General features: G+C 44.9%; 4 protein-coding genes and 1 long non-coding RNA gene across 6 annotated transcripts; 3 read left to right on the top strand and 2 right to left on the bottom strand.

Moving 5' to 3' along the window:
* The first annotated feature begins 850 nt into the window (after positions 1-850).
* On the top strand, positions 851-5,504 carry LOC127347117 (uncharacterized). The gene is made up of 4 exons (XM_051373343.2): positions 851-1,142; positions 1,288-1,392; positions 2,399-2,525; positions 5,017-5,504. The coding sequence occupies exons 1-4, from the start codon at positions 924-926 to the stop codon at positions 5,232-5,234; spliced, it is 669 nt and encodes a 222-aa protein (XP_051229303.1). The 5' UTR covers positions 851-923; the 3' UTR covers positions 5,235-5,504.
* Positions 5,505-7,168: 1,664 nt separating this feature from the next.
* Positions 7,169-8,896, top strand: LOC127347109 (benzyl alcohol O-benzoyltransferase). The gene is made up of 2 exons (XM_051373335.1): positions 7,169-7,784; positions 7,872-8,896. Exons 1-2 carry the CDS (start codon positions 7,176-7,178, stop codon positions 8,754-8,756), a joined length of 1,494 nt encoding a protein of 497 aa, XP_051229295.1. The 5' UTR covers positions 7,169-7,175; the 3' UTR covers positions 8,757-8,896.
* A 15,953-nt stretch (positions 8,897-24,849) lies between these two features.
* Positions 24,850-26,673, top strand: LOC127347100 (benzyl alcohol O-benzoyltransferase-like). Its single transcript, XM_051373328.2, has 2 exons — positions 24,850-25,516; positions 25,617-26,673. The coding sequence occupies exons 1-2, from the start codon at positions 24,896-24,898 to the stop codon at positions 26,490-26,492; spliced, it is 1,497 nt and encodes a 498-aa protein (XP_051229288.1). The 5' UTR covers positions 24,850-24,895; the 3' UTR covers positions 26,493-26,673.
* A 34-nt stretch (positions 26,674-26,707) lies between these two features.
* LOC127347083 (uncharacterized) lies at positions 26,708-31,704 on the bottom strand. Its single transcript, XM_051373312.2, has 3 exons — positions 28,911-31,704; positions 28,345-28,524; positions 26,708-27,219 (listed from the first exon to the last, which is right to left on the bottom strand). The coding sequence occupies exons 1-3, from the start codon at positions 31,530-31,532 to the stop codon at positions 26,935-26,937; spliced, it is 3,087 nt and encodes a 1,028-aa protein (XP_051229272.1). The 5' UTR covers positions 31,533-31,704; the 3' UTR covers positions 26,708-26,934.
* Positions 31,705-32,524: 820 nt separating this feature from the next.
* LOC127347076 (uncharacterized) lies at positions 32,525-37,919 on the bottom strand. Of its 2 annotated transcripts, XR_007879608.2 has the most exons (5): positions 36,794-37,919; positions 36,322-36,415; positions 34,821-35,472; positions 34,365-34,442; positions 32,525-34,105 (listed from the first exon to the last, which is right to left on the bottom strand). It is a non-coding gene; the product is annotated as an uncharacterized lncRNA (long non-coding RNA). The 2 variants fall into 2 exon arrangements; XR_007879607.2 differs by having other exon boundaries at positions 32,525-34,442.
* Between the last annotated feature and the right edge of the window lie 33,943 nt (positions 37,920-71,862).

Raw genomic sequence — 71,862 nt, 5'->3', positions numbered from 1 at the left:
GGCCAAGAGGAGATGGAGACGAACCGGGCCACCCAAGCAGAGATGGCGAGGACGCTTATTGAAGCAGGGGCGCGTCAGAGAAGCAGATCTCCCCATCTTCCACCATGGAAGAACAACAGAGCATGCCAACGGCGCTGGCCTGACACGGCTTCGATGCACCACGCTTGGAGGAGACCCCTGCCTACCCCCAGATGCGCAGGTACTGGCACCATCCTTCCTCTTCTCCTCGCCTCCATGGTCGGCCAGAGGAGGAAGAGATGGAAGCCCAGCAGCGCAGATCCAGGGGTAGCAGTGCTGGATCTTATACACGGAGATCCCTGAGGTGGCGGATATCGCCGTCTCCGACCACCGGAGCTCGGGAAGACGAAGCCACGAACGCAGGCTGTTCAAGATCTGATCCAGAAGATCTTGAACCCTACTCCAAACTACCGGCATATAGCCGAGAACTAAAAAAACTAAACCTAAAGACTACTCCGGCACCCCTCCCTCGCCATCTCCGACCGGCAAAGGCGCCGGAGAAGACTTGGGAGAGGCCCGGTCTCTCGCTCAGAGCTGTCAAGGAAGAGGGGAGGAGAGAGAAAGGAAGGGGGGGGGGGAAATGAGCCCCAAATCCCGAGAATCTGGATGGTAAAAATTTGAGTCATGTAATTTTGGAAGAGTATCTCCATCTCTTTGATTTTTCGCTAGCACAAGCACAGCTGCACAAGCGATCTGATGGAATGGGTTAAATCCTGCGAGCACGGGCCCACCGGATAGTGGCGCAGTAGATCTCTGACCTAGAGTAGTACGGAGACTCGTCCCGGTTCGTGGGGCCCGCGTGTCGGCGGAACGGCTCAGGGGAACTTCCCTCACTTCCCCTAGCTCACATTCCCCGTCTCTTCTTTCTTTTTCCTAGCGAGAATAGCAACCAGTGAACGGCGGCTATGGCGGCGGCGGCGGCGGTGGAGAGCATCGTGGTGGTGCACAACGTGGCGAAGAGGCACAACGTGGGGACGCTGGCGAGGAGCGCGACGGCGTTCGGCGTGGCGGAGGTGGTGGTGGTCGGCCGCCGCGACGTCAGCGCCTTCGGCAGCCACGGATCCACCTCCCACCTCCGCTTCCGCCACTTCACCACCCTCGCCACAGCTTGCGCCTACCTCAAGGTAATTTCCGCCCTGCCTGGATCAACAAACCCCCGAATCTGCACGCCCCATCCTTAAACCCTAAACCCTAACCCCGAATCCTTCCCCGAATCTCCATCTCTCCCCTTCCTGGCGCGTGACTTGTATTTTCTGCTGTTTCCTGCAGGATGAGAGGGGGTGTGACATTTGCGGCGTGGAGATCACCGACGACGCTCTGCCGGTGACGGCCCACCCGTTCCGCAGGAGCACCGCGTTCCTCTTTGGCAATGAGGTTGGTCGGATTCTCATGACTCAGCACCAGTAACGAGTGCTGAATTACTAATTTGTGAAATTAACTTGGCTGGTATGCAATTTCTAAGAGGGGGACCGGGATGGGTATTACTCAACTCAAATCCTCAACACATGGAATCTCATTTTTTTTGTTTAGAAATAAAGGGGCCAGCCCCCTGGTTCCATTAAAATGCAACCAACATCATGTTATCACTGTGCATTCGAACACTCTGTACTTTATTAGTTATAAGCAAGAACCACTTCTGTATCTGCTGATGGGAACTTCGTGTTGTAGTTAGCTTCACTGAAGTGCAATTTGGAAGAGAAAACACCTTCCTCACATTAGGCGTCCATATTGAATTGGACATTTGCAACAAAAAGAATTAGTTAGACAAACATGACTATGTTAATCACAGCTGCTATTTGGTTTCTGATTATACAACCTGACTTATACTAAGGGCTGTCAAGATGCTATCTTCATTTTCCCCTCTCAAATATTGGATTTTCATATCTGTTGCAACTTTCATCCCCAATGGGTATTTGATCGACATGGACCAAATGTATTATGTATGACCAATGCAATCGTACTGTTTCCTAATTATTCCAGCTGTAGATGTTGGTGTAGCAGTGGAGCCATCAATGGCAGGAAAATAGGGATTTACGCCTATGCCTCACGGCAGATGGATTTAGAAACCAGTGTGGGCACCTACGAGACTTAAGATATTTTGAATTGGTTCATAGTTGGAAGTAAAACACTATCTCAAGGCTTTATGTCATGTTAAACATGCTTAGTATCACTATCCTTCATGGTTTTCAATTATCATGTTCTACTGCTCAATTTCCATTTTTTAGTTGCTAGAAAATTGTTGTTAAATCGTTTCTGAAGTTTAATGGCAAGTTAAAACTGAAGTGAATGCTTTTCATTTTAGTTACGAAAATACAGCTAGTGGTTGTTTACAAGCCTTCTATTTTAATTAAATCCTTCTAATGTTTGTTGCATCCAGTAGGGTACAGGACTCTCACAGAAGGAGTGTGAGGTCTGTGACTTCTTCGTCTATATCCCTCAGTACGGTGGTGGAACTGCATCACTGAATGTTACAGTTGCAGCATCGATTGTTCTCCACCACTTTGGTGGTACGTTCCCTTCCTTCGCTTGATGTGACATGAATTTTTGTAGCAATGCAGTTATCCAAATAAGAGCTAGGAATTCACAAACCCTTTGCTCTCTGTGACATTCACTGTTTTATGGAGTAAATCATGGAATCTCTCTGAGAGCCAGTTTGCAGTTCTATGGGATGTGTCCTGACTCCTGATGTGCTATGGAATCTAGTTAGTTAGATAATCCTTATTAATCCCATTAAAAAAAATTATGTTACTTCTGTAAGACGCTTTCAAACAACTGCTGCATTTAGCATGTAAAGAAATTGATAAATGATATTGAAAAGCAACGACGATGCCAAACATAACCTAAATAATCAGGTCTTCTTTGTATAATTCTTGTTGGCTTGAGATTACTCTAGGTGGTAAGTTGAGATATACCGCCAAAAATTGTGTTGACCTCCAAAAAAGGTACATACTAAATGTAACTTGATTTTTCTATTAGTTTTTCATGTTAACTTGGTGCCAAAACCAGCGTGGTTTGCTTGTTTGCAACACAAATATCTCCTATCTTCTGTTTCCTGATGCATTGGAACTTTCCGTTAATAATTCATCATTGGATTCACAGAAATAGTCCCAGAACTTCTCATGCAGACTTTGGTATGTTATATTCATATATGTTGCTCCATTTGACCAAAATATTCTCAAACTAATACCTGTTTCCTACATCAATAATTTGGATTGCTGCATTATTTCTCCAAATTATCAAATGTCTATTTTAAGCTTTATCATCCATGGATCTTGATGTGGATAGCAGAGTTCCATCATCCATGTTATTAGCTGTACCGCTCAACATGTGAAATAACTTTATAATAATGATACTAAAATAGTTCTACTTTGAATTTGGTACTAAAAAGGTTGATCATTGTGCTCGTAATGGCAAGGAACCACTGAATTTGTACTTGTATTTTCACATACAGATAAGCACACAGGAAAACTCGATATAATGTTGTTCATTTCTGGAAGTTTTCCATTTATTAGCTAAAAGCAGCACTTTAATTTCGGTCAGTATTTGTAGTCCTTAGTTTAGTTTGTCCTGTTTGGATGCTGTATAAGCAGTCTTCGTTCTAGAATTTGTGGCGGAACCATTGTTTTATGTTATTCTGTTACTGGGTTTCAGCTGGTTCATGCAATTATTTGGCAGGTGAGACTTCTGTCCTTGTCTCCAAGTTGTTCATAATTTCAGAGAAAAACAAGAGTTTAGTGTAAAAAGTTACTCTTATGGAAGACGAGAGATATTTTTGTAATAGTATAATCAAAGTTAAACCTGTCATGGAGTCTAACTACTACGAATCCTCATAAACTCAGCTTTCATGAGATGTATCAGTGACCTCACCAGAAAACTAGACACCAGTGGTTGTTGGTAGGTTTCTCAGGATAGTTTTTTGCTTTATTTGCCTCAGCACTGTATAAATAATAAAAGCACTAGTTGTTGTTAGAGATGCGTCTGAACTTTTAGCACAAGCGCACATTCAATTCAAAGGAAGTTTTGAAATTGATCTTGGAAAGTTATAAAACATCCCCTATTAGTGTATCCTATAGGATGTACTCCCTCCATTTCAAATTCTAAGGCCTATAGATTTTGTACTGAGTCAAAGTTCTTCAGTTTGACCAAATTTATAAAAAAATATTAACATCTATGACACAATGTAAATTCAACATACAAATATATTGTTGATGGATCTACTAATATTGTTGATTTGGTATTTTTGATGTTAACTTTTTTATAAACTTGGTCAAAGTTTGAGTTAAGAGAAAGTCAAATGGCCTTAGATTTTGAAATGGAAGGAGTGTGTTTAAGAAAACGGGAAGGGTGTTGGAGCTTTGATTCTGGGAATGAATACCATGTGGAAGAATTAGATCCCGTATTCACCGATTCAGGGCTTAGGCGCATTCGGGAGTTGTGCGGCTAGGGCAGGAAGCATTGGCTGTGGGGAGGGATGATGCACGAGGGAAAAGAAGGATACATACTTCAATTTTCCTTGCTTGATTTTTTTTTTCATCATGTTGCTACCAACTTATATGGAGTGTTTGCCTTGCACTTCACTGGATTCTTAATCTACTAGAACAAACTGGAGAGTAGTGATTTGTCCATCAATAGGAGCACACCCCATCGATTGGAACGCTACTCAAGCTAAGACTCATTCCTAATCTGGAGAGCTCTTATAGAAAGCTGTGACTTGCTGACCTACGCAGCTTCTGGACTTGTCTGTGGTTGTGGGAGCGGTGACCATGGATGCTTATACGCCTGCCTCCACATAACATAGGGAGTATAGAATATAGATCATATTCTGGTTTGTTTAGTGGCTATACTACTAACACAAACAGCTGCCATTATTTACTCTAAATTTTAGTTGAGAATTTCTCCGCTGAGGACTTTGATTTAATACTAGTCAGTCGTTTGCAGGACAGCAGGTAGTATAGACCTATAGTCGCCTGATTATTATTTTTGTGTCAATTTCTGCAGTCTGGGCTGGCTTTCCTGAGCGAGGCCGAGAAGGCAACAAATTCGTCGTAGCTGACAAACCACATGGACAGTCGAGGGGGCTCTACTGCTCAGACTCAATTGAAGACGTGATTGAAGAGCGCAAGACACGAAGAGAAAATGCCTGTGATATATTCGAGGAGAATGGAAGTAGCCACACCCAAGAATCAAATGGTCTAGACACGATGTTTACTGACTAGAGTACCCCATTTGGCCTCCGTCTCTAGAAAAGCCCCAGGATGATGACGGGCTGATAAGGTAAAGTCACAAACAACTCAATTTCTCACCTGTGACCTGGATACTTTTTGCTTCAGTGGCAAGGAGCAGATAGCAATCAATGCCTTCATTGTTGATTTGTGAAGTCAGGGACGATGATTACATGAATTGTTCCTTAAACTAGTGTTAAAATATAGCTCAATGTTTTGCTATCAAATTGTGTGTAACATGGCATCAGTTTTCTGTTCTGAACATGTGTTGACTGTATCCAAATTCCTATAATGGCGCATCGCCCACAAGAATCTAATCTGAATTGATCATGCACAACCATGCTTATTATTATCTTTTACCCTATTCATGTATGCACAACTGCAGGTGAAACCTTAGTCCTGGTCTATCTCCATCCATTAATTCACAAACCCAAAGTAAACTCCAAGGTCCGGAGAGACGAAGATTCTACAAGTTAATAAGGTCTTGCTTGAGTAAATCACCACAACAATCGCTTCCCAACGATCGATATAATCCTAGATCTTTTAGGGGAAAAGCAACTATACTACGTCCGGTATATAATCCTAGATCTTATAGGGAAAAAGCAACTATACTATATTGGGTATTCCAAATCGGATGTATCACCGACACATTTGCTAACTCTCCTTTGAGCCTCCACAGAAGCTCTATAAGACGATCTTGTAGTTGTTGATGAGTGTTTGAGTTATGGATTTCTGCATGCATGGCTATGAAATCAGCAAAATCTAGGGGCATTTGGTTATCAACATCCGCAAGAGGACCCTCACAGTCACAAGGACCAGCAAGGACCAGCATGGTTGGCACGAGTCTTATAGTCACTCTCGATGACCATGTTGGCATGACCAAATGCTCAATCGACATCCTTCTTGCAACTCTCCCGGTGATCACAAACTGGGAAAATTCTTCTGACCTAGAGGCACAAGGATTAGTTTGACAAATGTCACCCATTTTAGTTAGATAGTATGTACCCTTTGGTATATGAGTGGTTATTGATTTCATAGTTGCATGGCGGATCATGACCATCCACAAGTTTCTTGAACACCGGAGATCACTGCAGCACGTTGATGTTATTGTGTGATCCCGCCATGCCAAAGAAGGATATGTGGATGCATATATTTTTGTAGATTTTTTAACATTTAAAATATTCCTTTTCATTATGCAGGAGCATGTGATCCATGGGATCAGTTCTGAATTTGCGCTACTTTTGCTAAGAAGGTTTGTGTGACATGATATCAGACGGGCTCCTTTGATTCATACATTAGTAAAAGTACTGAAATGGAAAAAATGTATCATGCCTACTTCAATCCTATGGAAAGATGATGAAGTGTGTTTGATTGTAGCAAAAAGAATTTTCCGTCATATATAACCTATTTTTTTTTTCTATTAGATTTGTACTACAAGATCTGTAGATTAGTTTCTGTAAGATAAGTTCTTATAAATCAAACAGATCGTATAGCAAATCTTCCAGGAGGCTTTACGCTGCGAAGAAGAGTGTTGCTTCTGTCCGAGCTACTCCTTTTTTTTTGTACTCTCGGGATGTTTATTATTCCTTGGTCGTTTACTAGAATCCCTTTGCCGTCCTTTGAACACGACGAAAAGGTCAAGAACTCCCCTTGGAGTTCCAGTATGTGCTCTCAGCTAGGCTACAAAGTCGCAGATATGGACGCAGGGCTTGTAAATAGGTGCCGATGTTTAGAGAGTAGATGGCGATCGGCGAACACTTGAACCGTTCTATCTTGATGTCGTCCAAGCTGCTCCATATATTTTGTGTTAGGTTATTAGTCAGACAAATGCAGCATCACGTTAAAAACGAAAAGCTCTCAGCCACGCATCTCGCTCCTTCCCCATTTAAGCTGTAACCGAGCACCAACATTATCCAAAGGCCCAAAATGTCAAGCATGGCATGTGCGGACTTGTCGGGTGCTGAGATTTCCGGCCGCGAACCATTCGCACTCCACGCTAGTATTCATGATGGGAGCGACCCCCGGTTGGTCGCTTCCGACTTGTTTCAGGATCCTCCTGCGCCGGAGTCCAAGGAGTTCATGGGCATGTCAACATCGCCGTTGGCGTTCGCGGTGCGGCGGCGTGACCCGGAGCTCGTCGGCCCGGCCGTGCCGACGCCAGAAGACACCAAGCGTCTCTCCGACATCGACGACCAGGGCACGCTGCGCGGGCACGTTTCGTTCGCCCTCGTCTACCGCGCCCGCGTGCCGGAGGACGGCGACCTCGCGCAGGGCGACCCGGTGAGCGTCATCCGACGCGCGCTCGGCGAGGCGCTGGTGCACTACTACCCGCTGGCCGGGCGGCTGAGGGAGGTCGAGGGGCGGAAGCTAGTGGTGGACTGCACCGGCGAGGGGCTGCTGTTCGTGGAGGCTGACGCCGACGTGAGGCTTGCGGAGCTGGAGCGCGGCGCTGGGCTCAGGCCGCCGTTTCCGTGCATGGACCAGCTGCTCTTCGATGTGGAGGGCTCTAGCGGCGTACTCGACTGCCCATTGGTGCTAATCCAGGTATACTGGTGTTTACTCCTACGGAGTAGTATATGATTTTTGCATGCACGTGGTAAACATATGCACTGTTCTATCATGGTCACCCAGGTGACTCGGCTGCTCTGCGGTGGGCTCGTCCTCACGCTCCGGCTCAACCACACCATCTGCGACGCCATCGGCATCGCCCAGTTCATGAACGCCGTCGCCGATCTCGCCCGCGGCCTCCCGGCGCCGACCGTGGCGCCCGCTTGGTCCCGCGAACTCCTCGAAGCGCGCAGTCCGCCTATTCCATCCTTCCCGCACCGCGAGTTCGACGTACTTCCGCCAAATGGTGATGGCCCGCCACCGCCGCCGCCGGCCGACGACATGGTCATGCGATCCTTCACCTTCAGCGCCGCCCACGTCGCCGCGATCAAGAAACACCTCCCTCCACTCCTCCGCGACACGGTCACCAGCTACGAGGCGCTCACAGCCTTCCTCTGGCGCGCCCGCGTCACGGCGCTCGACATAGCGCCGGGCGAGGCCGTGCAGCTGGTCATCATCGCCAACTTCAGGGGCTTCCCCGAGCTGAGCCTGCCGGATGGGTACTATGGCAACGCGTGTGTGCCCGCGAATGCGCGGGCCACCGCCGCGGCGCTGCGCGATGGCTCGATCGGCGACGCGGTGGCGCTGGTGCGGCTGGCCAAGGCCGCCGTGACGGCCGAGTACGTGCGTTCCACGCTCGACGTGCTGGTGCTGCGCGGACGGCCGTGCCTGGCTCTGCAGAACAACATGTTTGTCGTGTCGGACAACCGGCACGCCGGGTTCAACCACGTGGACTTCGGGTGGGGCGAGCCGGTGTACGGCGGCCCTGCCGACACCATCTTCGGCCTGGGATTCTTAGTCGCCGGAAAGGACCCGTACGGGAAGGATGCGGTGGTGGTGCCGATAGTGCTACCGCGGCCGGCCATGGAGCGGTTTGCGGCGGAGGTGGGCAAGCTTTGCAAGGCATAGATTGTGGCGTGCCAGTCTATGGTTTTCCTTTTTATGTGTGTCCGCTCCTCAGCCATCGGGTCATCTTCGCGAGAAATCTCAAGCTCGTCCAATCAAGGCAACATTTTGTGTAACACTTTGCAGAAAGGCAATTTCGTGAATCCTTGTAAGTAGAAAAGATAACGTATGCAACAAATCCTAATTCGGTTGCGGCAAAACATAGAAAAGTGTGTCACAATTTATAACAAAAGAAACCAACTCCTCCGATAGATGTACCCTAAGCATCCAACATCACATAAACATGTTTTGTAGCTTTGAAAAAATATTTTGTATTACAGAAGAAGACATTATTCTAAGAATATAACCGTGGGTATACAGCAAAAATAATATATCCATTTGTAGTATTTGAAAACACCCTATGCAACATTTGAAATTACAAAAAATTAATGACCTCATCTTTAGACTGTGGAAGCACCGTCATGGCCGATTCGACCTCGCCAGCCACCGTCCATAGTGTCCATGGCAAGCTCTACCATGGTGTCCATGGGGAGCTCATTAGGCTTCAATCAGAGTGGCACGAGGAGGTGGTGGCAGCAACGTCGCCACAATGCAGGAGAAAAGGGGCAGCAGCGTGGAGTAGCGCACGTAGGCGGTATCAAACCGCGATGCGCTTGTACGTTATGGTGCACTGACCTTCATCGTGTTCTTCCTCATGTATGTCGTGTTCCGCATACGGTAACCGCCCTTTCCATTGAAAACAAATTATCACAAAATATGCCCCTTTTTTGCAATATGAATGAAGTACATATCTATAATTTAAACTTAGCTTTACGAGCAGGAGGATCAAAGGACTCAATATTTTTTTTCAAAACTAAACTTCTCTGCACGTAATCGCGAAAAACGTCATCTCCCAATTTAGTGTGAAGGCATATCTTGAACGGTTTCATAGCTAGAAAAGGCCCTCTCTATTGTTGCAGTTGACACGAAAAGAGTTATCGCTAGCCTTAGCAACCTCTCAACCATTGGGTAACCAGATGATTTGCCGGTCTTAATTATTCATTTGGTCAATTTAGCAAGTGATTTGCAGTGTTTGATATGTGGACCATTTTAGATCATCGAGAGCCTCTATGGTTATTTAAAACCCTCGAGGGTTTTCCGAGAGGTGTCGACCATTTTAGATCATCGAGAGCCTCTTTGGCTTTTTAAAAGCCTCGAGGGTTTTCCGAGGGGTGTCGACCATTTTGGTCATCTACAACATGTACACCAATTTGCCATCTACAACATGTACACTATTTGAAATGACAACTACCAACAGCAACTACCAACATAGTCTCAAACTTAATCTTAAATAGTGTACATGTTTCAAACTACCAACATGTTGGCAACATTTTGAAACAGCAACTACCATCAACATAGTCTGAAACATCATTTTAGAACATAGTCTTAACAGGTGCACACATATAGAGTTTCACCCATACAGTACAACATAGTCTCAAATTTGAAATGACAACATAGTTTGGACCAATGCACTGACAACAGAGTCTTAAACATGCTTAAATAGGCCAAATTCATCAGATTATGCATCAGAAGTAGGGGCAGGTGGATCCTGGCGATATGTAAACTTTCCAGCAGTTAGATAGCCCTTCATCCTACCTGTCAGAAGTCTCTTCCTTCCACTAACCCTCCTTGGGGCATCATGTAGGATAACGTTGCATAGAAAATAAAAAATTTCCTACCGCGAACACGCAATCCAAGCCAAGATGCAATCTAGAAGACGGTAGCAACGAGGGGGTATCGAGTCTCACCCTTGAAGAGATTCCAAAGCCTACAAGAGGAGGCTCTTGTTGCTGCGGTAGACGATCACTTGCCGCTTGCAAAAGCGCGTAGAAGATCTTGATCACGATCGGTTCCGGCGCCATGAACGGGCAGCACCTCCGTACTCGGTCACACGTTCGGTTGTTGATGAAGACGACGTCCACCTCCCCGTTCCAGCGGGCAGCGGAAGTAGTAGCTCCTCTTGAATCCGACAGCACGACGGCGTGGTGTCGGTGGTGGTGTAGAAGTCCGGCGGAGCTTCGCTAAGCTATGCGGGCAATATGGAGTGGAGGAGCTTGGCTAGGGTTTGGGAGGGGTGGCCGGCCACTCTATGGGGGGCGGCCAGCTTATGGTCTTGGGGTGGCCGGCCCCCTCCCTTGGCCCCTCATTATATAGGTGGATCCCAAGTGTTGGTGTCCAAGTCTTCGAATAAGACCCGAAACCAAAACCTTCCATAGGAGGGGGAAACCTAGCCCAACTAGGACTCCCACCCAAAGGTGGGATTCCCACCTCCCATGTGGGGGGTGGCCGGCCCCCTATGGTGGAGTCCACTTGGGACTCCACCCCATCTAGGGCTGGCCGGCCATGGAGGTGGAGTCCCTTGTGGACTCCACCTTCCTTGGTGGTTTCTTCCGGACTTTTCTAGAACCTTCTAGAACCTTCCATAGAACCTTCCGCGACATTTTATTTCACATAAAATGACATCCTATATATGAATCTTATTCTCCGGACCATTCCGGAACTCCTCGTGATGTCCGGGATCTCATCCGGACTCCGAACAAATATTCGAACTCCATTCCATAATTCAAGTGCTACCATTTCAACATCCAACTTTAAGTGTGTCACCCTACGGTTCGAGAACTATGCGGACATGGTTGAGTACTCACTCCGACCAATAACCAATAGCGGGATCCTGAGATCCATAATGGTTCCCACATATTCAACGATGACTTTAGTGATCGAATGAACCATTCACATATATTACCAATTCCCTTTGTCTCGCGATATTTTACTTGTCCGAGGTTTGATCTTCGGTATCACTCTATACCTTGTTCAACCTCGTCTCCTGACAAGTACTCTTTACTCGCATCGTGGTATGTGGTCTCTTATGAACTTATTCATATGCTTGCAAGACATTAGACGACATTCCACCGAGAGGGCCCGTAGTATATCTATCCGTCATCGGGATGGACAAATCCCACCGTTGATCCATATGCCTCAACTCATACTTTCCGGATACTTAATCCCACCTTTATAGCCACCCATTTACGCAGTGGTGTTTGGTGTAATCAAAGTACCTTTCCGGTATAAGTGATTTACATGATCTCATGGTCATAAGGACTAGGTAACTATGTATCAAAAGCTTATAGCAAATAACTTAATGACGAGATCTTATGCTACGCTTAATTGGGTGTGTCCATTATATCATTCACACAATGACATAACCTTGTTATTAATAACATCCAATGTTCATGATTATGAAACTAATCATCCATTAATCAACAAGCTAGTTTAAGAGGCATACTAGGGACTTCTTGTTTGTCTACATATCACACATGTACTAATGTTTCGGTTAATACAATTCTAGCATGATATATAAACATTTATCATAAACATAAAGATATAAATAATAACCACTTTATTATTGCCTCTAGGGCATATCTCCTTCGATCTCCCACTTGCACTAGAGTCAATAATCTAGATTACATTGTAATATACCTAACACCCATGGCATTCTGGTGTTGGTCATGCTTTGCCCTAGGGAGAGCTTTAGTCAACGGATCTGCTACATTCAGATCGGTGTGTACTTTGCAAATCTTTACTTCTCCATCTTCGATGTACTCGCGAATCGAGTGGTAACGCAGCTTGATATGCTTCAGCCTCTTGTGTGACCTTGGCTCTTGTGCATTGGCGATGGCACCCATGTTATCACAGTAAATGATTAATGGGTCCAATGCACTAGGAACCACACCGAGCTCTACAATGAACCTCTTCATCCATACCGCTTCTGATGAAGCCTCTGGCCGCTATGTACTCTGATTCTGTTGAAGACTTCGCCACCGTGCACCGCTTCGAGCTTGCCCGACTACTGCGGCACCATTCAAGATAAACACGGACCCAGATTGTGACTTAGAGTCATTAGGATCAGGGTTCCAACGTGCATCGGTGTAACCGCGTACAACGAGCTCTTGGTCACCTCCATAACAAAGAAACATATCCTTAGTTCTTTTCACGTACTTCAGGATATTCTTGACCGCTGTCCAGTTGTTCCATTCCTGGATCACTTTGATATCTGCTAGTCAAACTAACAGATGTGCTATATCCGGTCTAGTACATAGCATGGCATACATGATAGATCCTCGCGAGGCATAGGGGATGTTACACATCCTTTCTCTTTCTTCTGCCGTAGCCGGTCCTTGAGTTTTACTCAATACCTTGCCTGGTAACATAGGTAAGAACCCTTTCTTACTTTCGTCCATTCTAAACTTCTTTAGAATCTTGTCCAGATATGTACTCTGTGATAGCCCTATTAGGCGTCTTGATCTATCTCTATAAATCTTGATGCCTAATATATACGATGCTTCACCAAGGTCTTTCATTGAAAAACTATTATTCAAATAACCCTTAACACTGCTTAATAGTTCTATATCATTCCCGATCAATAATATGTCATCTACATATAATATCGTGAATGCTACAGAGCTCCCACTCACTTTCTTGTAAATACAGGCCTCTCCATGACACTTTGTATAAACCCGAAGTCTTTGATCACCTTATCAAAGCGTCGGTTCCAACTTCTTGATGCTTGCTTCAGTCCATAGATTGAACGCTGAAGTTTGCATACTTTGTCAGCATTTTTAGGATCGACAAAACCTTTGGGTTGTACCATATACAACTCTTCCTCAATGTCTCCATTAAGGAACGCCATTTTGACATCCATCTGCCAAATCTCATAATCGAAAAATGCAGCTATTGCTAACAAAATCCTCACAGATTTTAGCTTCGCTACAGGTGAGAAAGTCTCATCGTAGTCAACTCCTTGAATTTGTCGGAAACCCTTTGCGACAAGTCGAGCTTTATAGACGATAATATTACCATCAGCATCTGTTTTTCACTTGAAGATCCATTTATTCTCGACAGCCTTTCGGCTATCAGGTAAGTCTACCAAAGTCCATACTTTGTTATCATACATGGATTCCATTTCGGATTTCATGGCTTCTTGCCATTTGTTGGAATCTGGGCTCATCATCGCTTCTTCATACGTCGCAGGGTCCTCATCATTGTTATCCACAATCATGACATTTAGACAAGGATCATACCAATCAGGAGTGGCACGTTCCCTTGTCGATCTGCGAGGTTCGATGGTTTCCTCGTTCGAAGTTTCATGATCATTATCATTAACTTCCTCTCTGTTGCCGGTGTAGGCGGTACAGTACAACTTCCGATCGCGCTACTACGATCAACGAGTATAGATTCATCAATCTCATCGAGTTCTACTTTTCTTCCAGTCACTTCTTTAGTGAGAAATTCTTTCTCAAGAAAGGTTCCGTTCTTAGCAACAAAGATTTTGCCTTCGGATCTGTGATAGAAAGTGTACCCTATAGTTTCCTTAGGGTATCCTATGAAGACGCATTTCTCCGCTTTGGGTTCTAGCTTGTCCGGTTGTAACTTCTTTACATAGGCTTCGCAACCCCAAACTTTCAGAACGACAGCGTAGGTTTCTTATTAAACCATAAGTCATACGGTGTGGTTTCTCCGGAGTTTGATGGTGCTCTATTGAAAGTGCATGCGGCTGTCTCTAATGCATAACTCCAAAATGATAACGGCAAATCAGTAAGAGACATCATACTACGAACCATATCTAAGAGAGTTCGATTACGACGTTCGGACACACCGTTTCGTTGAGGTGTTCCCGTCGGTGTCAATTGTGAAAGTATTCCGCATTTCTTTAAATGCATGCCAAACTCATAACTCAGATATTCACCTCCACGATCAGATCGTAGAAATTTGATCTTCTTGTTACGTTGATTTTCTACTTCACTTTGAAATTCCTTAAACTTCTCGAAAGTTTCGGTTTTATGTGTCATGAAATAGATATTCCCATATCTACTCGGATCAGCTGTGAAGGTTGGAACATACCGATAACCGCCGCGCGATGCTCCGCTCCTTGGTCCACATACATCGGTATGTATGATTTCCAATAAGTCAGTAGCTCGCTCCATCATACCAGAAAATGGAGTCTTTGTCATTTTTCCCATTAGATATGCTTCGCATCTATCAAGTGACTCAAAGTCAAGTGATTCAAGTAATCCATCAGTATGGAGTTTCTTCATGCGTTTCACTCCAATATGACCAAGACAGCGATTGCCACATATAAGTAGAATTATCCTTAAGTTTAATTCGCTTAGCATCAATGTTATGTATATGCGTATCACTACTATCGAGATCTAATAGAAATAAGCCATTCTTTTGTGGTGCTCGACCATAAAAGATATTATTCATAAAAATAGAACAACCATTATTCTCGAACTTGAATGAATAACCGTCTTGCATTAAACAAGATCCGGATATAATGTTCATGCTCAACGCAGTACATAATAGCAATTATTTAGGCTTAAAACTAATCCCGAAGGTAGATGTAGAGGAAGTGTGCCGACTGCGATCACATTGACCTTGGATCCGTTTCCAACGCGCATCGTCACTTCATCTTTCAAATAGCTATCGTTTATTCTTTAGTTCCTGTTTCGAGTTACAAATATGAGCAACCGAACCGGTATCAAATACCAGTACTAGAACGAGAACCAAGAAATGAACATCTATAACATGTATATCAAATATACCTTCTTTCTTCTTCTTGACAAGGCCGCTCTTCGGATCAGCCGAGATACTTGGAGCAATTACGCTTCCGGTGTCCCTTCTCCTTGCGATAATAGCACTCAGATCGGGCTTAGGGCCGTTCTTAGGTTTCATAGGAGGCGTGGCAGCTTTCTTGCCACCCTTCTTGAATTTTCCCTTAGACTTGCCCTGTTTCTTGAAACTGGTGGTCTTGTTGACCATCAACACTTGGTGCTCTTTCTTGATCTCAATCTCAGCAGCTTTTAGCATGCCAAAGAGTTCAGGTAACTCCTTGTTCATGTTATGCATATTGTAGTTCATCACAAAGTTCTTGTAACTTGGTGGCGGTGATTGAAGGACACGATTAATCCCCGATCTGTTAGGAATCACTATTCCCAAGTCAGAGTTTCTTTGCATGCCCGATCATGGCGAGCATGTGCTCACTAACGGAGCTGCCTTCTTCCATCATACAATTTGAAGAAATGTTTCGATGCTTCATAGCATTCCACGGCCGCATGAGTCTCGAATATAGCTTTCAGCTCATTCATCAACTCATGAGGATCATGGTGCTCAAAACGTTTTTGAAGATCGGATTCCGATCGCACAGGATGGCACACCGAACTTGAGAGTACCGAGTTTTCCGAGTCGCGTAAACAGCTTTTACTTCATCGGATTCATCTTCTCGCAGAGGGTCACCTAGCGGTGCATCAAGCACAAATTGCAGATTTCCGCCAGAGAGGAAGATCCTCACATGACGGAACCAGTCGGTGAAGTTGCTACCGTTGCTCTTAAGTTTCTCTTTCTCTAGGAACTGATTAAAATTGATTGGGGACGCCATCTCTACAACATATATTTGCAATAGTTTAGACTAAGTTTATGACAAATTGAGTTCAAATTTTAATTCAACATAATTAAAAACCTAAGTGAACTCCCACTCAAAACAATATCCCTCGCATTGTCTTAGTGATCACACGAACCAAATCCACCGCACCTAAACCCGATCATCACGAGAAAAGGTGTGATTTCAATGGCGAACACTCAAAGTGTTCATCATATCAACCATATGATTCATGCTCTACCTTTCGGTATCACGTGTTCCGAGACCATGTATGTACATGCTAGGCTCGTCAAGGCCACCTTAGTATCCGCATGTGCAAAACTGTCTTGCACCCGTCATATGTACTTATTGAATCTATCACACCCGATCATCACGAGGTGCTTCGAAACGACAAGACTTGGCAACGGTGCTACTAAGGATGAACACTTTATTATCTTGAGATTTTAGTGAGGGATCATCTTATAATGCTACCGTCGCGATCTAAGCAAAATAAGATGCATAAAAAGGATTAACATCACATGCAGTTCATATGTGATATTATATGGCCCTTTTGTTCTTGCGCCTTTGATCTTCATCTCCAAAGCACGGATATGATCTCCATCATCTTCGGGCATGATCTCCATCATCGTCGGCGTAGCGTCAAGGTCAATGGCGCCGTCTTCATGATTGTCCTCCATGTAGCAACTATTACAACTACTTTGAAATACTACTCAACATGAAATTTAAAGACAACCATAAGGCTCCTGCCGGTTGCCACAATACAATAATGATCATCTCATACATATTCATCATCACATTATGGCCATATCACATCACCAAACCCTGCAAAAACAAGTTAGACGTCTCTAATTTGGTTTGCATATTTTACGTGGTTTAGGGTTTTCGAGAGAGATCTAATCTACCTACGAACATGAACCACAACGTTGATACTAATGTTTTCAATAGAAGAGTAAATTGAATCTTTACTATAGTAGGAGAGACAGACACCCGCAAAGCCTCTTATGCAATACAAGTTGCATGTCGAACGAGGAACAAGTCTCATGAACGCGGTCATGTAAAGTTAGTCCGAGCCGCTTCATCCCACTATGCCATAAAGATGCAAAGTACTCAAACTAAAGATAACAAGAGCATCAACGCCCACAAACCATTGTGTTCTACTCGTGCAACCATCTATGCATAGACACGGCTCTGATACCACTGTAGGATAACGTTGCATAGAAAACAAAAAATTTCCTACCGCGAACACGCAATCCAAGCCAAGATGCAATCTAGAAGACGGTAGCAACGAGGGGTATCGAGTCTCACCCTTGAAGAGATTCCAAAGCCTACAAGAGGAGGCTCTTGTTGCTGCGGTAGACGATCACTTGCCGCTTGCAAAAGCGCGTAGAAGATCTTGATCACGATCGGTTCCGGCGCCACGAACGGGCAGCACCTCCGTACTCGGTCACACGTTCGGTTGTTGATGAAGACGACGTCCACCTCCCCGTTCCAGCGGGCAGCGGAAGTAGTAGCTCCTCTTGAATCCGACAGCACGACGGCGTGGTGTCGGTGGTGGTGTAGAAGTCCGGCGGAGCTTCGCTAAGCTATGCGGGCAATATGGAGTGGAGGAGCTTGGCTAGGGTTTGGGAGGGGTGGCCGGCCACTCTATGGGGGGCGGCCAGCTTATGGTCTTGGGGTGGCCGGCCCCCTCCCTTGGCCCCTCATTATATAGGTGGATCCCAAGTGTTGGTGTCCAAGTCTTCGAATAAGACCCGAAACCAAAACCTTCCATAGGAGGGGAAACCTAGCCCAACTAGGACTCCCACCCAAAGGTGGGATTCCCACCTCCCATGTGGGGGTGGCCGGCCCCCTATGGTGGAGTCCACTTGGGACTCCACCCCATCTAGGGCTGGCCGGCCATGGAGGTGGAGTCCCTTGTGGACTCCACCTTCCTTGGTGGTTTCTTCCGGACTTTTCTAGAACCTTCTAGAACCTTCCATAGAACCTTCCGCGACATTTTATTTCACATAAAATGACATCCTATATATGAATCTTATTCTCCGGACCATTCCGGAACTCCTCGTGATGTCCGGGATCTCATCCGGGACTCCGAACAAATATTCGAACTCCATTCCATAATTCAAGTGCTACCATTTCAACATCCAACTTTAAGTGTGTCACCCTACGGTTCGAGAACTATGCGGACATGGTTGAGTACTCACTCCGACCAATAACCAATAGCGGGATCTGGAGATCCATAATGGTTCCCACATATTCAACGATGACTTTAGTGATCGAATGAACCATTCACATATATTACCAATTCCCTTTGTCTCGCGATATTTTACTTGTCCGAGGTTTGATCTTCGGTATCACTCTATACCTTGTTCAACCTCGTCTCCTGACAAGTACTCTTTACTCGTACCGTGGTATGTGGTCTCTTATGAACTTATTCATATGCTTGCAAGACATTAGACGACATTCCACCGAGAGGGCCCAGAGTATATCTATCCGTCATCGGGATGGACAAATCCCACTGTTGATCCATATGCCTCAACTCATACTTTCCGGATACTTAATCCCACCTTTATAGCCACCCATTTACGCAGTGGTGTTTGGTGTAATCAAAGTACCTTTCCGGTATAAGTGATTTACATGATCTCATGGTCATAAGGACTAGGTAACTATGTATCAAAAGCTTATAGCAAATAACTTAATGACGAGATCTTATGCTACGCTTAATTGGGTGTGTCCATTATATCATTCACACAATGACATAACCTTGTTATTAATAACATCCAATGTTCATGATTATGAAACTAATCATCCATTAATCAACAAGCTAGTTTAAGAGGCATACTAGGGACTTCTTGTTTGTCTACATATCACACATGTACTAATGTTTCGGTTAATACAATTCTAGCATGATATATAAACATTTATCATAAACATAAAGATATAAATAATAACCACTTTATTATTGCCTCTAGGGCATATCTCCTTCACATCAGGAGCAGAAGCAGTGCTTATTCTTGGGGCAGAGAATCTTGCAGCTGCTGCTCTTGCAGGTGCTAAAGCTCTTGGAGCTTCTGGTGCTGCTCTTGCTCTTGGAGTTGCTGGTGCTGCTCTTGCTCTTGGAGGTGCTGGTGCTTCTCTTGCTGTTGGAGGTGCAAGTGCTAGTGGAGGAGCTGCTGATGTGCTTGCAGATGCTGAAGTGTTGCCCTCATCACTTTGCCTTGTACTCTATAAACATGAAAATAAAGTGAATATTGTTCAAAAGCAAGTAGTGTACATGGCTTAAACATACAATTTTTTTACCTGGTGGTTATTCTTCCTAACTTGCAGCTGTGGCTTCAGAGGTGCCTGGCAACTAGTGTACCTATGGCCAACAACCTTGCAGTTGCTGCAAGTAATACTGGCCATCCTAGAAGTGTCTCTTGGTGCAAGAACTTCAAATTGTCCCTTTCTTCTTTTAACTTGTTTCCTTCCTGGCTTCCCTCTGAAAACATGTGGATCTATGTCATCAGTCTATGCCTTTTTCCAATCATCTGGACCAGGCACAGGGTACACAACATATTTGTAGGCTTCTTTGTACAGTGGCTTCTTGAAGAACTCATGTACATAGTCCTTTGGATGATGTCTCACTTTCATAATTACATCAATTGCATGACTGCAAAGTACTCCAGTGATATCCCATTTCCTACAGGTGCAAGTGTGGTTCTTTAGGTTGACTGCACAATTTCTTTTGATGTTGCTAACTTGCCACAGGTCAACATCACAATTCCTTGCAGTGCATTCCCTTGACCACCTCTTTGCATCTTCCAACTTCTCAGCATAGTGTGGAGTGATCTCCCATCTAGTTCTCTGTCTTCTCTCTTGTCCCATTGTTCTTTACCATGACTTTATTCCTTAGGCCTTCTAGCATTGTTCTGGTATGCTTGTTCCTCACATCCAGGATCATTTTGTTGAACACTTTTGAAATATTGTTCACAACAAGATCTGTTTTGCAGTTTGTATCAAAAGCATGCTTGGCCCATGTCTCTACAGGAATCTGCATGAGCCAATTATAAGCCTCCTCACAATCTGCCTTCATAGCATCCATTGCGCTGTCAAATTCTGGTTTTGTGTAACAATAACTAGCTGCATCCATGTGCTTCTTCATCTCTGGCCCTCTGAATCCAGCAGATTGGAAGTTGGCACAAATATGCCTCAAACAGAACCTATGAGGAGAATGTGGGAAAACTTGTGATACATCTTTGAGAAGTCCCTGCAAACATGAACAAAACAATTGTTACTGTTTGTTTCATTTTAAAGCAAAGAGAAATGAACTGTAATAGACAAATTATATGTTACTGCACTAACCTTTTGCCTATCAGAAATAATTGTGTACATTCCAAATTTTCCAGACTCCCCAATACAATACCTAAGCTGAGTCAGAAACCATAATCAACTGGCTGTGTCTTCCTTGTCCACCACACCAAATGCAATAGGGAAAATGTTATTGTTCCCATCTCTACCTGTTGCAGCAAGTATTTGTTGGCCAGTGCTCAATTTAATGAAGCATCCATCTACCCCTGTGTGGGTAAGCTAACAAAGAAAAGTTTCTGCTAGGAAGAAAGTAATGCATTTACAAGAATAATTACCTATGAAGGGCCTACAGCCATTTAGAAAGTCTTCCTTTGATGCATTGCGACAGTAAAATAACCCATGAAACCATGGGTTTGTACTAGGATGCTCAACTAAATGCTTTGTTGTCACAATACACATGCTGGCAGGATTAGTGTCAAGGACAGCTTGAAGATAGTCCCTCAACCTTGTGTATTGTGCCTTCTGGTCACCCATAACAATAGCAAATGCCTTCTTCCTTGCTCTGTAAGCTTTGCTTTTGGGGACTGGTACACCCAACTTCTGCTTTGCATTGTCAATGAGTGTGTCAACAGTAGTGTTTGGATCAATTCTAACAGCCTGCTCAGACTGTTTGGCAAGCCAATCAATAGTTACCTTTGTGTGCTGTCCAGAGGCAATACAAGTGTGAACCCCTAGAATTTTCCTTATGCAAAAAGTCTTCTCATGTGCAATCTTTGAGGCACTGGTGTAGAAGGGACAACCCTTATCTGCTATAGGACAACAAACTATGATTCTATCACTGTCATTCCTCTAGTACTGAAAATTCCTAAGCTGAGCTATGTGGTATGTCCTTAGAGCCCTCCTGAACTGGTATACATCAGTGAAACAAAGCTTCATAGCTATCTTTTCATGTGGGTTTGCCCTGGTTTCATCATAACAAACTCTTTTCTTTATTTTCTTCAGCCTCCTCTTCCTTCCACTGGCAGGTACAAATTTGGACACAAACCCATCATCATCACTGTCTGCAAGTCTTCATCAGATGTAGGCATGAAATAATTGCCTTCTTCAAATTTAACCTCCTCGTGATGTGAGCTACTAGTAGGACCACACTTTGCTGCCTTGTTCTTTAGTGGGATGATTTTCTCTGTAATTTCCTCAACCTCTGAATCTTCCTCTGGTTCAAAAATCTCTTCAACATCAGTGTCACCTTCAAAATGAAGAAATGGGTCAGCCTTCTGTTCTTTCATTTTTTGCAGATTCTCCATTGTTTCTTCATTCTCTGCATTATGTGATGCATGCCTCTTCTTCCTAAGCTCCCTCATTAGCTCCAATTCTGCTTCAATACCTGCCTCCCTCTCAGCTGCTAGCTGCTAGTTAAGGTCTGTACTCACCATCATAGTACATGTACTCACCCTCATATTCACCAACCTCATTATCATTTACCTCCTTATCACTATCATATCCATCTTCCAAGTCTTCATCTTGATCTGATTCAACAACCTCTTTTGCCTTTTTTTTATGGTGCTGTTGTGTTGTGTGCTAATGTACAAAACATCACTGTAGTCAATTGTCACTGGTACACCTCCTCCACTTCATCTGCCATGAAATTGACCCTGACTTGTTATCTGACAGCTAAACATGTACATCAACTACATCTGTAGCTTCAACATCTTCTCTGTTTAAACCAATTGGCCATTTTGCTTTGTGCTTCACCACTATTAGATTGAGTACCTTCTCAGTGTCATAAAGCTCAAGCATTTCATGTACCTTTGCCATGCTATCAACTACCTCCATTCCTTCCTTCCCTTTGCCTCTTTCTTTAACATAGTACATGTAGTCTATGATGCCATAGCCACGTTGTTCTACCAGAGCTAGCAAATTCAATACAGTGATGTCTGAGCTGCTAATAGTCCTCTCCAAATCATCTTCACCACTAAAATGAAATCTAATCTCCCAGATATCATCATCCAAACTGCAAATAATTGTCCACATTATCAAGACAGAGATGAGAACTGAGCTTACTCGACGCCTATCATGCCTACTGCAAATCATCTATAGAACACAATACTCTACAACATCGGTGGCAGGGGAGGGGAGAGAGGAGTGAGCTTACTCGATGCCGCCGCCGAAACTTGACGCCCACCGGTGGCTGGTCTTGCAGGGTGAAGCAACCACGGCTATTGCAAAAGCGGTGGCTGCCCTCTGCTCCGGCGACGGCTGCTCCACCGCCGCCGCCTCCCGTCCGCAGACTCGCCACCCGTCGCGTCCTCGCGTGCGGGGCCACAGCCGCCTGCGCCTGCGCCGCCACCACAGCCTGCGGCTGCGCCGCCGGCGCCGCCGCCATCCTCCGAGTCAGCAGTGAGCGCTGCCATCCGTGTACGAAAGGAGAGAGAGAGGAACGAGTGACTCACCGTCCCAACCGTCTGAACCCTAATCCTATCTGAGCGCGCGGAGGGGCCCACGTCCGACCGGCCGTTAACGACCGTTTTCTTCTTCCGTCCAGGATTGGACACGTCAACAAAGTGGGTGGGGTCAGCTTGTCAGATTCAGTGCCAATTCGCTGCAAATTCGCCATTTGCGTATTCGGCAAAAAACCAACTGAAATGTGGTGGTTTTATGTCCCACAGACGTAAAGTGATGGTCTTTCGTAAATTTGGCCACCAATATGGTGGTTTTATGCTATTCACTCGTGGATGGTTGGACGTATCAAGTTGGACATGCGGTAGCACACACTCCGACCAATCTCTCTCTTGAATAAAAAAATCAGCAGAGATGGATTTTTTCCACTCAAGTGCATATCCTTGACATTTTCTAAATTACCATGTCTCGGATAAGTTATAATTAGACAAACTAATCTATTGACTAGTGTTCACTGTTGAGAGTCTAGAAATGAATACATGATCAAAAAGAAGTTCGGAAAAAACTTTCTTCCTTCCGTGGTCGCTCATGCTGGCAGTGGCATAGCGACAGGTCAGCTTGTCAATCTTGATCGATTCCCCGTTGGATTGGAGCCCTCGATCTGGGTGGCGGCGCGCTGGCAACAACGATAGATTGTATAGAAAAAATTTCTATAGGATCCAAATCCTACACAATATAAATCTTACGAATAAAAGGAGGCCTTATACTCCAAACTATCGCAAGGGGCGTCAGTGGCTTTCCACAAGGACGTCTGGGAGGCTAAAGTGCCCCTGAAGATCAAGATTTTCTCCTGACAGCTCATTCTGGATAGATTACCTTCTAGCCAACAAATTGCGACAAGAAATGGTCCGGCCACGGGAAACTGCTCGCTTTGCGGTGTTGTGGAAGATGTCGGACTCATCTTCTTCTCTTGCTCCCTGGCTAAGTTTGCTTGGAGTGCTCTCAGACAGATCCTGGACTGCTCCTGGAGCCCTGGGAATTTTTTACAATTCCACGCCATCCTTTCTAGCCTAGCGGGAAGGGCCCGTAGGCTTCTGTAGTTCCTCTTTTTAGCTCAATCTTGGACACTTTGGAACATCCGCAATAAGCTTACTATCGAGAAAAAAGTTATTAACCACCCGTTAATGTTATTTCCAAAACTGCTATTTTCCTACAGCTTTGGACCATCAAGGCAAAGGCGAGCGATCGGGAGGGCCTCCGGTGGTTGGAGAACAAGCAGAGGGAGCTATACGCCACCGTCAGACCAGGGCACTCAAGCTAAAGAAGATCAAGTAGATCTGGCACGTCGAGATCTCCAGCACCTACCCCGGCCTCTTGTGCTGTGCTTGTTCTCTATGTTTTGTTATGCTTGTAACCTGCTTAAACTCTTGGCTAAGCTGTATGCCGCAGCATGTTACTTCCGTTGTATGAATCTAAGGGCTTTATTAATTTAAAGTCGGGCATTGTGATGCCTTTTATCTAAAAAAAATGGAGGCCTTATGTTGTGAAGAGAAGAGTGCTGCTTTTGCGGGAACTTTTTTTTTAACTCGATCCCCGGATGTTTACATTCCTTTGTCGTTTACGAGAATCCCTTTGCCGTCCTCTGAACACGGTGAAACGGTCAACAAATTGCACGGATAAATCCCCTTGGAGTTCCAATATCTCCTTGCAGCTAGGCTACAGGGTCGCAGATATGGACGCAGGGCTTGGAAACAGGTGCAGAGATCTTAGAGAGTCGATAGCGATCGGCGAACACTTAACCATTCTATCTTGATGTCGTCCAAGCTGCTCCATATTAGTCAGACAAATGCAGCATCCCGTTATAAACGAAAAGCTCTTGGCCAGGCATCTCCTTCCTTCCCCATTTAAGCTGTAGCCAAGCACTCCACATTTCACAGTTAAGCTGTAACCAAGCACTTAGGCTTCACATTTGCGAACATTCTCCAAAATGTCAAGCATGGCATGCTCGGACTTCTCGGGTGCTGAGCTTTCCGGCCACGAGCCATTCGTACTCCAGGCTCGTATTCCTGATGGACACCACCAGTTTCTCGCTTCCGACTTGTTTCAGGATCATCGTGCGCCGCAGCCGAAGGGCGACGCCCACGCGACCATTGCGACACCGCCGCTGGCGTTCGCGGTGCGGCGGCGCGACCCGGAGCTCGTTGGTCCGGCCGCGCCGACGCCAGGTGAAACCAAGCGTCTCTCTGACATCGACGACCAGGGTACGCTGCGCGGTCACGTTTCGTTCGCTCTCGTCTACCGCGGCCGCGTGCCGGAGGACGGCGACTTCGCGCAGGGCGACCCGGTGAGCGTCATCCGACGCGCGCTCGGCGAGGCACTGGTGCATTACTACCCGCTGGCCGGGCGGCTGAGGGAGGTGGAGGGGCGGAAGCTGGTGGTGGACTGCACCGGTGAGGGGGTGCTGTTCGTGGAGGCCGACGCCGACGTGAGGCTTGCGGAGCTGGAGCTCGGCGCCGGGCTCAGGCCGCCGTTCCCGTGCATGGACCAGCTGCTCTTCGATGTGGAGGGCTCCAGCGGCGTGCTCGGCTGCCCGTTGCTGCTAATCCAGGTGTACATACTACGTAGCGCGGTAGCGGGGTGCTGTAAGTAACACGTAATATTTTGCATGCATATGCTGAACATATGCACTGTTCTGTCATGGTCACCAGGTGACTCGACTGCTCTGCGGTGGCCTCGTCCTCACACTCCGGCTCAACCACACCATCTGCGACGCCATCGGCATCGCCCAGTTCCTGAATGCCGTCGCGGAGTTCGCCCGCGGCCTCCCGCTGCCGACCGTGGTGCCCGCTTGGTCCCGCGATCTCCTCGAGGCGCGCAGCCCGCCTTCGCCGTCTTTCCCGCACCGCGAATACAATCATGTTCCGCTGCCACCGCCACCGCCGTCAGCGGCGGACGACGACATGGTCATGCGTTCCTTCACTTTTACTTCCGCTGACATTGCCGCGATCAAGAAACGCCTCCCTCCTCTCCTCCGCGATACGGCCACCAGCTTCGAGGTGCTCACGGCGTCCCTCTGGCGTGCCCGCACCGAGGCGCTCGAGATCCCGCAGGGCCAGGACGCGTGGCTGGTCTTCATCGCCAACTTCAGGGCCTTCCCGGAGCTGAGCCTGCCGGCAGGGTACTATGGCAACGCGTGCGTGCCCCCGACTGCGCTGACAGATGCCGCCACGCTGCGCCACGGCTCGATCGGCGACGCGGTGGCGCTAGTGCGGCAGGCCAAGGCCACGGTGACGGCCGAGTACGTGCGTTCCACTCTCGACGTGCTGGTGCTGCGGGGACGGCCGTGCCTGGCTGTGCACAACGTGTTCGCCGTGTCAGACAACCGGCACGCCGGGTTTAGCCGCGTGGACTTCGGGTGGGGCAAGCCGGTGTACGGCGGCCCTGCCGATACTATCTTCGGCGTGGGCTTCTTTGTCGCCGCCAAGGACAGGGACGGGAAGGATGCGGTCGTGGTGCCGATCGTGCTACCGCGGCCGGCCATGGAGCGGTTCGCCGCGGAGGTGGGCAAGCTTTGCAAGGCATAGATTGTGGCATGGCAGTCCGCTTATCACATTAGGATTTAGCTTATACTTCTATCTCTCGACGCAGAGACAGGAGATCAAAAGCTCGCTCAAGACTTGAGCACGCCAGAAAAATAAGCAAGTGCGTCTTCGTTTGAAAAAACAGAGACAAATTATCTGATATTGCATCTCATACTGCTTATATCTCAAGTACACCCACTGGTTTAGAGTTTTGACAGTGACAACTAAAGTTCAGACATCCATATGCAAAGAGTGCAACTGATAACATCTAGAAATGATATAAGAGACTTCGATGTTCACTCATAGTGCAATTTACATACCGATACGACAGCTACCAAAACGACCACCAGGCACCAGCACAAGCGACAAGTCAACATAACGTTCTCAAAGGCCGCTGCGGTGCACATACAGCTTCAGTCATGTTCGACTCGTGGTTACAGCTAGATTAGGCAAAGTATGGCCCCTTCAAACATATTGCTGGCCTGGAGAAGCTCTGAAGCATCTTGCAGAACTCCCTGCCCTTGCTTTCAGCTACAGAGCTATCAAAAGTTACTGTCATGGTTTCTAGCACTGTTGCCCAATCGAATAACCGCCTCACTAGACCAGCTTCATTTTCAGTTCCTATCAGATTACGAAATTCTACTTCTTGGAGGCAATTCAGCGCAAGTTCACCCGTCTTCCAGTTTGGTGGCTGATCGCAAACACAACCTGACGGACACACAGTTTGTGCCTGAAACGATGTAAATAGCAGCTTAATAAGATTACCTGATATGATTTAATGCGGCAAAATAAGAAAGATGGAATAGACTGAAGCCAACATAATAAGAAATTTTATGACTTGCGTGAAATATATAATGGATTTATGGACAGTGACGGAAACACGCACACCCATGCATTTAAGTACAAACGTATTTCCGTATAAAATGTCTTCAATAAATTTACAAAAAATAACAAATGTGGTTCAAATAATTACACAGATTGCTGAGAAAGTGAGAATATGATTGCTCTATGCAAATAGACTAAAACAAAAAATGTTGTTCAAATAATTACACAGTCAGGTAGTGTGCTATCGATAAAACACAATCAGGTAGTGTGCTATCGATAAAACACAATGAATCAGGTGAGAGTTGAGTTGTGTTCCTCCCTCCAACAGAGCCGTTGGTTCCTTTATATATGCACCTTGGATCAATAATCCTCTGTGAGTTAAGCTTATAGACATCACCATCTTAAGGGAAGATCTCATTTAGGTTTAAATGTTGGATATTTGCAGGTTCTAGTCCTTCCCTAAATGATCGAATACAATATCGTCTGTACGTATTCAAGAAATCCCTAAGGTCTTGTATACGAGTACAAAGTACAAACACAACATCTGTACGTATTATGCAGTATCTTTGAAGGTAGTTTTCCCCTACATATCGTCACTTAGGCCATTGTTATTGATGAAACCTTAAAAAACACATGACTGAAGAATAGTAGTATATCAATATTTTCTCCTAAATTATAACTATTTTATGAAGACTGAGCCTGCCATGCAATGACATTGTCCACATATCCTAATGGGAGCTTGCCTCTATAATCCTTCCCCAGACCCCACCTAGTGTGGGAGCTTCTAGCACTGGGTCTGTCCTTTTTAACAATCTTAGGGAAAGTATTGCCAAGCTATGACAACTTGGAGTAAGATGCATTGTCATTAGCAGATCCATAGGAAACATACCTTTTTCATATTTAACTTGGAGTAAAGCATCCAATATCAAACAAATAATCATAAGTAGGGCAACTAGAAGCTCAAGCTAGGCGTGCGAAATATAAATGCATACACAGGTATTAGACATAAACAAAGAAAGGATAGTATTACCCCTGGCCTTCCATCAACAAGTGTAAGATACAGCTTTCTAACACCAGTACACATCCTGAGAATATGGTACAAACTAGGTCCACATGAATGTCCCATTGCCATTATATCCAGAGCTAAGTTTATAATGTTCGGGAACCTTGTAATGTCCTCCATCAAGTACTCCAAGTTAGTAATGTCCTTCTGCAGAATCGTGGAAAGTCACGAAAAAGAATTACTTCTGATGGTTAGTAACATACAAGAAAACACCTCGTCAGAAAATATAATAAAACACAAGAATTGGTTCTTTTATGCTAGAAAGTCCAAGTTCATGTGTCCAATTAATCAACCGATATATTAGTGAAGTCGTAGTAGGTTGTAACTGTAACGGTAACTATTCGAATGCAGAAAAATGTGCATGTCAGAGGAAAGATAGCTACTAGGAAGATAAAGAATTGGGTGAACTAATCCATATTTTGGGACTTCAGGAAAGAAAAACAAGTGAGAATTTTGTACGCCTACTATACAATCCTTAATTTGGATACCAAGTTTCTGCAATGATGTCATAAATAACATACAGATGAACTCACCGCTCGAAAGATAAGTACGATTCTTAGATTCTGGATGTGGCGCCAGTGACATAAAATCCCCGTCCAATGGCTATTGTATAATTTATATTTAGACTCAGCTCTATCATACACAATAAAAGGGTTTGTGAACAACCACTTGAGATTTTCCATCTTGCCAAAATGAGTGAATCTTGAATCGTAGGCATCCCTCCAAGCGAGGGACACCAGCTGAGGGCCGGAGATGTTTGCAACTGGTTCATTATAATTAAAACCTTTAGCAAAGCATGACATCACATCTAACAGTTTGAGTGCTGGCGCCACGACAGTTAGCTGCTGCAAGCCATGTAGATGATCTAGCTTGATTTCTATGAGAGAATTTGAGTGTATTGCAAAGTTGCCTAGACCCAAGGCATAACGAACAACGAGTTTCCGTAAGGCCGGACAGCGTGGGGAGGAGACAACATCACCAAGCATGCACGGACCATGTAACTCGATGCACTCCAGGAAGAGGTGGGTGAGCCTGGCGAATATGCCCAGAGGTGGCACCGCAAGGCCTTGATACTCTAGTTCGAGGCGGATTGAAATGGCGTTCTCAAAGCAAGGCAGCTCAAGGGGGCCTCCTTCTGGGTCCTCGTCCACCGCCTCAAATCTTGGATCATAATGATTCCTCCAATAGAAGGATTTCAGCTGAGGGGCGGAGATTTCTGCAACCGGTTGAATATGACTCTGGCTCGAAGCAAAGCAGCAGGTCACATTTAACAGTATGAGTGTGGGTGCCATAACAGTGAGCTGCTGCAAACCATACAGATTTGTGAGATCCAGTAGCTTGAGAGACTCAGAATGAATGGAGAAGTTGCCCAGCCCAAGGGCATCGTCTGGGTGCAGATTCTTTAGCTCGATTTCTAGGAGAGAATTTGAGTGTATTGCAAAATTGCCTAAACCCCAGGCATCATGGATGACGAGCTTCCGTAAGGCCGGACAGCGTGGGGAGGAGACAACATCACCAAGCATGCATGGACCATGTAACTCGATGCGATCCAGGAAGAGATGGGTGAGCCTGGCGAATATGCCCAAAGGTGGCACCACAAGGCCAAGATACTCTAGTTCGAGGTGGATAGAAGTGGCATTCTCAAAGCAGGGCAGCTCAAGGGGGGCTCCTTCTGCGTCCTCCACCGCCTCGTAACTTGGATCATAACGATTCCTCCAACAGAAGGATTTCAGCTGAGGGGCAGAAATGTTTGCAACTGGTTGATTATGACTCTGGCCCGAAACAAAGCAGCAGGTCACATTTAACAGTATGAGTGTCGGTGCCATAACAGTGAACTGCTGCAAACCATACAGATTTGTGAGATCCAGTAGCTTGAGAGACTCAGAATGAATGGAGAAGTTGCCCAGCCCAAGGGCATCGTCTGGGTGCAGATTCTTTAGCTCGATTTCTAGGAGAGAATTTGAGTGTATTGCAAAATTGCCTAAACCCCAGGCATCATGGATGACGAGCTTCCGTAAGGCCGGACAGCGTGGGGAGGAGACAACATCACCAAGCATGCATGGACCATGTAACTCGATGCGATCCAGGAAGAGATGGGTGAGCCTGGCGAATATGCCCAAAGGTGGCACCACAAGGCCAAGATACTCTAGTTCGAGGTGGATAGAAGTGGCATTCTCAAAGCAGGGCAGCTCAAGGGGGGCTCCTTCTGCGTCCTCCACCGCCTCGTAACTTGGATCATAACGATTCCTCCAACAGAAGGATTTCAGCTGAGGGGCAGAAATGTTTGCAACTGGTTGATTATGACTCTGGCCCGAAACAAAGCAGCAGGTCACATTTAACAGTATGAGTGTCGGTGCCATAACAGTGAACTGCTGCAAACCATACAGATTTGTGAGATCCAGTAGCTTGAGAGACTCAGAATGAATGGAGAAGTTGCCCAGCTCAAGGGCATCGTCTGGGTGCAGTTCCTTTAGCTTGATTTGTACGAGAGAATCCGAGTGGATTGTAAAGTTGCCCAGACCCCAGGCATTATCAACAGTGAGTTTCCGTAAGGCCGGGCAGCGTTGCGAGGAGACAACATCACCAAGCGTGCACGGACCACGTAGATGGATGCAAGCCAGGAAGAGGGTGCTGAGCCGGGCGAATACTCCAGAAGGTGACACGGCGAGGCCAAGATAATACCCTAGTTCGAGGCGGATGGAGATGGCGTTCTCGAAGCAGGGCAGCTCAAGGTCGCCTCTTTCCGCGGCCTCGTCCTCCTCCGTCTCATTCGGCCACGGCGCGGTGATGAATAGACTGCCGGAGAGGCGATCCGCGGCGATGGGAAGCCAGACCGCGACGGACTCGGAAGAGGCGTCCAGTAAATCGACGCGGAGGCGGCGTAGGACCTGCGCTTGAAGTGATTCCAGTGCGGCGCGGATGCCGTGGGGATCTGTGGTGGGGTGAAACCGGAGCCCCGGGAGCAGCGTCCAGAGGCGGCGCCAGCGACTGGAGAGGACGCTGGTCCGCGCCGCGACGGAGGCGTTGCGGAGCTTGAGGAGGATGCTGATGAGAATGTCTTCAGGAAGCGCGCTGAGGCGGTCCTCGCTGCCGCCGTCACCCGTGTCGGAAATCTTGGGTCGCTTGGCGGGGATCTCCCCGTCGCAGTGCTCCATGATCCAAGGATGGACTTGGTGCGGATCACATCCGAGGGTGTAGACGGAGCAGGGGAGGGAGCTCCGGCGGGTCGCCGCTGCGATGGGAAACGGCGATGGTCGGAATCGCCGCCGATTCACATGTGCCAGTGTGGGAGGGCTGTCGGCTGCTGTTGCCTCTGTTGGATGCGAAGCGAGTGTATAAAAAACTGCTAGGCACCACACTACAACAGCACACGGCCCACTTATAAGTTATAATCATACATTTTGTTGGTATCAAAATCTGTGAAATGTGAGAAAGCACGAAATCTGTGAAACTAGTACATTCTGCAATTTGAGATTTTTTGTTTTTTAATAAAATGGGGCAAAATATTTACCCCAATCTTTTCATTAAGAAGAAATATTTTGACAAGATAGTGCGGACCAAATAAATTCAAGGGATTACTCTTTCATCATTAGTTCACCCATCACACTTAACTTTCTCTAAAATAACAAGGTTTTTGGCATTCCAAATTTCTTATGTGACTAGCAAAGTGAGGGACGCAATGGCCTTGCAGTTCGCAATAGAACCATCTCATCGTACTCCACCAATTCTCCGTTGATAGACCCGCCCATTGGTTGGGATGGATGTCAGGGATGCCCATCCACGTTTTGATAGCCTTCTAAATGTGTTTGGTGAACCTAAAATTTACAAATAGATGGCAAGCTGTTTCCGTTTCTTGCTTGCAAAAAGGGCACAAACCGCACTTAGGCCAACCATGTTTTTGTAGCCGGCCCGCCATGTAAACTCTATTTTGTACGAGAATCCATGCAAAATAAATTGTTTTAGGGGGGTGCCCAAGCTTGGCACGCCGACTTGTATATGGGGGAGGATATAAGATGTATTTGGATTGCTACCAAAGCATACCCTACCAATTGTTTGGTCATGGCCAAAAGATTGGTTTTTTTGTTTGGACTAGTACAAATGCCCGTGCGTTGACACGGGTCCAATTTCATTTCTTAATGCACATATATAATTCACAACTCACTATGAAAATTCAAAACAAATCAGAGATATAATATTGTACGATAATACTGAACCCCATTATAAGACAACATTGTTATGCATCATAGTCATGAAAACAGAACAAGTATATGTTGCGTAGATGAGCAGGTCCCTCCAGCCAAGTGGCTATCATGGAGGCAGACGAACTGGTGGGTGCTCTGCTTGCCCATCCCCAACCCATCATCGGTGGCAATGTTGAGAGCAATAACCCGGTCGTTGGTGTCGGAGGCCTTGGCGAGAACCCACCGCCCAGGTACTGATGAACTAATGTTTTAATAATTTGCACCGGCAAGATGGACTCATCCACATGGATCAGCAAACCTAGAACAATAAATGGCACGCTGGTAGCTCTGGATGACAGATAAACACTTTGTATATTTGCAGCAAAAACAAAAAAAATCTACATCTTTCTTGATGGCCTAAAACATAAACTCGACAAAGATAGCTATAGATTTATCTAATTGCAAGAAATTTCCATCTACCAGAAGGTCCATGTTTGTCCACACTCTACCAGAAGGCTGAGGATACATAATGTTTGCGTTAATATGCATCTTTAGATAACTCTAAACAAAGACGACACCACATAGTAGTTCTAATGAGAATTTGCATGTCTTTCTCATATGCAACGGAAATGGTCATTTATATAAGGTCTGAACAGGGGTTCAAAAAGGAAATATGGATCAGATAAGCCTGTAGCTCAACCCTATTTAGCATGTGTCTTAGCATTAAGTAAATATAATAAGTAGACTTGTTTATTGGAATATCCTAATGTGTGGCTCATGCCTGAAATAAAGAAAATACAAGCTATTATTTGTGAGGAAGTCAAGCTCAAATTTAGGGAACTACCCGTCAACTCCAAGTACCTAGCCCTTTATTTCCATTGAATTACTTCAAACATGATTTTAATCCTAACCTATTCTGAAAGCATGTTTTCATACTTAGAACATGAATTATCTATACCAAGCAAATCAAATGCGGAGAGATCATACCAAGTCGATGGGCTACATAAGAAAAAAGTAACTTTTAAAAATGGTAGAAGTGAAGACTGTAAAAATAAAATTTGAAATAACCAGCCTCGTCGATTTTTATTAAGAAAAGTATCAGAACAAAATTACTACTGACTTAAAAAATATACAAAAAAGGAAATAAGTAGTTGTAGAACACTTTGGTATTTTTTATCACTACATGATAGAATATCGAGCAATTGAAGTAAATATCTAAGTAATATATGTGAGACCATCGAGGGGAGGGACATAATGCAAAATAAGCTGACCTGTGACATAACAGATACATTGCTTGTCATCTACAGATAAAAATGAGCCAATTCGTTTTACTACCAGAAGTCCATATTAGTGACCCGCATGGTGGTTTGGTTCTCTTTCTCTTCTTCTTTTTGGAATAGAAACTTACCATTGGCTGCAAAGATTGGTCGACTCTGCAAACTTGCAGTACAGCCCATCCAACAATGCAACTATGCAAGTTCATCAAAGTAGTTTCACACATAACCGGTCCACCGACAATGCAACTATGCTGAGTAGTAAGATTTGGCCTAAAGGAATGAGAAAAGATCAAAATGACCAAACATGTCACAAATGTACCGGGCATTGTGAGTACACGCCGAAATACTGACAGCCATCGAAGGAGCTCATTTGTGAAGAACAAAAGGCATTGATCGATAAGTTATCTGCACTACCACAGCTAAGCAGGAGTTTCTACGCCAGATATTCGAAAACTACACCTTCAGCTTTGCTAGCAGAGAATGCCAACGAAACAATTGTACCAAAAAAAGGCGTTTCTAGGTTTCATACCTCTAGTAGCACGCAAAATGCCAACTTCAGTAGAAATTCGACACAGAAAATCTGCCCCAATCTGCTTTGGGAAATTTTCTGCAAAAAAGAGATTCAATTGCTATACACTTGAGGCACATAATATAATTCTCTTTTGTTTATCCAGAACATACACTAAATCATATTGTTGGTGTATGAACAGAGGGCACTCAGTTCACCTATAACTCAAATGCCCAAGAATGAAATAATTGTTGAACAGGAAAGACATTCAGACATACTCCACTATGAGCATATGAACAGTAGTGTGAACCCATAGTAATCATTGACTAAATACACCATTTGATGGTTCATGGTCCTGAACAAATAAATAGTTCGATGCAGACCATGGATTATAATTTCCAACTACAAGTAACATGCTACTGAAGGGTATTAACACACACATGAGAACTCAACACTACAGGACAGATTAGTGCATACCTTAAAAAATGTGGAGCATACTAACCCATCTACAGTGGAAGGTGAGGAAGACATCCTGCACACAAAGAGCCAATGATAGTCTCCTATAGTGGAGAGAAGGTTATTTTCAAATGCGTTTTAAAATATCTGATTTGGAGTGTATAGTTAACTCATGATTTGGAGTGGTAAAATCACGAACAACAGTAATTCTCCTTGAATCCAGCAAAAAATCCATAAACACACAATAACCCTCAAAAATTTCAGAGATCTCTGATGTTCTTCGATGTCGATGCAGCTTTTGCTTAGCCTGACATAGAGTGCGGCAAAGTTCTAAGAACCAGAAAATTAGATCAAGAAAATACTTGGTGTATGTTTATTTGTAGTGTGAAACCATAGTAATCATGCTCTGTTGCCAATTCAACAATTATTTTATGAAGGATACAACAAATAAATTGTACAGGACGATGGCCATGTTCTCTGGCTCCTCGATTTGCTTCAAAGGAAGAACGCAAAAGGAAACCCTTCCCATCACCGGTCTTGGGACCAGCCGAGTGCCGCGAGAGCACGCGCCTCTGGTTCCTCTTCTTGTCCCTCAACCCCATCTAGCCCCCATGAGCCCACCAACAGACCCAGCATTCCAGCCAACTCCAGATCTCCCTCCCCCTCGAAACCCCTATAAACATATGTAGATTGTAGAGTAGCACTGCATTTAGTTGAATACCAAATTCAAGACTTCCGGAATCAAATAGAGAAGTATGAAATCTGGAGGCACAAACTCAGAGAATAAGTCATGCTCATGAACACATGTTAAATTAGAATCCTTCCCTACTCAAATCAGAAATGTACATAACTACGATTTGTAGTAGAACTCATTCTCTAAGCTGAAAAACAATATTATATCATTTAAAAAATCTGATTAACATACTAAAACACAAGTAGAAAAAAGTTACTGGTCTCATGAGGGATGTGGTTGGCGTGACCAATTTCCAGGAAAGGAAGTCGTGCAAATACATTCATAGTATCCGAATACATCTTTTGAAGACAAAAAAGAAGGAAGGAAAAACAACCTTGCACCAACGGTGGTCATGCCAAGAAATAAATATGACAAAACTTAAGAGTTAAATAGAAATCTAAATATTGAATAGCTCTATTATATTTAGCATCGGCACCAAACTTGGACCAACGACTACTCCCCATCTCAAAAACCATCAATTAAGGATACTACAAAGTTGAGAAAGAAATAAATTCCGAAGCTCAATTTATGTGCTTCGACTGCAAATCTCACCTCCGCGGAAGTCTTTCATAATATTCTAGGAAAGGTTCACTGCAGCAGTCATGCCAAAAATGATAAAACTTAACAGTTAAGTAGCAATCTGAATATTGAATAGCACTATTATATTTAGCATCGGCACCATCGATGACTACTCCCCATCTCAAAATCCATATCAATTAACGATACTACAAAATTGAGAAAGAAATAAATTCGGAAGCTGAATTTATGTGTTTCGACTGCAAATCTCACCTCCATGGAAGTCTTTCATAATATTCCGCAGTTCATGACCTGCTTCCCAGATCTATCAACAATGTGTGCTCAACTCCAAAGAAAAGTTTGTGTGCTGGTAAAAAAAAAAGAAACAGCCATCACGGTCTTATCCCAAACATTATCTTATTTGACTGTCCATCGCGTTCCTCTTTTACTCTATTTGTTGTTCCATACTCCCCACGATTTTTGAAGAAATCATGCAGCTCTACTCTTTTTCTCAACCAGATATGTTGCACATTGTCTAGTTTCATTCATGCAGTCATGCCAAGACAAAATCTAAAATAATTATGTAGGTAACAATCTGAATACTGAATAATGAGGTACCACTCTGCATATTGAATAGTGCATCTAATAGCAACATAAGGAGATGGAGTCGGTAGCTTTCACCAAAGAAATGCAAAAGTGGTACAAAAATTACTGCAGTTTATATGTGTCTGCACAATGTACATACCAGAAGGAGGTCTTCTCATCTCTCACACTCGATGATCCGGTACTCAAACAAATGCATCGCCATGATTTCTTTAATAAGAATTTTTGTGCTCCATTCAGAACCAGGTTCACCCATATTCAGTAGAAGCAATACCCAATCACTCCCGATTTAGGCTAGCTAGCTGTGACGCCAATCTAGAGAACACACTCTGCACCATGTACAGCCTAAAGTTCTTGCATATATCCCCTTTTTTATCTTCTATACCAGCTCTATAGTGATTATCTTTCGATCTGGCTGTGCCAAATCTAGTGGTCTGGCTATGCATCCTCAGAACTTGGGTGGCCTGCTCTTGGATTTGAGGTCTGACCAATGCGCCTATGCTCATCTGCCTGCGGATCTGACGTCTGCCGTCACCGTTGCTCTTCTGGATAGGCATAGAGTGGTTGCAAGGCAAGCCATGGGAGAATAAGACAACTTTTTTTTGTAGCTTGTATAATTGAACCTGGATGGGGATTTGAGTAAAGGAACCTGGGTGCGTAGGGGGCGGGCGGCAGGACGTGAGGACGGCTGAGCGGCAGACCCCTAGCGATCTCCTGCTGTGCCCCTAAGAAGAGCGTGCCAGATGGCCTGGACATGCTGGTCTCGACCGAGCGCGGCGGAGAGGCAGAATGGCAGAGGACGGAGGAGACGACCTGCAGGCCGCACGTGATGTTGGGGAAGAGAGGGGATTTTTTAGCAACGATGAAGGGATGTCCTTTCGGTCCTCGGGCGTTGCCTTGGATTCTGCGAGGCCGAGGGGGTCCTGGACGGCGGCGAGAAGCGCGCGGAGCTCGGTGGCCTCATAGGCGGGGACGTGGTGACGACCACCACTACGGCGACAAAGCTGCATAGGTCGGGCGGAGGGACGAACACAGAGAGGTGTGACGGCTTTCACGTCCAGATCTCGCGGCGGCGGCGGTTCAAACGAGACTCGAGCCGCGCGTGGACTGTCAAGATCTGGTGCCCGACGACCTAGGTCCGGCAGGTGAGATGAGGGCAACGTCGGGCACGGCCCTCCTCCGGCGAGATGCTCGCAGCTGTAACGGCGGGGGGCGGTGTTACGCACGAGAGGAGGTGATTGCCTGACTTAATGACGAGATCTGGTGGTGGAATAAGATGGGCCTGGCCCATGTGGCCGTCGTGTGGTCGAGCGGAGGGACGTGGACAAACGACGAAGAGGTTGACGTATTGTGGATGGCAGAATAAGGAACCACTTTAGTCTTTTTAAGTAGTAGAGATAGTTGCTAACTTTTTGGCTTGTCAATGTTCCACTACCAACTCTAGTTTAATTTTAAGCAGTGTTGGCCAACTTGTCACTACAAGAAAAGTTCTGATAGGCAACGTCCCAAAATCGTCCGCTAAGGGGTATTTTTCGTCGCCTAGGGGCCTAACCCGACGATATGGGTTCTGTTGTCGAAACTGCGTCAGGCAAAGTCCTACCACGTTTTTTTCGGTCCGTCGCGCTTGGGCGCCCTTCCGCCACGGAAAATCGGACCGTTGTAGAAGTGTTTCCGGGAGCCCGTTGATCACGACGTCATGCAAGCCCCGCCACGTGGCGGTACAGCTGGTTAGCTGTCGATTAACGGCGTTAACCGGCTGAAACCCTGTGGTAGATGGTAGGCCCACACGAGGCCTGCCAAATCTTAAGCGGGCCGGCCCATTAAGTTTGCGGGTCGGGCCAGCTGACTTAGTTTGACCGGTCAACTATATAGCTGGGCTGGACCATTAGTTACGTGGGCCGGGCCTAACCTCTAAGGTTGACTGGTCAAAACATTAATGGGCTGGCCCACTAAGCATGTGGGCCTGGCCGAATGCACTCGTTTGACCGGTCAACAGGCAAAAAGGCCGGCCCACAAGACATGTGGGACCCACTTTCCTGTTATCGGGCTGGCCCATTTTACAAGTGGGGTCCACCTTAAAGCAAGTGGGCCGGCCCAAGAAGTTATTGGGCCGGCCCAATTAGCCTGTGGGTCCCACTTTCTCTTACGGCCGGCCCATTTAGTACGTGGGGTCCACAATAGATCAAATGGTCTGGCCCAACAAAAAAGTGGGTCGGGCCAAAAACATGGGTGGGTCCCACTTTCCTGTTAAAGGGCCGGCCCATTTAGTATGTGGGGTCCACCATATAGCAAGTGGGCAGGCCCAGCAAGATAGTGGGCCAGGCCAAAAACAGGGGTGGGTCCCACTTTCCTGTTAAAGGGCCGGCCCATTTAGTATGTGGGGTCCACCACATAGCCAGTGGGCCGGCCCAGCAAGATAGTAGGCCGGGCCAAAAACACAGGTGGGTCCCACTTTCCTGTTAAAGGGCCGGCCCATTTAATATGTGGGGTCCACCACATAGCCAGTGGGCTGGCCCAACAAGAAAGTGGGCCGGGCCAAAAACATAGGTGGGTCCCACTTGCCTGTTAAAGGGTCGGCCCATTTTGTATGTGGGGTTCGCCATATAGCAAGTGGGCCAGCCCAACAAGATAGTGGGCCGACCCAATAAGCAGGTGGGTCCACTATCGTGTTAACGGGGCGGCCCAATAAGTAAGTGATCTGGCCCAAAATGAAAGTGGGTCCCATACTATTGTAAATAGGCCGGCCCAATCTGTTGTAGGGCCCTGGTTGTTTGACTAGTCAAATTGCATTAAATTTCATGAGCCTACAATCTGATATCAATGATACACACAATTACATACACAAATAAAATAACAGGAAAATTACAAGGCAATTAATGTGCCCAAATAAAAAAATTACATAGAATCATTGAAGACTTCTATTAGCATCATCAATAACACGTTGACATTTGGCAATCGCCTTGATTGAATCTTGTGTACTCTTGGTCAACATATCGCCTACGAGATCTTAAAGCGACAATACCATGTCTTTTATAAAGTACAGCCTTGAGATATTTACTGTTTGATGAAAAGAATGGTCTAGGTTGACGGCTATGAGAGGATGCATCAGAAGAAAGATCAGAACTTTTTGTGGGCCTCTCTTCTGATGAAGATTGCTTCATCACAACTGCATTCTGATAATAATGCAAAAAGAGTTAAACGATGAACTATGCAAACACGTATTAAGCATTGTCGATATGAGATAGTCACAAGTACTAAGCACAGACTTACATTATATTGTTGCATAGGCTCACCCCGGAACCTTTTTTGCGCTCTATCTTCTACTAAGGACTTCTTCATTACAACTGCATTCTAGTAATATTACAAACATAGTTACAACAGTGAACTATTCAAACATTTATTATGCAATGTAGATATAAGATGATAACAAGTTGCATAAATAAGATAATGTATGGAACTTGTACTAAGCAGACTTACATCATAATGTTGCACAGGGTCGCTTTGGCGAGTATCTTCTAATGATGACTGCTTCACTAAAACTGCATTCTGGTAATATTGCAAACCTAGTTACAACAATTAACTATTCAAAAATGTATTACGCAATGTAGAGATCAGATAACAGCATGTAGCAGAAATAAGCACAAGATAAGATAAGATGCATGTACTAAGCACATACTGGCTCGCTGCAGGTCCTTCTCTTGCGTGCACTAGTCGTGGTCGACATGCCTGTCATTTTAGGTTCAGCCATCAAGTGAAATGCTAATCCTCCTGCTCCATTGTCCTTAATCTGTGTTTAGATATCACATTTAAGACCAAGTCAGCTGGTTTCAAATAACAAAAAACTTGAGCTGCCAAATGAATAAGCCAATATTTACCAGATATCAGATTAAAACAAACTAGATGTTTCTTTGCATGAGATACGAATTTCAGACATTCAGATTTAGAGTAGGGTAATGCCAAGGTTTTCCACATAAAGTAAACTGGCATTAAGAATGACCAAATGTCAGGTTCAAATCACATCCGCAGTTGCTCCAAGACAAGCATATCAAATAGGCAGAAACATAGTAAAGCATGGATGGCATTGCTATGGCAGGGTTCCAAGTGTTAATCTCTTGCATAAGGAACAATGCATATAGGTTATAGATAATAACGGAAGTAAACTGCCAGAGTTACCAACCAAGAACTCAGATTCCAACCTTCCCTAGCGCCCCCGCTGTTAATGTTGGATCTTCTAATAAGTGGTTCGCATGATCAATCCCTAGGAAAAATAACATTGACAAGTTAGTGAACGATAATACAAAGACAAGACATGCACGCAGCAATAACTATACAAGTTGTGCGACAGGAGCATTCATGGAAAAAAATAGCTATAAGCTGAAGACGAGGTATAAGAGCAAGCAGATTGGAAATGCACATAGCATGATTATAAAAGCAGTGTGAGAATAGCTGGCACGGGAAAACAGCTAGCGGCTAGCGGTGAGATAATGACGTGGTATAAGAACAACCAGATTGGAAATGCCATAGCATGACTATAAAAGGAATAGCATGCAGTACAAAAACAGTTGGCAGCAAATGTATGGGTATAAGGCTATAAATATGTGGATGCACACAGGTGTCAGTAGAATGAACAGGATGGTAGCGACCGGATAATGCTTTTGTACTGTACAATATTTAAATGAACTTCATGTGAAGTAACACATCAAGAAAGTTAATGGCATATGAGATCTGCAAATAACTACACAAAACATGGCTAAAGAAACACTGCGATCTAACGGGCCAGCGTACTAACCAAGCTGCGGCGGGGTGGACGGGGGCGGCAACTTGCATTCCAGTGGCGGCGAACGCGGGAGACGATGAGTCGACCCTGTTTCAGTAGAAGTACGCGTTAGTGAAGCAGATCTAGTTGGCTGGCAAGGGATTCGGTGAAGTTGATACAGCCGCTGCACCGAGGTAGTCGGTGGAATAGATCGGCTTCTGTGGAGAGGGGGCCGCGGTGAAGTAGACTCGGTTCCGTTGGAGAGGATCCGGTGCATCGACAGGAAAGGCATTGATTGCTACGCTATGGATGAGGTCGGCGGTGAAGCAGATCCGTCGGTGGCGAGGTCGGCGGTGAAGCAGATCCGTCGGTGGCGAGGTCGGCGGTGAAGCAGATCCTTCGGTGGCGAGGGCGGCGGGGGAGCGGATCAGGTGGGTGGACAGCCAACACGATCAAGGCTACGCTATGGAGGAGTATGCCGGCGGCGAAGCAGATCTAGTACTGTAGAGAGTCAGAGCTTTGGCGTGTGAGAGTATTTTTGAGCTAATGGGGCGAATGGTTGGTGGGTGGGTGTGGGCCTGTGGGGAGGGTTCGGGATCTAGGTAAGATATTTCATTGTTACCGAAAGAGCCCTCCATGGTCGGTGGGTTGTAGCTTCCGGACCAGGGTTAAAAGGGTAAAACTGGTCACGGGATTTTCGAATGGATGCGGCGGGATGATTTGGCGCGCGGCCGAAATTTTTAGTTTCAAGCTACGAGCAGAACGACAAAAATAATGTTCTTCCCCAGGGAGCTCTCATTTCTTCCTCTTCTCTTTCTCTCTCGAGTTTCTCCCACTCCCCCGGCTCCTCTCCCCCTTCTCTCCGGCGGCCCTCGCCGGCCGGAGACGAGGCCGACTTCTCTCTGTATATCGCACACCCTCTGAACTAAATTAATTGATTCAACTATCCTTAGACGTGTATGTATCTAGAGTAAAAACATGTGTGGATACACCCATATTTAGATAAGTAAAGTTGAGTCAGCTAATTTGGATCCGAGGGAGTTAGTGTTGTTGTAAGCTTAGATCCAGTGTTTCCCATGAGCAGAATGGCGCAATGGAGTCGGGGATCTCCTCATCGGCTTGAGATCTGGACTATGGTGAATCTGGCGGATCAGATTTGGCGGATCTTGCCGGCCAAACCCCGATCTGGTGCCATCAAGGTGATGGCGCTAACGGTGAGGCTTGCTTTGGTCAGTGCTTCAGATCTGGCCAATGGGGAAGTCAACCTGCTAACGTTCACAAGCTCGGGGCATACGACGGCGTCATCCGTCTTGCCCGTGAACATCTTGGCCTTTCAGCGGCCCTTCTCAGAGCCAATATGCCGTTGCTGAGGCCCTTCTTCTCCTTCGTCCTGGCGACTACCGGCGACACCGTCCCAAGTGGTGCGTCCCCGGCGACGGAGTTGCTGGAAAGGATGCGGAGTAGAGATCTGATGTGCGGTCCAGAAGGACTCGATTGATTTTCTTCTATATGTTTTGGGGTCCTTTTTGTAAAGTTGCAGGTTGATACGCGTACAGCACGCGGCCGTTGGGAACCCCAAGAGGAAGGTGTGATGCGCACAGCGGCAAGTTTTCCCTCAGTAAGAAACCAAGGTTTATCGAACCAGTAGGCGCCAAGAAGCACGTTGAAGGTTGATGGCGGCGAAGTGTAGTGCGGCGCAACACCAGGGATTCCGGCACCAACGTGGAACCTACACAACACAACCAAAGTACTTTGTCCCAACGTAACAATGAGGTTGTGATGGCGTGTAACTCACACGTTCGTTGGGAACCCCAAGAGGAAGGTATGATGCGCACAGCAGCAAGTTTTCCCTCAGAAAGAAACCAAGGTTTATCGAACCAGGAGGAGCCAAGAAGCACGTTGAAGGTTGATGGCGGCGGAATGTAGTGCGGCGCAACACCAGGGATTCCGGTGCCAACGTGGAACCTGCACAACACAACCAAAGTACTTTGCCCCAACGAAACAGTGAGGTTGTCAATCTCACCGGCTTGCTGTAACAAAGGATTAACCGTATTGTGTGGAAGATGATTGTTTGCAGAAAACAGTAGAACAAGTATTGCAGTAGATTGTATTTCAGTAAAGAGAATTGGACCGGGGTCCACAGTTCACTAGAGGTGTCTCTCCCATAAAACAAGCAGCATGTTGGGTGAACAAATTACAGTTGGGCAATTGACAAATAAAGAGGGCATGACCATGCACATACATATCATGATGAGTATAGTGAGATTTAATTGGGCATTACGACAAAGTACATAGACCGCCATCCAACTGCATCTATGCCTAAAAAGTCCACCTTCAGGTTATCATCCGAACCCCCTCCAGTATTAAGTTGCAAAGCAACAGACAATTGCATTAAGTATGGTGCGTAATGTAATCAACAACTACATCCTTAGACATAGCATCAATGTTTTATCCCTAGTGGCAACAGCACAACACAACCTTAGAACTTTTTGTCACTGTCCCAGGTGTCAATGCAGGCATGAACCCACTATCGAGCATAAATACTCCCTCTTGGAGTTACAAGCATCTACTTGGCCAGAGCATCTACTAGTAACGGAGAGCATGCAAGATCATAAACAACACATAGATATAACTTTGATAATCAACATAACAAGTATTCTCTATTCATCGGATCCCAACAAACGCAACATATAGAATTACAGATAGATGATCTTGATCATGTTAGGCAGCTCACAAGATCCGACAATGATAGCACAATGGGGAGAAGACAACCATCTAGCTACTGCTATGGACCCATAGTCCAGGGGTAGACTACTCACACATCACACCGGAGGTGACCATGGCGGCGTAGAGTCCTCCGGGAGATGATTCCCCTCTCCGGCAGGGTGCCGGAGGCGATCTCCTGGATCCCCCGAGATGGGATCGGCGGCGGCGGCGTCTCTGGAAGGTTTTCCGTATCGTGGCTCTCGGTACTGGGGTTTTCGCAACGGAGGCTTTAAGTAGGCGGAAGGGCAGGTCAAGAGGCGGCACGAGGGCCCCACACCACAGGGCCGCGCGGCCAAGGGGGGGCCGCGCCGCCCTAGGGTGTGGCCCCCTCGTGGCCCCTCTTCGTCTCCTCTTCGGACTTCTGTAAGCTTCGTGGCAAAATAGGACCCTGGGCGTTGATTTCGTCCAATTCCGAGAATATTTCGTTACTAGGATTTCTGAAACCAAAAACAGCAGACAAAGAATCGGTACTTCGGCATCTTGTTAATAGGTTAGTTCCAGAAAATGCACGAATATGACATAAAGTGTGCATAAAACATGTAGATAACATCAATAATGTGGCATGGAACATAAGAAATTATCGATACGTTGGAGACGTATCAGGTTGTCAATCTCACCGGCTTGCTGTAACAAAGGATTAGATGTATAGTGTGGATGATGATTGTTTGCAGAAAACAGTAGAACAAGTATTGCAGTAGATTGTATTCGATGTTAAGAATGGACCGGGGTCCACAGTTCACTAGAGGCGTCTCTCCGATAAGAATAAGCATGTTGGGCGAACAAATTACAGTTGGGCAATTGACAAATAAAGAGGGCATGACCATGCACATACATGATATGATGAGTATTGTGAGATTTAATTGGGCATTACGACAAAGTACATAGACCGCTATCCAGCATGCATCTATGCCTAAAAAGTCCACCTTCAGGTTATCATCCGAACCCCTTCCAGTATTTAGTTGCAAACAACAGACAATTGCATTAAGTATGGTGCGTAATGTAATCAACAACTACATCCTTAGACATAGCATCGATGTTTTATCCCTAGTGGCAACAGCACATCCACAACCTTAGAACTTTCTGTCCTTTGTCCTGCATTTAATGGAGGCATGAACCCACTATCGAGCATAAATACTCCCTCTTGGAGTTAAGAGCAAAAACTTGGCCAGAGCCTGTACTAATAACGGAGAGCATGCAAGATCATAAACAACACATAGATAATAGATTGATAATCAACATAGCATAGTATTCTCTATCCATCGGATCCCAACAAACACAACATGTAGCATTACAGATAGATAATCTTGATCATGTTAGGCAGCTCACAAGACCCGACAATGAAGCACAATTAGGAGAAGATGACCATCTAGCTACTGCTATGGACCCATAGTCCAGGGGTGAACTACTCACTCATCACTTCGGAGGCGACCATGGCGGTGAAGAGTCCTCCGGGAGATGATTCCCCTCTCCGGCAGGGTGCCGGAGGCGATCTCCTGAATCCCCCGAGATGGGATTGGCGGCGGCGGCGTCTCTGGAAGGTTTTCCGTATCGTGGCTCTCGGTACTGGGGGTTTCGCGACGAAGACCTTAAGTAGGCGGAAGGGCAGGTCAGGAGGCGTCACGGGGGCCTGACATGCTAGGGCCGCGCGGCCCCCCCTGGGCCGCGCCGCCCTAGTGTGGCGGCGCCCCGTGGCCCCACTTTGTCTCTCCCTCGGACTTCTGGAAGCTTCGTGTGAAAATAGGCCCCTGGGCATTTCGTCCAATTCCGAGAATATTTCCTTACTAGGATTTCTGAAACCAAAAACAGTAGAAAACAGCAACTGGCTCTTCGGCATCTCGTTAATAGGTTAGTGCCAGAAAATGCATAAATATGACATAAATTATGCATAAAACATGTAGATATCATCAATAATGTGGCATGGAACATAAGAAATTATCGATACGTTGGAGACGTATCAGCATCCCCAAGCTTAGTTCCTGCTCGTCCCGAGCAGGTAAACGATAACAAAGATAATTTCTGGAGTGACATGCCATCATAACCTTGATCATACTATTGTAAAGCACATGTAATGAATGCAGCGATCCAAGACAATGGTAAATGATATGAGTAAACAAATGAATCATATAGCAAAGACTTTTCATGAATAGTACTTTCAAGACAAGCATCAATAAGTCTTGCATAAAAGTTAACTCATAAAGCAATAATTCAAAGTAAAGGTATTGAAACAACACAAAGGAAGATTAAGTTTCAGCGGTTGCTTTCAACTTGTAACATGTATATCTCATGGATATTGTCAATGTAAAGTAATATGACAAGTGCAATATGCAAGTATGTAGGAATCAATGCACAGTTCACACAAGTGTTTGCTTCTTGAGATGGAGAGAAATTGGTGAACTGACTCAACATAAAAGTAGAAGAAAGGCCCTTCGCAGAGGGAAGCATCGATTGCTATATTTGTGCTAGAGCTTTGGTTTTGAAAACAAGAAACAATTTTGTCAACGGTAGTAATAAAGCATATGTATCATGTAAATTATATCCTACAAGTTGCAAGCCTCATGCATAGTATACTAATAGTGCCCGCACCTTGTCCTAATTAGCTCGGATTACCTGGATTATCACCGCAATGCATATGTTTTAACCAAGTGTCACAAAGGGGTACCTCTATGCCGCCTGTACAAAGGTCTAAGGAGAAAGCTCGCATTGGATTTCTCGCTTTTGATTATTCTCAACTTAGACATCCATACCGGGACAACATAGACAACAGATAATGGACTCCTCTTTAATGCTTAAGCATTCAACAACAATTAATTTTCTCATATGAGATTGAGGATATTTGTCCAAAACTGAAACTTCCACCATGGATCATGGCTTTAGTTAGCGGCCCAATGTTCTTCTCAAACAGTATGCATGCTCAAACCATTCAACTCATGGTAAATCGTCCTTACTTCAGACAAGACGAACATGCATGGCAACTCACATGATAATCAACAAAGAGTAGTTGATGGCGTCCCCAGGAACATGGTTATCGCTCAACAAGCAACTTAATAAGAGATAAAGTGCATAAGTACATATTCAATACCACAATAGTTTTTAGGCTATTTGTCCCATGAGCTATATATTGTAAAGATGAAGAATGGAAATTTTAAAGGTAGCACTCAAGCAATTTACTTTGGAATGGCGGAGAAATACCATGTAGTAGGTAGGTATGGTGGACACAAGTGGCATAGTGGTTGGCTCAAGGATTTTGGATGCATGAGAAGTATTCCCTCTCGATACAAGGCTTAGGCTAGCAAGGTTATTTGAAACAAACACAAGTATGAAGCGGTGCAGCAAAACTCACATAAAAGACATATTGTAAACATTATGAGACTCTACACCGTCTTCCTTGTTGTTCAAACTCTTAACTAGAAATTATCTAGACCTTAGAGAGACCAATTATGCAAACCAAATTTTAGCAAGCTCTATGTATTTCTTCATTAATAGGTGCAAAGTATATGATGCAAGAGCTTAAACATGAGCACAACAATTGCCAAGTATCACATTATCCAAGACATTTTACCAATTACTACATGTAGCATTTCCCGTTTCCAACCATATAACAATTTAACGAAGAAGATTCAACCTTCGCCATGAACACTATGAGTAAAGCCTAAGGACATATTTGTTCATATGCAACAGCGGAGCGTGTCTCTCTCCCACACAATGAATGCTAGGATCCATTTTATTCAAACAAAACAAAAACAAAAACAAACAGACGCTCCAAGCAAAGGACATAAGATGTGATGGAATAAAAATATAGTTTCACTAGAGGAACCTGATAATGTTGTCGATGAAGAAGGGGATGCCTTGGGCATCCCCAAGCTTAGACACTTGAGTATTCTTGAAATATGCAGGGGTGAACCACCGGGGCATCCCCAAGCTTAGAGCTTTCAATCTCCTTGATCATATTGTATCATCTCCCTCTCTTGATCCTTGAAAACTTCCTCCACACCAAACTTAAAACAACTCACTAGAGGGTTAGTGCACAATCAAATTTCACATGTTCAGAGGTGACATAATCATTCTTAACACTTCTGGACATTGCACAAAGCTACTGAAAGTTAATGGAATCGAAAAATCCATCAAGCATAGCAAAACAGGCAATGCGAAATAAAAGGCAGAATCTGTCAAAACAGAACAGTCCGTAAAGACGAATTTCTAAGAGGCACCAGACTTGCTCAAATGAAAATGCTCAAATTTAATGAAAGTTGCATACATATCTGAGGATCACTCACGTAAATTGGCATAATTTTCTGAGTTTCCTACAGATAATTAGGCCCAGATTCGTGACAGCAAGAAATCTGTTTCTGCGCAGTAATCCAAATCTAGTATGAACCTTACTATCAACGACTTTACTTGGCACAACAATGCAACAAAACTAAGATAAGAAGAGTTTGCTACAGTAGTAACAACTTCCGAGACTCAAATATAAAATAAAAGTGCAGTAGTAAAATCATGGGTTGTCTCCCATAAGCGTTTTTCTTTAACGCCTTTCAGCTAGGCGCAGAAAGTGTGTATCAAGTATTATCAAGAGATGATGCATCTACAGCGGGGTTTGGAGTTTTCTCAACTATGCATTGTATCTTATCTATGTAAGTTTCAGAGGCTCCCTTTTCATTACCCTTAGGCTTGCTACTCTCATCAAACAAATTTTCAGGAACAATCCAATCAAAATTCTTTTCTAGTGCCTCGCACATTCCCAAGAGCTTGCAAGGTATTGATGTTTTAATATCCCCTCATAATTAACTTTATTAGTGTACTTTTGTCTATCTTTTTCCATCTTTTCAAGGGTGCTAGCAAAGTTTGTATAAGAGCCAAGTATATTATATTTAGTAAAGACTTTTCTAGCTTCTCTCGCTACATCACCAAATTCTTTAAGAAGGGTTTCTAAGACAAAATCTTTCTTTTCTCCTTCTTCCATATCACCTAGTGTAAGGAACATATGCTGCATTACGGGGTTGAGGTTAACAAATCTAGCTTCTAACATGTGTACTAAAGAAGCAGCAGCAATTTCATAAGTAGGAGCAAGTTCTACCAAGTGTCTATCTTGAAAATCTTCAACCGTACTAATATGAGTGAAAAAAATCTTCTATATTATCCTTCCCAAGGATAGATCCTCTGCCTACCGGTACATCTTTAAGAATAAACTTAGGAGGAAACATGATGAAATAAGGAAAGCAAATGCAAGTAACTAATTTTTTTGTGTTTTTGATATGGAGAATGCAAACAAGACAGTAAATAAAGTAAAACTAGAAACTAATTTTTTTGTGTTTTGATATAATGCAGCAAACAAAGTAGTAAATAAAAGTAAAGCAAGACAAAAACAAAGTAAAGAGATTGGAGGTGGAGACTCCCTTGCAGCGTGTCTTGATCTCCCCGGCAACGGCGCCAGAAAACAGTCTTGATACGCGTACAGCACGCGACCGTTGGGAACCCCAAGAGGAAGGTGTGATGCGCACAGCGGCAAGTTTTCCCTTAGTAAGAAACCAAGGTTTATCGAACCAGTAGGAGCCAAGAAGCATGTTGAAGGTTGATGGTGGCGAAGTGTAGTGCGGCGCAACACCAGGGATTCCGGCGCCAACGTGGAACCTGCACAACACAACCAAAGTACTTTGTCCCAACGTAACTGTGAGGTTGTCAATCTCACCGGCTTGCTGTAACAAAGGATTAGATGTATAGTGTGGATGATGATTGTTTGGAGAAAACAGTAGAACAAGTATTGCAGTAGATTGTATTTGATGTTAAGAATGGACCGGGATCCACAGTTCACTAGAGGCGTCTCTCCGATAAGAATAAGCATGTTGGGTGAACAAATTACAGTTGGGAAATTGATAAATAAAGAGGGCATTACCATGCACATACATGATATGATGAGTATTGTGAGATTTAATTGGGCATTACGACAAAGTACATAGACCGCTATCCAGCATGCATCTATGCCTAAAAAGTCCACCTTCAGGTTATCATCCGAACCCCTTCCAGTATTAAGTTGCAAACAACAGACAATTGCATTAAGTATGGTGCGTAATGTAATCAACAACTACATCCTTAGACATAGCATCGATGTTTTATCCCTAGTGGCAACAGCACATCCACAACCTTAGAACTTTCTGTCACTGTCCCAGATTTAATGGAGGCATGAACCCACTATCGAGCATAAATACTCCCTCTTGGAGTTAAGAGCAAAAACTTGGCCAGAGCCTGTACTAATAACGGAGAGCATGCAAGATCATAAACAACACATAGATAATAGATTGATAATCAACATAGCATAGTATTCTCTATCCATCGGATCCCAACAAACACAACATGTAGCATTACAGATAGATGATCTTGATCATGTTAGGCAGCTCACAAGACCCGATAATGAAGCACAATTAGGAGAAGACGACCATCTAGCTACTGCTATGGACCCATAGTCCAGGGGTGAACTACTCACTCATCACTCCGGAGGCGACCATGGCGGTGAAGAGTCCTCCGGGAGATGATTCCCCTCTCCGGCAGGGTGCCGGAGGCGATCTCCTGAATCCCCCGAGATGGGATTGGCGGCGGCGGCGTCTCTGGAAGGTTTTCCGTATCGTGGCTCTCGGTACTGGGGGTTTCGCGACGAATACCTTAAGTAGGCGGAAGGGCAGGTCAGGAGGCGTCACGGGGGCCCCACACGCTAGGGCCGCGCGGCCCCCCCTGGGCCGCACCGCCCTAGTGTGGCGGCGCCCCGTGGCCCCACTTTGTCTCTCCCTCGGACTTCTGGAAGCTTCGTGTGAAAATAGGCCCCTGGGCGTTGATTTCGTCCAATTCCGAGAATATTTCCTTACTAGGATTTCTGAAACCAAAAACAGCAGAAAACAGCAACTGGCTCTTCGGCATCTCGTTAATAGGTTAGTGCCAGAAAATGCATAAATATGACATAAAGTATGCATAAAACATGTAGATATCATCAATAATGTGGCATGGAACATAAGAAATTATCGATACGTTGGAGACTTATCACAGGTCCTATTAGTTGTTGTCTAGTTCTTTTGGACCTCTATGTAATTTTTTGGACTAGTTTCCATTTGCACCGATAAACTTGAATTTTGACAAGTTCACGGGGAAAAAAATTCCTTTGCACATATGGACTATCATGTATGAACATTCTTGAGATTTAAACTATATGTAATGGCCAACACTTGCGCAAGGGGCTCGTCTAGTGCGCGCTAGTTTCCATTAGCACCGATAAATTTGAATCTTGACAAGTTCTTGGAAGAAAAAATTGATTCACATATAGCCTATCATGTATGAACATTATTGGGATTCAAACTATACATAGATGGCCAACACGTGTGCAAGGGGGTCCCTCTAATGTGCACTAGTTTCCATTAGCACTGATAAATTTGAATCTTTACAAGTTCTCGAAATAAAATTGCTTCACACATATGCCCAACAATGTATGAACATTATTGGGATTCATATTATATATAGATGGCCAACACTTGTGCAAGGGGGTCCTCTAATTCTTGGGGATTTCAATCTCTCTCTCTCTCTCTCGATCTATCGTTGGTGGCCAGAACAACACACATATGCATGCACTTTATGCACAAAGGCGCGGGTGCCTCTAATAATTCGTGTGTGTGTGCGTATATTTGAACATATTCTTGGGGATTTCAATCTCTATCTCTCGATCTATATATCGTTGGTGGCCAAGAAACACACTTATATATATACGCATGCACTTTATGCGCAAATTAAGGCGGGTGCCTCTAATAATGTGTGTGCGCACTCGATCGATGATCCCTAAACCTTAAACCATAAAACCCTCAAACCCTAATCCCTAATCACCCTAAACACTAAACCCTAAACCCAAAAACCCTAAACACTAAACCCTAAACCCTCAAAGCTAAACCCTAAACCCTAAACACTAAACCCTAGACCCTATACCCTAATTAACACTAACCCTAACCCTAGCCCTAATTAAACCCTACATATATAGGCCAACGACACTTAATTGTGCATCAAGCAGGCGACCAACTAATTAGCGCTGATAAATTAATTAACTTGAATTTTGACAAGTTCTCGATCTCGAATGAAAACACATTTGATTAAGTAGTCTCATAATATATATATATATATATATATATATATATAATTAGTGTGCATGCACGCATGGCATACCTTGCATATCATTCGTGCATATATTTCAATATATATTTGAACATATTCTTGGGGATATGTATATATATATCAATCTCTCTCTCGATCTATATATCGTTGGTGGCCAAGAAGCACACTTATATATATATATGTACGCATGCACTTTATGCGTAAAGGGGCGGGTGCGTCTAATAATTCATGTGTGTGCGTATATTTGAACATATTCTTGGGGATTTCAATCTCTATCTCTCGATCTATATATCGTTGGTGGCCAAGAAACACACTTATATATATACGCATGCACTTTATGCGCAAATTAAGGCGGGTGCCTCCTAGGGTGGGCATTCGGTTTTAACCGAAATTTCGGTTCGGTTTTTGCGGTTTTTGAACAAATTCGGTTTTCAAAAATGGTAACCGAAATTGGCATGAAAATTTAGGAAACCGAAGATTCGGTTAACCGACAATTTCGGTTCGGTTTTCGGTTAAAACCGAATGAACCTACTCACTTGAACAAATAGTAGGCATCACGGAAGATAGCAAATAGTGATTGACATATCAACACAAAAAGCATCAAGTGCGCACGAAATCGACAAATGAGCACCAATCGTGGAGGGATGCTATTTGGTAGGTTGCGGCACTCGTGGTACAGGTGCATCACTCGTGAGCGATTAAGAGGGGTAGCTAAGACTTCGAGCGACGTGTTCTATTATGCAGGCTTCACGCTATATTCAGAAAAGCTAGTACATCTAAGACCAAAGTCATACATTGAATGAACAATTTTTGGAATATCAAACGCAATTGGGATTCTATGGAATGATCGGTTTATGCACAAATTGATGGTAGGTTACTCAATTCGGTCTATTCGGTCTTGTTCGGTTGGTGGGGCTAAAAACCGAATTCTACCAAATTTAATTCGGTTAGTATGAATGGAAACCGAGAAAATAGCGGTTAATGGAAAAAACCGAGATTTTGGTTAGTTCGGTTTCGGCTTCGGTTCGGTTTTTGGTTTCACGGTTTTTATGCCCACCCTGAGGTGCCTCTAATAATGTGTGTGCGCACTCGATCGATGATCCCTAAACCTTAAACCATAAAACCCTAAAACCCTAATCCCTAATCCCTAAACACCCTAAACCCTAAACACTAAACCCTAAACCCAAAAACCCCAAACCCTAAACCCTAAACCCTAAACCCTAAACACTAAACCCTAAACCCTAGACCCTATACCCTAATTAACACTAACCCTAACCCTAGCCCTAATTAAACCCTACATATATATAGGCCAATGACACTTAATTGCGCATCAAGCAGGCGACCAACTAATTAGAGCTGATAAATTAATTAACTTGAATTTTGACAAGTTCTCGATCTCGAATGAAAACACATTTGATTAAGTAGTCTCATAATATATATATAATTAGTGTGCATGCGCGCATGTCATACCTTGCATATCATTCGTGCAATATATTTCAATATATATTTGAACATATTCTTGGGGATATATATATCAATCTCTCTCTCTCGATCTATATATCGTTGGTGGCCAAGAAACACACTTATATATATACGCATGCACTTTATGCGCAAAGGCGCAGGTGCCTGTAATAATGTGTGTGTGCACTCGATCGATGATCCCTAAACCTTAAACCCTAAAACCCTAATCCCTAATCCCTAATTATACCCTAAACGTACACCCTAAACACCCTAAACACTAAACCCTAAACCCTAGACCCTAAACCCTAAACACTACACCCTAAACCCTAAACCCTAAACACTAAACCCTAAACCCTAACCCTAGACCATAAACCCTAAACCCTAAACCATAAACCCTAAATATATTTCAATCTCTCTCTAGATCTATATATCGTTGGTGACCAAGAAACACACTTATATATACGCATGCACTTTAAGCGCAAAGGCGCGGGTGCCTCTAATAATGTGTGTGTGTGCACTCGATCGATGATCCCTAAACCTTAAAACCCTAATCCCTAATCCCTAATTATACCCTAAACGTACACCCTAAACACCCTAAACACTAAACGCTAAACCCTAGACCCTAAACCCTAAACACTACACCCAAAACCCTAAACCCTAAACACTAAACCCTAATCCCTAACCCTAGCTAGACCCTAAACCCTAAACACTAAACCCCAAACCCTAAACCCTATATAGACCCTAAACCCTAATTAACCCTAACCCTCACCCTAAAACCCTAGCTAGCTAACCCTAAACCCTAAACCCTAATTAAACCCTACATATATATAGGCCAACGACACTTAATTGCGCATCAAGCAGGCGACCAACTAATTAGCGCTGATAAATTAATTAACTTGAATTTTGACAAGTTCTCGATCTCGAACGAAAACACATTTGATTAAGTAGTCTCATAATATATATATAATTAGTGTGCATGTGCTTGGCAAACCTTGCATATCATCCATGCATATATTTCAATATATGTTTGAACATATTCTTGGGGATATATATATATCAATCTCTCTCTCTCTCGATCTATATATCGTTGGTGGCCAAGAAGCACACTTATATATATATGCGTGCACTTTATGCGCAAAGGCGCGGGTGCGTCTAATAATTCATGTGTGTGCGTATATTTGAACATATTCTTGGGGATTTCAATCTCTATCTCTCGATCTATATATCGTTGGTGGCCAAGAAACACACTTATATATATACGCATGCACTTTATGCGCAAATTAAGGCGGGCGCCTCTAATAATGTGTGTGCGCACTCGATCGATGATCCCTAAACCTTAAACCATAAAACCCTAAAACCCTAATCCCTAATCCCTAAACACCCTAAACACTAAACCCTAAACCCTAAACCCTAAACCCAAAAACCCTAAACACTAAACCCTAAACCCTAAACACTAAACCCTAGACCCTAGACCCTAATTAACACTAACCCTAACCCTAGCCCTAATTGAACCCTACATATATAGGCCAACGACACTTAATTGCGCATCAAGCAGGCGACCAACTAATTAGCGCTGATAAATTAATTAACTTGAATTTTGACAAGTTCTCGATCTCGAATGAAAACACATTTGATTAAGTAGTATCATAATATATATATAATTAGTGTGCATGCGCGCATGGCATACCTTGCATATCATTCGTGCATATATATATTTCAATATATATTTGAACATATTCTTGGGGATATATATATATCAATCTCTCTCTCTCGATCTATATATCGTTGGTGGCCAAGAAGCACACTTATATATATACGCATGCACTTTATGCGCAAAGGCGCGGGTGCGTCTAATAATTCATGTGTGTGCGTATATTTGAACATATTCTTGGGGATTTCAATCTCTATCTCTCGATCTATATATCGTTGGTGGCCAAGAAACACACTTATATATATACGCATGCACTTTATGCGCAAATTAAGGCGGGTGCCTCTAATAATGTGTGTGCGCACTCGATCGATGATCCCTAAACCTTAAACCATAAAAACGTAAAACCCTAATCCCTAAACAATCTAAACCCTAAACACTAAACCCTAAACCCCAAACCCTAAACACTAAACCCTAAACCCTAAACCCTAAACATTAAACCCTAAACCCTAGACCCTATACCCTAATTAACACTAACCCTAACCCTAGCCCTAATTAAACCATACATATATAGGCCAATGACACTTAATTGCGCATCAAGCAGGTGAACAACTAATTAGCGCTGATAAATTAATTAACTTGAGTTTTGACAAGTTCTCGATCTCGAATGAAAACACATTTGATTAAGTAGTCTCATAATATATATATATATAATTAGTGTGCATGCGCGCATGGCATACCTTGCATATCATTCGTGCATATATATATTTCAATATATATTTGAACATATTCTTGGGGATATATATATATCAATCTCTCTCTCTCTCTCTCTCTCTCTCGATCTATATATCGTTGGTGGCCAATTAAGAAGCACACTTATATATATATACGCATGCACTTTATGCGCAAAGGCGCGGGTGCGTCTAATAATTCATGTGTGTGCTTATATTTGAACATATTCTTGGGGATTTCAATCTCTATCTCTCGATCTATATATCGTTGGTGGCCAAGAAACACACTTATATATATATACACATGCACTTTATGCGCAAATTAAGGCGTGTGCCTCTAATAATGTGTGTGCGCACTCGATCGATGATCCCTAAACCTTAAACCATAAAACCCTAAAACCCTAATCCCTAATCCCTAAACACCCTAAACACTAAACCCTAAACCCTAAACCCTAAACCCTAAACCCAAAAACCCTAAACACTAAACCCTAAACCCTAAACCCTAAACTCTAAACACTAAACCCTAAACCCTAGACCCTATACCCTAATTAACACTAACCCTAACCCTAGCCCTAATTAAACCCTACATATATAGGCCAACACCACTTAATTGCGCATCAAGCAGACGACCAACTAATTAGCGCTGATAAATTAATTAACTTGAATTTTGACAAGTTCTCGATCTCGAATGAAAACACATTTGATTAAGTAGTCTCATAATATATATATAATTAGTGTGCATGCGCGCATGGCATACCTTGCATATCATTCGTGCATATATTTCAATATATATTTGAACATATTCTTCGGGATATATATATATTTCAATCTCTCTCTCTCGATCTATATATCGTTGGTGGCCAAGAAATACACTTATATATACGCATGCACTTTATGCGCAAAGGCGCGGGTGCCTCTAATAATGTGTGTGTGCACTCGATCGACGATCCCTAAACCTTAAACCCTAAATTAACCCTAATCCGTAATCCCTAATTATACCCTAATAAACATACACCCTAAACACTAAACCCTAAACCATAAACCCTAAATATATTTCAATCTCTCTCTAGATCTATATATCGTTGGTGGCCAAGAAACACACTTATATATATGCATGCACTTTATGCGCAAAGGCGCGGGTGCCTCTAATAATGTGTGTGTGCACTCGATCGATGATCCCTAAACCTTAAACCCTAAAACCCTAATCCCTAATCCCTAATTATACCCTAAACGTACACCCTAAACACCCTAAACACTAAACCCTAAACCCTAAACCCTAGACCCTAAACCCTAAACACTACGCCCTAAACCCTAAACCCTAAACACTAAACCCTAAACCCTAAACCCTAACCCTAGCTAGACCCTAATATAAACCCCAAACACTAAACCCCAAACCCTAAACCCTAAACCCTATATAGACCCTAAACCCTAATTAACCCTAACCCTAACCCTAAAACCCTAGCTAGCTAACCCTAAACCCTAAACCCTAATTAAACCCTATATATATATATAGGCCAACGACACTTAATTGCGCATCAAGCAAGCGACCAACTAATTAGCACTGATAAATTAATTAACTTGAATTTTGACAAGTTCTCTCGAATGAAAACACATTTGATTAAGTTGCCTCATAATATATATATATATATATATATATATATATATACAATTAGTGTGAATGCGCGCATGGCATACCTTGCACATATCATTCGTGCATATATTTCAATACATATCTGAACATATTCTTGGGGATATATATATATATATATTTCAATCTCTCTCTCTCAATCTATATATCGTTGGTGGCCAAGAAACACACTTCTATATATACGCGCATGCACTTTATGCGCAAAGGCGCGGGTGCCTCTAATAATGTGTGTGTGCACTCGATCGATGATCTCTAAACCTTAAACCCTAAAACCCTAATCCCTAATTATACCCTAAACGTACAACCTAAACAATGTAAACACTAAACCCTAAACCCTAGACCCTAAACCCTAAACACTACACCCTAAACCCTAAACACTAAACCCTAAACCCTATAATTTAACCCTACATATATAGGCCAACGACACTTAATTGCGCATCAAGCAAGCGACCAAGTAATTAGCGCTAATAAATTAATTAACTTGATTTTTGACAAGTTCTCTCGAATGAAAACACATTTGATTAAGTTGTCTCATAATATATATATAATTAGTGTGCATGCGCGCATGGCATACCTAGCTTGCATATCATTCGTGCATATATTTCAATATATATATTTGAATATATTCTTGGGGATATATATATAGTTCATTCTCTCTCGATCTATATATCGTTGGTGGCCAAAAAACATACTTATATACGCATGCACTTTATGCGCAAAGGCGCGGGTGCCTCTAATAATAATGTGTGTGTGCACTCGATCGATGATCCCTAAACCTTAAACCATACAACCCTAAAACCCTAATCCCTAATCTCTAAACACCCTAAACCCTAAACCCTAAACGTACACCCTAAACACCCTAAACACTAAACACTAAACCCTAATTAAACCCTACATATATTTATATAGGCCAACGACACTTAATTGTGCATCAAGCAGACGACCAACTAATTAGCGCAGATAAATTAATAACTTGAATTTTGACAAGTTTTCGAATGAAAAACACGTACATTTGATTAAGTTGCCTGACAATATATATATATAATTAGTGTGCATGCATGGCCTACCATGCATGCATATATATATATATATATATATATTTGAATATTCTTGGCGATTTCAATAATCTCTCATCTCTATCTCTCTCTTTATCGATTGGTGTGGCCAGCGCAACGACACACATTATGCTTGCACTTTACGCGCAAAGGTGGGTGCCTCTAATAGTGCATGTTTGTGCACACTCGATCGATCTAGCTAGAGTTCTAATAAAAAAGTTGTAATTTAATTCACAATAAGTTATAATTAACCATAACACATAAACCCTCTAAATAAACCATAAAACCCTATATAGCTAGCTATAGGCCAACGACGACCCTTAATTGCGCATCAAGCAGGCCAGGGGTCCTCGCGGTCCTCTAACTAAATATATGTGCCATTAACCCTAAACCCTAAATCGTATATATATATATAGAAAACTAACCTTAATTAGATAATCAAACCCTCGTTAAAACACATAACCCCAAGCTAATTAATAAACCAATCTAATAAAACCTTGCTATATATAGCTAGTAAACCCTAGATTATATGACCCCAATTAATATATATGGCCTATATCAATCATATATATATAGACATTATTGGGATTCATTAATTATATAATAAGTAATGATAATTCAATTAATTATATATATAAGTACTGATAACACAAATAAAGAAGTTGTATTTGAATCCACACAACCCTAATCTAAAACACATAGCCCCTAACATGGCCTAATTAATTGACCCCTTCTCTCTAGCTAATTAGTGGAAATTGCACAAAATCAAAAGGGGTCCCTCACTAATTATACATATATATCTAGATTGTGATAAACTTTTGCCCCATATTTGGTGGATGGGTGCATCTTGGCATGTAAAACAATTAATGTTTACAAATGGCATTGTCAAAATTTATGTACAAATGATTTATTTCCATCCAAAGTGCATAAAATGGGAATTTTAATGAACAAAGTACAAATAAAACAGCTCAACATGCCTCCACACCCCGATTTTCACATGAAGTAGAGCATATTTAAAGGATAATTCCAGAGTTTTACTATTTTCAAGCAACTTTGCTAATTTCCACCCACTCACATGACTTTATGTCGATTTAACGAAAATAGGGCGAATTTAAACTACATGGGCGGGATAGTTTGAATTGTGCGCGCGGCAAAGGGAACCGCCTATTCCTCAACCTTGTGCACGGCAAATTACACACGCAACTCCATTAAACACCACCTACCGGGCGGCCCGGCCGCATGACCCCCCACCCACCGCTACACAACTTATCCCCGTCCGTGCGAAGAGCTTCCCCTCCCCGTCCCGTCCGTGCGAAGAAGAAGCTTCCCCTCCCCGTAGTTCTTCTAGAGACGCACCGGCGGTCAAGTTGATCCACGGTAGGGCTGCTATCTCTAGCTCAATCATGCATCGGGCAAGACGGCCTAACGATTTATATTTTCTTGATGCTGCTTAAAAAAATCGTCAGTATGCTCGAACTAATTGGCACTTTATAGTTTTCCGCTCGATTTGTCCTCGATCAATTTGTTCATTTGCGTGGGCATATAGAGTCAGTTCTGCACTCGATCCGTTAATTTGCTGAAATTCCATGGCAGAGTTTTGTACACGATCTGTTTGCTAAAATGTCGATGGGCAATTTTTGTTTTGTACTTGACATGATTGCTGAAATGCATAATCATGTACTAGTATAGTTTTGTACTCGATGGATATACATTTCCTACTTCGCCTTAAATTAATCACCAACCATTGTATCTCATAATTAAACAGATGGACATAACTTGGATACTGCATGGACACTTATGTTTGTGGGGCCCCGGACTTACCAGTCCAGAACTCCTGTTATGCATTCAATTTCACGATCCCAAGATCATTCCATCGTGAATACATAACCGAACTGATACCAGATTACATCATCCATTACAGTACCGAATTTAAGTAATACGAAGTCTTACATCGTAGGCCATCAAGGCCGTAGTTCACCAAACAGCAGCGGAAACAACTTGACTCCAAAAGCGGTGGAACCCAAGTCAGGCCTTTACCCTACGGCGGGCGGGAGAGCGTCCTAGTTCGCGTCTTCGGCGTCGTACTCCTCTTCTTCGAAGTACTCTTCTTCAAAGTCTGGTCAAGTAGATAACCAGGACAACAATGCCAGTGAGTACTTTTGAATGTACTCGCAAACCACCTTAGAGAGAAATAAAGGATATGCAATATGGCAGTAGCAAGGGAAAGGCACTATCTAGGGCGACAAGGAGCGAGAGGTGGTTCCTCTCGAGAATAAGACATTTCCATAACTTTGTTGAAAACTTTTTGGTAAACCATTTCATTTGCAGACTAATAGGTAAGGGTGACCCAATTTAATTTCAGCCATCTCATATGGCCATTTCCTTTCCAACTTTCCACCGTACCTCGCAGGTACCTTTCCACCAGCCCACTGGTATAAACTTCCCGAAATAATCACTTTCGAAAACAATTTGGGGAAAACAACACTTTCCTCTAATGCCACGTACCGCCATTCCCATGTCCATAACCGCGGACACGGCTATTCGAATAGATTTACACTCTGCAGAGGTTGTACACTTTCCCCACAAGATCCGAATACTCATCGTGTGGGCATCATCCCCGCATAACAACATATGCCACGATAAGTACCCGATCGTAGTTTTTCGCCTGCTCGCCTTAGCCTAAGACATGCCGCCTAGAGTTGTACCTCCCAACACCAGAGTCCGAGGGGTCGTTTACCCAGGAGTAGCAAATTCCCCGACCAGCTCGACCCTCCGGAATGCCGCGACCAACTGCGGGGCATTATTCAATGGGAGCTCATAGGTTGTACCCCTGCCATCGATACGCAATGGAAAGGCGTTCCCAGTTCGTCGGGAAGGCCACGGTCGATAGGTGTCCATGCTCGGACTACCCCTTACATTTGCAGGACCCAAACTAAGGTGAGACAAACTACTACACTACGCCCCGTCCCACTAAAGGGTAATGTGGTTGTACTGGCTAGGTCCGATTTCGTACTATGGACACCAAAGTTTTTCAAAACAAAACATTTTTCATCTCCTTTCGTCTCCAGCAATATCTTTCATAAAACCTTTTTGTGTTTCACCAAAAACCACACTTGGGCAGGGCTACCCCATTCCAAGGTTTTCGAAAAACTTCTTTTCAGAAAAACCTCTTTCGCATCCATCTTTCCAGGGTTCCCAACCTATAGTCCAATTTCTTCTTCGAAAAATGGCGACAAGGATGACGAGGTGATAAGCACCAGGTCACTAATAGAGAGGTGTTCAGTAGGTATCAACGAGGGCTGCACCCTAATGGTGGATTAATAAATCTCCGGGTGGCACTAACCACCGACAAAATAAATATAGAAGACATGCACTTTTTGTAAAACTTGTAATAATGCAAGAACAAGATATATAGGATCAGAGATGCATCAAGAGGTGGCTTGCCTTGCTCAGCAAAGTGTCCCTGGTCTTCTTCTTCAAATCCCCCAAAGTCACCTCCTCCTTCGTCTCCGGCGGCGTTCGAATCTATCGTCGCGCAAATAAAAGAAACACACCATACAAATCAACAAACTATCTCCAGAATAATGCACACAAAAATCTGATAAAATCACAGTAGGTAGAGGTTGACAAATGCAAACTACTGAAAGTGGTTTCACCCATTTTTGATTTTTAAAACAAAAGATATGATTTTTTGCAATTCCAGAATTGACTTAAGAACCAATTAAATGACCTAAATCTTTCTGGAAGTCACAAAAATGCATGCAGCATACCTACAGAAAGCTATTGACATGTAGAACACACCTGCACAAGAATCATATGCAAATAAAATTTCTACTGTCCTAAACAATTCAATCAAGACAGAAACCAGAGCACTCCAAAACTTAAACCAACACTAACCAGAGCATCTCCAACCAAAACAAAGCATACCCCTGGATAGCTAAGAACAAATGTGAACTAACCCCACTGGATTTGTATTTTTCTGATTTGTGAATGATTTTATAAAAATCAAATACTGAAAAGGTATACTGTTTCAGTAATTAAATTCTTGGAATTAAACTATAACTCTTAAAAATATTTCCTTTGGCACAAAATTAGCCTATAGGTATATCTACCAGTATAACTTGGTTTTGTTTCAAAATCATTATTATTTTTCAAATTAAAAAATCATTTACTCTCCCTCTGGACAGATCTTGTTTTCTAAAACAGTTTAAATACAGGAAGCTCCTGCATGTGGGACTAGTGCCAAAATGAAGCTATCTACATACACTGCACAACCAAATTGACCTCATGCAGAAAGGTTGCATAAATATCACACAATAAATAAATTACACAATCAGACACTTTTTAGGTTTATATTTTTCAGCACATATACACAGCACAAAATGACATGCATGTAATTATTTGTGGTAGAGATTTCATTTGTGAGCATTTAGAACTTTGAACCAACTCATTTGGTTACTGGATGAATTTATGGAATTTCAAAAACGAGACAAAGATTTACTGGCAGATAAAATGGGGAGAAAAGAAAAAGAGGAAACGGGCCGGCGTTGCTGGGCTCGCCGGATTTGGCCCAGCAACGGCTGCGCAGCGCGGGAGAGGGAATTTGAACGGGGGAGAGGAGCTGGCGGCCACGCTAGCGCGCGGGGCCCGGCGGCTTGCGCATGCACCCGTTGGATAAGATCCAACGGTGCATGCACCGTCGTCCTCCGCACGACGCGACGCCGTCTGCGCGGCTAGCCCTAGCAGCGCGCAGGGAAAAGGCGGGGCGCGGCGTGCTCACCTCGGGGTGCTGTCGACGGCGAGGTGGGGCGCGTCGGATGCGGCGGAGCAGGGGCTTCCGAACGAGGGTGGTGGCGGGCGAAACAGCTACGGTCCTCCGGCGTATGACGGCGACGGCGGAGACTGCTGCTCGACGGGGCGGCGGCTACCGGCGTCCCTGGACAAAAATGGCTGGCGCATCAGTACGGGAAGGACAAGGGGCTTCCAGGGAGCAGGGAGAAGGGAAGAAACGGCGGGTCTTCTGCGTCGGCAACCTTCACCGGCGGGCAGACGGCGAGGTGGTGCTCACGGCAGGGAGGAGCGGAGCTCCTCTCCGCTCCAGGAGGTGTGGTGGGGGAGTTCTGAGAGGTGGTGGCGAAGAAATGAGAGACGGGAGGGTGTGGCGCGGTATTTATAGGGCGACGGCCGGTGCACCGTGCACCCGGTCCGTGCACTGACGGAGGAGGCGGGCGGCAGCGGGTGAGTGGCCGAGCCAGGCGGTGCTGCTGCGGCTCTGAGAGGCGGTGCTGGTATTTTGGAGGGATGCGTGCGTCGTGCTGCGAGACAGAGGGGTAGGACGCGACGGGGCGGGCTACGGGTGGTGCTCGACGACGTGACCCGACGGCTGGGCGCGTCGGCGTGCAGCGAAGGAGAGTCTTGGGCGTGGCCCAGGCGTGTGTCTCCGAGGTGTTGCCGTGCCAGGAGTGTCCGACGGACACGGTTAGGGTCACCAGAGAGGGGTGGTGGAGTGGGGGACGTGGCCGTGGCCAGGCGGACGTGGTCACCGGCCATTGGGGGTTGCCATGCGGGTAGGGAGAGGAAGGGCGAAAGGAGGGCGTGCATGCGGGGTCAGAGATGGAGAGGGTTCGCTGGGAGTCGTGCAGGACATCAGGAAGCTGCCAAGGATGGGGGAGGGAAGGAGATCTCCTTGATCTTGTGTTGGTTCCCGAGGTGGTGATCATGGGAAGAGAAGGAGAGAGGGAGGTCGAGTGTGAGGGCTAGGGAGAGAGCAGAATGGTGTTGGGGTTCCCTCTGGTCGTGAGTGAGTGTGGTGAGGAGATGGAGTAGGAAGAAATGATCATAGGAGAGGGGTTTGGGTCATGGCCGGCATGGCCATTTTTCATCTATTCCCAAATTTCGAAAATTTATGAGCATCCACAAGGAGATGATCTGAGACACTCAAGGCCAACCAAGTGATGAGTCAATGATCCTCTTGCTTGGAGAGTTTTCAGATTTGAAAATGAAGAATCTAGGGGATAGATAAGGAAGAGGGAATTTTGAAGAAAACTTGATCTTACAAGTTCATGTGGGAGCATGATCACATGCACTAGGGTGTGGGTGTGGAGAAGGGGTGAAAAGAATGAACAAGAGAGAGGGAAGGATCATGGCCGGCATGACCCTTCACATTTAATCCTAATTTCGAAAAATTTGAATTGATCACATAGAATGATCCATGCCAACTCTAGGTACCTAAGGTGATGAATGAATTGTCCATATTCCCTAAGAAGGTTTCAGATTTTTACAATTTAGGAAGGAGGAAAAGAGTATGGTGGAGGGGAAATTTGAGGGAGACATGATCAAAAAGGATCACATGTGAGCATGATCACATGCTCAAGGGTTTATGGGAATTTTAATTGCTCAATTAAAGAAAGGAGATTCACAAACAATATCACACCTTCTCTACAATGCATGAGCATGATGAACTATATGCATGAAGTTTTGAAAAACAGAAAAAGTTTTTGTTGGCCCAAAATTTTGTACTTAAGAGATTAAACCAATGCACAAAAAGTTGGGTTGTTACAAACCTTCCCCCCTTAAAATGAATCTCGTCCTCGAGATTCGGTGGCTAAGAACTGAAGAGTGCGGGGAAGTCCTTTCGGAGCTGATCTTCTCTTTCCCAAGTGGCTTCCTCCTCGGAGTGATTTGTCCACTGAACCTTGCAAAATTTAATCTTCCTTCTACGGGTGAGACGAACAGCTTCTTCGAGAATCCGAAGGGGTACTTCTCGATAGGTTAAGTCGGTGTTGAGGTCGAGGGTGCGATAATCGATGTTCTTGAAGGTCTCAGGCTTGTCAGGCACTTGGAGGCATCGTCGAAGAAGAGAGATATGGAACACATCATGGAAGTCCGCTAATTCAGCCGGCAGTTCCAACTGATAGGATACTTCTCCTCGACGAGCGAGAACCTTGAATGGTCCAATATATCTGGGGGCAAGCTTCCCTTTGACGTGAAATCTCTGCATTCCCTTGAGTGGAGTGACGCGAAGATAGGCATAATCACCAACATTGAATGTCAACTCGCGACGCTTAGAATCAGCATAACTCTTCTGGCGGGATTGAGCGGCTTTGAGGCGATCACGGATTAGTTGAACTTGCTCTTCAGCTTCGCGAAGATGGTCAGGTCCAAAGACTTGACTATCTCCAGTCTCGGACCAGTTAAGAGGGGTTCGACAACGGCGACCATAAAGGGCTTCAAAGGGGGCCATCTGCAGACTAGCTTGGTAGCTATTGTTGTAAGAAAATTCCGCGAAGGGTAGACAATCTTCCCATTTTGCTCCGTAGGCGAGGACACAAGCACGAAGCATATCTTCAAGAATCTGATTTACTCTTTCGGTTTGGCCACCGGTCTGCGGGTGATAAGCAGTGCTGAAAGATAACTTGGTTCCCAAGGTTTCATGCAGGCTCTTCCAGAATTTTGACGTGAACTGTGTACCACGATCGGAAACTATTCGCTTGGGAACCCCATGGAGACTCACTATCCGGGACATATATAGATCCGCCAGTTGGGTTCCGGGGTAAGTGGTCTTGACTGGAATGAAATGAGCGACCTTAGTGAGTCGATCAACAATGACCCAAATGGAGTCATGGCCACGTTGAGACTTAGGCAGTCCTGTAATGAAATCCATTCCAACTTCTTCCCATTTCCACTCAGGGACTTTGAGGGGTTGGAGTAGTCCAGCTGGTCGCTGATGTTCAGCCTTCACTTTCTGGCACACATCGCAGCGAGCAATGAAAAAGGCGATCTCGCGCTTCATACCGTGCCACCAGAATTGTTTCTTCAGGTCTTGGTACATTTTGGTTCCTCTGGGGTGGATTGAGTATGGGGTGTCGTGAGCTTCCTTCATGATGAGTTGCTTCAGGTCTTCAACATTAGGTACACACAGGCGTCCCTTGTACCACAAAACTCCTTTGGCGTCGACCTCAAAACCAGGAACTTCTTCCCTGTTCATCCTACGCTTGATTCCTTCAATACTCTCATGACCCACTTGAGCTTCTTTGATTTGATCGAATAAAGTAGGCTTCAATTCAAGATTTGCCAGGAAACCATGGCTAACAAGTTCGAGGCCGAACTCTTCAAGTTCTTCATACAACTTGGGTTGAGCAATTTTTATCAGGGCGTTCAAGGAATAGGGCTCTCGACTAAGGGCATCAGCTACCACATTAGCTTTACCAGGATGATAATGAATGCCGAGGTCGTAATCCTTGATAAGCTCCATCCATCTGCTCTGCCTCATGTTCAGCTCCCGCTGGGTGAAGATGTACTTCAAACTCTTGTGGTCGGTGTAGATTTCGCAACGATTTCCCACTAGGTAGTGGCGCCAAGTCTTCAGGGCGTGAACTACAGCGGCAAGTTCTAAGTCATGCGTGGGGTAATTCATCTCGTGCGGTCGAAGTTGTCTTGACAAATAAGCTATCACCTTTCCTTCTTGCATCAGCACACTTCCCAATCCAAGCTTTGATGCATCACAGTACACATCAAAATCCTTGGTAATATCGGGCATGGTCAGAACGGGGGCTGTGACTAACCTCTTCTTGAGTTCCTGAAAACTGGCCTCACATTTGTCGGTCCACTCGAACTTCTTATCCTTCTTCAATAGCTGCGTTAACGGCCTCGCAATGCTGGAGAATCCCTCAACAAACTTGCGGTAATAACCCGCCAATCCTAAAAAGGCGCGAACTTCGGTCTGATTGGTAGGGGCTTTCTTCTCCATGATGGACTGAATTTTGGACGGGTCGACAGACACTCCTCCGGCCGATATGACATGACCTAAAAATCCTACCTCTTTCAGCCAAAATTCACACTTACTAAACTTGGCGTAAAGCTTATGGTCTCTGAGCGTTCCCAAAACAATCCGCAGATGTTCAGCATGCTCTTCTTCACTCTTGGAGTAGATCAGAATATCATCGATGAAAACCACAACGAACTTGTCGAGGTACTTCATGAACACCTTGTTCATGAGGTTCATGAAATAGGTAGGGGCATTGGTCAGTCCGAAAGACATCACGGTATATTCAAAAAGTCCATACCGTGTGGTGAAGGCAGTCTTGGGAATGTCTGACTCTCGAACCTTGAGTTGATGATAACCAGTTCGGAGATCTATTTTTGAGAAAACTCGGGCGCCATTCATCTGGTCGAACAGATCTTCAATCTTCGGGAGGGGGTATTTGTTTTTGATGGTAACGTCATTCAGTTTCCGGTAGTCCACGCACAGGCGGATGGTACCGTCCCGCTTATCCACAAAGATAACGGGAGATCCCCAGGGGGATGCACTCGGGCGAATCAAACCTTTCCTCAACATATCATTCAACTGCTTCTTCAGCTCAACTAATTCTTGGGGGTTCATCCGGTAAGGTCGCTGAGCGATGGGGGCGGTTCCGGCGACTAGTTCGATGATAAACTCGATATCCCGATCAGGGGGCATACCGGGTAGCTCATCGGGAAAAACCTCAGGATACTCACAAGCTATGGGTACTTCATGCAGGGCTGGACTGGCGACACTCGTCTTGCATAAGACCTTCGATGAAGGTATGGTCGCCACATGCTCAACTATTTCTCCGTCCTCAGCAGCCAATGTTATGGCTCGGCGAACACAATCTATGTGACCCTTGTACTTCACCATCCAATTCATCCCAAGGATCACTTCTAAGCCTTGCTCTCCTAATACGATCAAATCCGCGTGGAAACGCTTCCCCTGAATATCTATAGGAACATCCTTGCAGGATAGATCCGTTTTGGTGGTGGATCCCGGAATTTGGACTAACATAGGACGTTGCATGATCGTAGGTCTCAAACCACTCTTCCTAGCAAACGGCTTGGTAACAAAAGAGTGGGATGCTCCGGAATCAAACAAGACAGTGGCGGGTATTGAGTTGACAGGGAACGTACCCAGGACAATATCCGGAGCTTCCTGAGCTTGTTCAGCATTGACGTGGTTGAGGTGTCCCCTAGCTGGTCCAGCTGGCTTCTTCTGATTCAGGTTCCTTCCAGTAGCAGTGCGAGCTTGCCCTGGATTAGGCTTGGGCGCATTGGGGCGCTGTCCAGAAGTAGCTCGGTTGGGGCACTCCTTGGAGAAATGACCCGGTTGACCGCAGGTATAGCATCCAGTGGTGGCGGGGCGGACAGTGTTGTTCTGGCGGTTGAAATTGGGATTGTAGTTGCTTCCTCCAGAACGCTGAGGGTTGTAGTTGCGATTGGGATTGTTGGGGCGAGGGGGTGGTGCCCTCTGCTGCTGGGGCGCCGGCCTTGGAGGGGGAAAACTGCGGGGTCGCTGAGTGCTGGAGCTGCCTTGCTGCATCATCGCCTTGCGCTTGCGGTTCTCAAATGCACTCTTGCGCTTGCTCTCCACCATGATAGAGGCATCAACCAGCGACTCAAGGTCTGGGTATGGAACGGCCACCAAGATGCTCTGCATTTCATCATGTAGACCATTCAAGAAGCGATCTTTCTTCTTCTCTTCAGTGTCAGTGTCTTCTGGAGCATAACGGGACAGAGTGGTGAATTTGTCCAAGTAGTCCACCACAGACATGCTCCCCTGCTTCAAATTCATGAACTTATCCTTCATGAGCTTGATCAGTCCTGAAGGGATGTGGGTCTTGCGGAACTTGGTCTTGAATTCTTCCCAGCCGATGTCGTGTCCTTCAGCTTGAATAGCCTTGACATTTTCCCACCAAGCGCGGGCAGGTCCGGAGAGGTAATGAGTGGCAAACAGAACCTTCTCATCATTGCCGACTCCGGCAACCTCCAAGTTGTTCTCAATGTTGCGAAGCCAATCATCGGTGTCGAGGGGCTCAGTGCACTTGGAGAAGACAGGTGGGTTGGTGCTTTGAAAATCCTTCAGCTTGGAGCGGGGGTCTCCATTTCCATCCCCGCCATTATTGTTGTTGGCGTTACCAGTAGCAAGCTGAGTGAGGTGCTGAAGAGTAGCAAGATTTGCCTGACGCTCCGCACGGGCTGCCTCACGGTCTTCCATCATCATACGCAGGAGTTGAGCCATGGTAGGGTCGGGAGGTGGAGGTGGAGGGGGGTCTCGGTTTGCCCCGCTGTGGTCTCCTCTACGGGTTTCCACCATCCTGAAGAAGGGTGGATTCAGATTTACAAAAAGGAACAAGTAGATGGGCAGCCACTTAAAAGGGGAGGGATTGCAAATAAAAACGGAAATTCAAAAACTGGCGCAACAAATGCAAAGTAAGCAAACGATAGCATAGCATAGCAGGGGTGCCGATGGCACAATGTAGCATACATCATCACACATAAGTCTCATACAACACAGCCAAAAGAATGGTTTCATAGAACCATCATCACAAGTCTACTCGCATCGCAAAAGGGGGCCTATCTCATCGCCCTAAGGTAAGGTGGTGCGAGTCCAAGGTGGTGCTCTAGAAGTCGTCGAGGTCCACGACAGGAACCTCAGGTGCAGGTGGGGCGTCCTCCTCAACAAAGGCTGGCTCCTCGGGGTCCTCCTCGGACATCAGTGGCTCGGGCTCCTCATCTTCATCGTTGATGAAGGCCTCATCCTCGATGTCCGGGCTCCATATCGAAGTCCTCGTCCTCGTAGTCGTCATCGTCACTAAGGAGAGCCTCGTTCTCCTTGCGGAGATCCTCACCGTCGTCCTCAAGCTCCTCAATAGTGGCCTCCATCTGTGCAGTCAGGGCCTCCAGTGAAGTCACCTTCGCCTTCAGGCGAGTAACCCTCCGGCGTGCGGCAACCCTCAGCTTGCGCTCAGTGGCAAGGTCAGCCTGTGTAGCAGCAAGCTGAGCGCGAAGTGTAGCAATCTCATCCTCCTGCAGATCGCACCTCTCACGGGCGCGGTCCTGCTGAGTCTGAGTGTGGTGAAGCAGGTACTCCATGTGGTGCAGCTGGTGTGCGGTGTCGGCGTGCGGGGCGCCGGCCACGGGCTGGCCCGCGAGGTCGCGCTGGCCAAGGTACTGGTAACCAGTGTCGGCGACAACCTCCGGGTGAAGAAAGGCAAGGCGTGCAAGTGCCTCCTGAGAGACTCGAATCATCCCGTCGAGCCACGTGCGCTCCATCACGTCGATGGTGAACTCCTCAGTAGCGGGGGAAATCCCGCTCCCCCTGACGACGCAGGTGACCAGCCAGGCCATCTCCGAGTCTGCGGACCTCTCAGTACGGACGCCCTTAATCTCGGGCACCATACGTCCGCAGCGAATAGCCAGGTCGGCTAAGGCCCGCTCGAAGAAGTAGAGGGGCGGCCTCACCCCAACCTGACGGACGTGCGTGTACTCGATCGGCATCTACACAAATTTTAAAGTAGATTAAGTTAGTGACCGCAGTGTGCAAAATTTTAAGCATAATAAAACAGTAATGCATGTAAAGTTTCTGGAAAATAGAAGGAGGTAAGGGACTTAAGCATTTTCAGCATTTAGTCAACCTTTTTGTTTTAAGAAAATAATTTTTGTTCTATTTCTAACGCCCATGCTAACTAAGGTCTCCTACAGTCAGGATGGCTCTGATACCAGCTCTGTGGGGCCCCGGACTTACCAGTCCAGAACTCCTGTTATGCATTCAATTTCACGATCCCAAGATCATTCCATCGTGAATACATAACCGAACTGATACCAGATTACATCATCCATTACAGTACCGAATTTAAGTAATACGAAGTCTTACATCGTAGGCCATCAAGGCCGTAGTTCACCAAACAGCAGCGGAAACAACTTGACTCCAAAAGCGGTGGAACCCAAGTCAGGCCTTTACCCTACAGGCGGCTGACTGGGAGAGCATCCTAGTTCGCGTCTTCGGCGTCGTACTCCTCTTCTTCGAAGTACTCTTCTTCAAAGTCTGGTCAAGTAGATAACCAGGACAACAATGCCAGTGAGTACTTTTGAATGTACTCGCAAACCACCTTAGAGAGAAATAAAGGATATGCAATATGGCAGTAGCAAGGGAAAGGCACTATCTAGGGCGACAAGGAGCGAGAGGTGGTTCCTCTCGAGAATAAGACATTTCC

This window comes from Lolium perenne, chromosome 1 (genome assembly GCF_019359855.2).
Source record: "Lolium perenne isolate Kyuss_39 chromosome 1, Kyuss_2.0, whole genome shotgun sequence".
In the NCBI taxonomy this organism is placed as follows: Eukaryota; Viridiplantae; Streptophyta; class Magnoliopsida; order Poales; family Poaceae; genus Lolium; species Lolium perenne.
Note: the sequence above shows the minus strand (reverse complement) of the source record. Positions and strands in the feature narration are given on the sequence as shown.

What these genes read in the sequence shown, in the direction of transcription:
- LOC127347117 (XM_051373343.2), top strand. Translation starts at nt 924, where the DNA reads ATGGCGGCGGCGGCGGCGGTGGAGAGCATCGTGGTGGTGCACAACGTG. An exon ending in CAGCTTGCGCCTACCTCAAG is followed by an intron (nt 1,143 to 1,287) that starts GTAATTTCCGCC and finishes TGTTTCCTGCAG; the next exon opens with GATGAGAGGGGGTGTGACAT. An exon ending in TGTTCTCCACCACTTTGGTG is followed by an intron (nt 2,526 to 5,016) that starts GTACGTTCCCTT and finishes CAATTTCTGCAG; the next exon opens with TCTGGGCTGGCTTTCCTGAG.
- LOC127347109 (XM_051373335.1), top strand. Translation starts at nt 7,176, where the DNA reads ATGGCATGTGCGGACTTGTCGGGTGCTGAGATTTCCGGCCGCGAACCA. An exon ending in GCCCATTGGTGCTAATCCAG is followed by an intron (nt 7,785 to 7,871) that starts GTATACTGGTGT and finishes ATGGTCACCCAG; the next exon opens with GTGACTCGGCTGCTCTGCGG.
- LOC127347100 (XM_051373328.2), top strand. Translation starts at nt 24,896, where the DNA reads ATGTCAAGCATGGCATGCTCGGACTTCTCGGGTGCTGAGCTTTCCGGC. An exon ending in GCCCGTTGCTGCTAATCCAG is followed by an intron (nt 25,517 to 25,616) that starts GTGTACATACTA and finishes CATGGTCACCAG; the next exon opens with GTGACTCGACTGCTCTGCGG.
- LOC127347083 (XM_051373312.2), bottom strand. Translation starts at nt 31,532, where the DNA reads ATGGAGCACTGCGACGGGGAGATCCCCGCCAAGCGACCCAAGATTTCC. An exon ending in TCGTACTTATCTTTCGAGCG is followed by an intron (nt 28,525 to 28,910) that starts GTGAGTTCATCT and finishes ACGATTCTGCAG; the next exon opens with AAGGACATTACTAACTTGGA. An exon ending in TTGTTGATGGAAGGCCAGGG is followed by an intron (nt 27,220 to 28,344) that starts GTAATACTATCC and finishes ACATCGTTTCAG; the next exon opens with GCACAAACTGTGTGTCCGTC.